This window comes from Gorilla gorilla, chromosome 7, assembly GCF_029281585.2.
Source record: "Gorilla gorilla gorilla isolate KB3781 chromosome 7, NHGRI_mGorGor1-v2.1_pri, whole genome shotgun sequence".
In the NCBI taxonomy this organism is placed as follows: Eukaryota; Metazoa; Chordata; class Mammalia; order Primates; family Hominidae; genus Gorilla; species Gorilla gorilla.
The window spans coordinates 38,179,219-38,251,307 of NC_073231.2; the positions used below are offsets into that span (position 1 = coordinate 38,179,219).

Consider the following 72,089-nt stretch of genomic DNA (forward strand, 5'->3'; position numbering starts at 1 on the left):
AAGGGGCCCTGACAAACACATCAAATATATAGAAATGCATGAGCAAGAAAAAGTTCTACCATTTTAAACCACTGATGTTTTAGAATTCTTACAGCAATTATCTTGCCCTGAAATCTTCCTACTTTTTCATGATTATGTTAAGTGCCCCTCTGTGTTCACAAAGCCCTCTGGCATATCTGTATCATTATACTTTCCCACATGTGGTTCCATATTGGGTTATTTGCCTGGGTCTCACAAACTATAGATTTTATGTGGGCAAAGTCCATGTCTCTCTCTTCTTTGTATCCCTAGTTCCTAACATGGCCTCAGAAACCATGAATTGGCCCTTGGTGAACATTTTTAGAATGATAAAGCAAATGAATGATTCCATTCATTCATCCAAAATTTTCGTGATGTTTCCCCTGAGACCAAGTGGATGTCATAATACAAATTAAAACCTATGCAGTATGAGGGTTTCAATTCCTTACTCATTTATTGATTCCTTATTTGTATCTGTCTTCCTTACTCTGTCTCCTAATTTTCACAAATACTCTAGAGTTGTAGAAAAATTGAATTCTCTTCCAATAAAGAGTTATTAAATAAATTTTTATATGTTAAAATTTTCTTTTATAACTCTTTCTTATTAAATACCTTCATTTCAGTGCTGCCTTTTTTCCACATTAATATGTATTCTTTCTTCCTTTCTATTTCAGCTAAATAAATGAGCCTTTATGTCTTTATTTTAGGTAAAACTTACCTGCTTTTAGAGCTTCAAAACTATTCCAATTAATTTTTTCAAAAAATGAACAACAAATACTTGGGTCCTAAATATTGGAAACAAAAAGTACATTCTATTTTTCCTTAGCCCTGATGCCTTGCTGTTTTTTAAATTCAGCTTGGCATCTTAAAGTGCTGTGAAATAATTACAGAGATCAGAGACGGCTACCCCTCTCCTTGGCTAGGGAACAAAACATGTCAAATCACCATATGCTACCCCTACACTTCAACGCAACCTTCTGAAAACTCATAAATTTCCAACTTCAGCGTTTCTTAGCAACCACTCTAATATTTTCAGCCACAAATTGGAAGCAGGCCCCAGTGAAAGAACACAAGAAGAATTCATGGAAAGAACCTTAAAAACTACTGTGTTGTGCTCAGACAAAAAGGAAGAGTAGGCAAGCTTCCTCAAGGGATATCTGCATGTGGCAGGTGGATTCTGGTCTTCATAATTAACGAGAGTTGTACTGTATAGCAGATGCTTGAAATATCAACAGTTTCAAAGTGAAGCTTAATGCTAAACTGTCCTCATTCATATTTTTGACATATTTATTGTTTTAGCACATTTTAAGATTATAAATGACTTAAACATTTAGATAAAAAAGAAAAACTTGGCCCCTAGATCTAACTAATATTTTTTCAGAGATGAAACGATATAATCATTTAATCGTTGTTTATCCATTTACTCATATCGGCAATAGGGTGTAAAGATGTCCAAATTTTATGAATCAGAAATTTAGACTGGCACAAGGAAGAACAGATATGCATGTTCCAGCTCTTAATTTTGCCATGCAGATTTTTCCAGCATATAGTCATGAATTCTTCCTAAAGATACTCAGTAAACCAGTGAAAATTTTGACATGAAGAAACATGGGTCTAACAATTAGCATTTGGAAATCAAAGAAGTAGGCAAAGAACATAACAACCAAAAATTAGAATTGCATGTCGAATCACCATATGCTACCCCTACACTTCAGTGCAACCTTTTAGGTCTGAATCCTAACCCACAACCTATTACTGTACTCAAGGTACTTAAACTCTTTCAGCTCTAAGATGGAGACGAATACCTTGCTGGACTGTCATAACAATTAAGTGAAACTACATGTGAAGTTCTAAACTACTATTACTTAATGACTATTATAATTAATATATTAACGACTTGTATCAGTCCTCCTAGTTATCTAACTCTTCTTTGAAAAAAAAAATGGTGCAAAAATCTATTACTCCCAGAAATCAATGACTCTGCATTTCTGATAATGCCAGCATGGAATTCTTCAAGCAGCAGCAGAACTTGTCAGGGCATGTGTTAACCATTTATTCTTCCACATCCCCTAACAGCAGACTACTTTCTGCTGCTATTAATTGTATTCTAATATATCAAATATCTTTGGCTCATCTATTTTCCCTTTTTTTTTCTCCAGAGATTCTCAGGCCACTGTAGTAATCAAACTAACAAAGTGGGTGAATAATGAACCAAAATGTCACATATCCAGCAGGAAAATGTATACAAAGTAATCTCTTCTCCTTATCCTCTGCCAAAATCCTGCTCCACTGTGGACTGAATGTGCTCCCAAAGCAACACGGTAATGCCTCTGTCTCTAAGTGCTTTGCCTCTGGCTCCTTTTTTCATGCCTGCAATTTTTCTATGAGAACCATCTTCCAATAGATGTTAACTTTTCTACTTATTATTACCCAGAAACCAAGAGTTTATCCTTTCATGAACAAGGGAATACTTTTCTAGACTTCTAATACAGTTTACATTTAGTTTGAAGCTTTTCTCTGAGAATTTTATAACTCGACTGAATATATTCTGTTAGTGACTAACACCAAAGATTTAGGATATAATATTTTTTAACTTTAATATCTTTTCACACGAATTTCATTTGATCCTTCAAAGCACCCTGCAAATTAGACTAAACAGGTACTATTTGCACTCAGAGAAAGTGAGGCTAAAATGACTTACCCAAGGCTATGAAGAATGTTAAAGGTCTGACTTGGAGCTGTCTATCAGTCCAGTGTCCTTTCTAAAATATAATCATAAATTTTCTTAGCAAAATAGTATCTCATCTATAAAGGACAGAGAAGTTTCACAGCATGCCTGTAATGTTTCACATATTGAGAGTTTTGTTTTGTATATAGGTTCTAATAGTTTGACTTTCTTTGTAATCTCAAGTTGTGTGTAAAAATAGTGAACTGAGTGCACCAGACAAATGCTGATTTTAGTTGTTGTCATAAGAACTATATACTATCTAAAATAATTGTGATGAATAACATGACCTTATATTTATACATTTTAATAGTTTTTTTAGAATACTTTTACAATCATTATTTTATCATTTGAAAAATCACTACAATATTGTGAGGAAGGTGAAACAATGATCATTCCCATGGGAAACGTTTCTTCCATAAATCTATGTTAAAGGAATAATCGGAAACGAGTGAACTCTTCATTTTTTATGAGGAGGTTGACTATTATACTGGACCTATTTCTTCTTGAGGTCGAGTCTTGTGACTTGGTGTTAAAGATTCTTGTAAAGATTCTACTACCTCATGCTCCATTTTAGCTTAAACATTGTCATCACCTAAATCAGGCATTTAGCACTGATTTTACTTCATGACAGTGTGCAAGCCATTGAACCAAGAGAAATGTGTAGGTCTGGCTTCTGTAACCTAGGAACTTACATTTTAACTAGAATACATTGAGGCAGGCATATGAGTGAAACACACACACACACACACACACACACGAATAAAATGTATTTAAAACAATGAAAATTTGAGATTACAGATAACAAATGATTCTATTTAGGGCTAAAGATAAATACAGCAGTCCTCCGCATTCACATTTTCTGAGGTTTCATTTACCCATGGTCAACCATAATTGAAAATATTAAAAGTTGCATAAATAAACAATTCATAACTTTTAAATTGTGTGCTGTTCTGTGTAATGCAGTGAAATCTCACACTATCCCATTGTTAAGGCTTTTTCACTCCCGTAGTTTGGTGAGCGGGAGGAAGTAGCACCCAACGGCTTCTTCTGTACCGTTGTTTGGGGAGTTGGAGGGAGTGTTACAGCTCTTTTAACTCCCTCCCACCACCCGCTGCTCAGCAAGCAGGAGCGCTACACCTCTTTTGCTCCCGCAATTTCGGGGAGTTCCAGGTTCCTGTCCTATAACCAGAAGGAATAAGGTATGTGGATACCAGAGAATGAGTAAGGCAGAGTAGAATTTTACTGAGCAACACAAAGAAAGTTCTCAGCACTGAGAGGGGATGTGAAAATGAAGAGCCATCTATGAGGCTGAGTCCGGGGTTCTTACGCACTTAGAATGGGGAAGTGTATGCTGATTGGTCCATGGGTGGTCTTGGAACGAGCACCATTTGATTGGTTGAAAAGCATCATTCAGAAGGAACCAATAAAGAGAGAGGGGGTAAGAAGGGGATAGAAGTTCTTACTCTGGTCATGAATTTTATTTGGAACTGTCAGCTTGGGTTTGATTGGTTGAAAAGCATCATTCAGAAGGAACCAATAAAGAGAGAGGGGGTAAGAAGGAGATATAAGTTCTTACTGTGGTCATGAATTTTATTCGGAACTGTCAGCTCGGGTTTTCAGGCTATAAGCTGTCCTTGGCTTGAAGGTCAGGCTTCATCTGAGACCTGTCTCTGTCTGCCTAGGAATTTTTCTGTCTCCTGTCGCTATCACCACTCTGTCCTGCCTGGGACACGAGTCTTCCCTTTACCCAGCATATCTTCACTGTCTACACTACCCACCTATTAGTCACTTAGTAGCAGTTTAGGTTATCAGATCAACTGTAGTGGTATTGCAGAGCTTGTGTTCAAATAACCCTTATTTTACTTTATAGTAGCCTCAAAGCACAAGAGTAGTGATGCCGCATATTGTTATAATTATTCTATTTTATTATTTGTTATTGTTGCTAATCTCTTACTGTGTCTAATTTATAAAGTAAACTCTATCACAAGTATATAATGCATAGAAAAAAACATAATATATATAAGATTCAGTACTAGTTGTAGTTTCAAGCATCCAACAGGGGTCTAGGAACATATTCCCTGCAGATAAGGATACTGTATTTTCATGTGGAATCCTGAAAAGTTAGAAGCCCAGTGGCCTATAAATCACCAACAATAGTTAACATACAAAAGTTGAGGGTAAGCTGTGTTCAGACCTTGCAAAGTGCAGTTGTCAGACCTCTAAATAATTTGGGAAGAGTTTGAAAGGGGAAAAAGTAGGAACTATTTAAATAAATACTTAAATAAAAATAGAGAAGCTAAAGGAAGGAAAAAGTAGAGGAAACTAGAGTAAGAATAAGCTGCTGGGGTAATTCTAAAAAAATGAAAAAGGATCTTGGCAGATTCTCTCTCTCCAGAAAAAATAGCAATTCAAGATGAAAATTATTAAAAAATAATGTAACATCTGGAAATTGTCCTAGAAACACCAGAAAAAATGCATAAAAATTCATTCAAGATAAACTATTTATTTTTTTAAGAACAAGTAGAGTCTGTGGAATTCTAGCCAAGATTCTTTAATTACCAACCTCCATTTCCCAACTTCACATTACAAGAGCTCTACCCCAGGCACGTGCAGTCAAGAAGACAGGGATCTCTCTGTCTCAGGAGGAGCAGGCTGCTAGCATTTCTCCTCCTACCTCCACAAGCTCTATTCTAGGAAGGTATGTGGTGAAGAAGACCTGGGACTTTCTTCCTCTATTTCACCCCCGCTCATAGTGTGGAAGTCCTATTTCAAGTAAAGAAGGCGGATGATACTGGGGCCCAGCACACTGGTAGCATGGAGGTTCTGTGCCAAGCAGGGCAAGCTAAGACAATCAAGGGCTGCCCCTTACACACTCTAGTGCCAACTAGTAAGTAGACTAGGGATGTCACTCTGGGAGAAACAGATTTCTGCCCCCAACTGTGGTGCAGTCGCACAATGGTTCTGCCCAGGTAGAAAGACAGGTAATAAGGATGAGGAGTTCTTCAGCTCTGCCTGACCGGACTGGCTTTATTTGTAACAGTGGATGCAGATCTCTATGCATGGGAGTGTTGCCAGAAACAATAGCTATCTTTGTGGAAAGCAATTACAAGGAGGCAGTAACTCTGAAACAAGTAAAGTTGCAGAGAAACCAGAAGTTCAATAAAAAGAACCAAGAAAAGAGACAGCCAAGAAGGGTTGCTCTGTGATTATCATCAGCTCTAAGGGTGGAAAGGCTTTCTCCTTGCACTATGCTGCATCCACTCAGGAAGCAAGCAGAAGAGAATGTGAGTCAGACTTAAAAACATTTCCCAAACCACAGATAGACCCATCAGCATAGGATGGAAGTCTAAATGGCACCAGGAACTAACAAGGTTTAATTATACCAGGCTCTTCTGATCCTAGAAAACAGCAATAAATACCAAAAGGAGGGTAGTTAAAGAAATTCATCACACTTTATGTTCTGGAAATGGCTTGCTGCAAAGAAGTACCCTTTCTCATGTGACTTAGATAGGACTCACGGATGGCCCTCTTGTGTACCTACTACAAGACTAGATACAAACACTCTAAATTCTTATTCTTTGCCTCATATATATTTGCTGAACTGTTTGTCCCCATAATCAATCAGAACCAAATACTTGTAAGCAAACTTTAGATTTCTCTCCTTCCTACAGATCTCTGAATTTTACTCTCAGCCTCAGCTGGCATGCAACCTTTCCTAAATTTCTCCTCTTGAAAATAAACTGACATCAGGATAAAACATTCTCTGATCTGTTATCCCATCATGCCTCCCTTTCTTCTTACATCTGAACATCCTGTTCTTTCTAGCCTTGTTTACTCCTCTCTACAAAAGAATAACTCTTTTCACATAATCCTTAAGATGTTTGCTATGGTTGTTTTATTCTCTGTATTGCAATAGTCCCTTCTTCCCCTTTGCAATAATCCTTCAAAACAGTCTCTCCTTACCTAAATTTGGATTTTTAAAAATTAAAAAAAAAAATGACAGTGCTTAAACATAACTTCTGACCAGATACCGAGTGAACAAAGATCTTCTCTGATCTAGGAAATATACCTGGGAAGTCAAGATTTAAAATAATATCACAGTCATCTGAGAGTCTGGAAGACTATGCTTCCCAGAAGAAATCAGGGAGAAAAACCTCCAAGCTGAAGACAGGACAAAATAAAATGAAATAAAATAAAATATCTGAACTGATATCATAGACTTTATGCTACACATGTATTTAAAACAGTAATAGGTAAAATTCTAACCAACTGGGGGTCGTAAACACAATTTTAATCAATAAACAGGCTGTCAAACCAGAGGCTTCTCCCAGAGAGCCAGGATAAAAGATAAGCAAAAAGGAAAAAATTAACAATTCTAGCAGATACATCAGAGGCTGTACATGGCAGATGAAAAAGGCTTTACAGAATTTGTTAAAATAAGTCCCTAGATAAATGACTATGCAAAAAACAAAAACAACACTCCTAAGAAAGTCAGTATACAATGTTATATCAATATATTATCTAAAATGTATAGTTATCAACAAAACATTAGGAAATACGCAAGGAAATAGGAAAATATGACCCATCCCACTTGGGGGAAAAGCAGCAGGCATTAAAAATTGCCTTTACAGAAAATTAGGTGGTAGGCTTAGGAGACAAAAATTTCAAATTGTCTATCATAAATATGTCCAAAGAACTAAAGGAAACCATTTTTAAAGAATTTAAAAGATATTTAAAGACAACACGTTATCAAATACAGAATACTAATGAAGAGATATAAATTATTGAAAAGAAAAGAAAATTCTGGAGTTGAAAAGTACAAGTGAAATGAAAACTTCACTAGCGGGGCTGAAAAGCAGATGTGAACTGGTGGAAGGAAGCATAAATAAATTTGAAGAGAGATACATGGAGATGACGAAATCTGAAGGAAAGAGAAGAAAATGAAGAAAAATGAACACACTCTGAGAGAAATAAGGAACACTATTAAATACACCAATGTAGTAATGGGAATACAAAACAACAGGAAAAAAATATTTGAAGAAATAATGGCTGAAAACTTTCCAAATTATTGGAAATATTATAGTACACATTAAAGAAACTCAATGAACTTCAAGTAGGATAAATTCAAAGAAATCTAGAGAGAGACACCTTATAATTGAAATGTTGAAAGACAAAGAGAAAGAGAAAATCTTGGAAGCTGCAAGAGAAAAATTACTTATGTACAAGGGAACTGTAGTAAGATTAACTTTGGACTTCTTATCAAAAACAGTAGATACCAAAGGCAGTTGGATGACATATTCAAAGTGCAGAAAAAAAATGGCTGTCAAGAATCTTACATTCAGCAAAATATCTTTCAAAAATGAAGGTGAGAAAAAGATATTCCCAAATAATCAACAACTGAGAGAATTGGTTGCTAACAGACCTTCCTTACAGGAAATACTAAATGTAGTTCCTCAGGCTGAAAGCACTCAGCAACAGATAGTAATTCAGATCTAGACGTAATAAGAAAAAGAGTATCAGTAAAGGTAATTATGTAAGTAATTATAAAGGACACTATAACTGCATATTTCCTCATCTTTGTCCCCTTGACTAATTTAAGAATTAATTGCAAAAATCAATGTGTATAAAATTGAAAAGGTTTTTAAAAATATAACTGGCAGAATAATACTCCTTCCAAAATGTCCACATCTTGATCCCTAGAACCTGAGAATACCTTACTTTACATGGATAAAGAGATTTTGCAAGTGTGATTAAAATAAAAAATCTTCAGACAAGATTATCCTGGATTACTCAGATCTAATCAGATGAGTCTTGAAATGTAGAGACCATTTCTTGAGTTGAAATCATGTAGACATCAGTGTGATAACGGAAGAAAAGTCATAGGGATGCAATGTAAAAAGAACTTGATCTGCCAAGACTGGCTTCAGAGATGGAGGAAGAGAACCATCAGCAGGTGTGGACATCCCCTAGAAGCTGGAAAATGGAAAGCAACTTCTTCTCCCCTAAACCCTACAGAAAGGAACACAGCCCTTGATCTTTCCCAATGAGACTCCCTCTGAGATGTGTTACCTAAAGAACTGTAAGATAAAAATTGTTTTAAGCTACTAAATTTGTGATAAAGTTATGGCAACAATGTACAACTATTAAAAGCAAAGAGATCCAGTCAGAATATGCAAATATATAGAAGTAAAAGATTAATAGTTGCATAGGGCTTGAGTAAGTGTGGAATAATGAGTGCTAACGGAGTTTCTTTTAGGGGACACAAAAATATTTTAAAATCAGATTGGGGTAATTTTTACACAGCCCTATGACAAACTCAAAATCACTGAATTGTACAATTTAAATGGGTGAATTGGATAGTATGTGAATAATACATCAACAAAGCTATTTCTGAAAGAATATGATACTGCTTTGAGAATTGGGCACGTTTCTTTTGACTAAAAGAGAGAGATCACCTGTTTCTAAATGAAATTAAAAAATGTTATTTATCAGAAAAAATGGGGCATTTTACTGAAATAAGTAATGGGATGTATAACTACGACTTAGCGAAGGAAAGAAGGACAAAACCTCTGGAATTTTGATGAGGAAGATTAGAGATATTTTCCAGGTGCTACTCCAGCCTTTTCAGGCTCTGTGCCCTTGCATTTTCATAAGATAATATGCATTGGTTTGGGCCAAGTGGTCAAGGAGATTTTCTTCTGGAAGTAGAATCATTTGACTTTGATTTTTTTTAAAACCACTTCCCCACTAAACTAGGAATACAGGGAGGCTTCTTCCCTTAAAGGGTATCTACAACAAACCTACACTAACATCATGTTTAATGGTGAGAAACTCAAAGATTCCCTACTAAAATAAAGGCAAGAAAGTCCCCTTTCACCACTGCTCTTCAGCATCACTGACAATTCTAGCTAATAAAATAAGACAAAAAAATAAACAAAAGGTATACAGATGGGTAAGTATAAAATGAAACCGTCTTTATTCACAGGTGACATGATTATCTATGTAGAAAAGCCAAAAGAATCGACAAAAAAAATCTCCAGGAACTAATTGCTTAATTATAGCAAGTTTTTTAGAATACAAGGTTAATATACAAAAGTCAAATGCTTTCTTATATACCAGCAATGAACAAGTAAAATTTGAAATTACAAACACAATATTATTTGCATTAGCACCCCAAAAATAAATACTTAGGTGTAAATCTAACAAAATATGTACAAGATCTGTATAAGGAAAACTACAAAATTCTCATAAAAGAAACCAAAGAAGAATTCAATAAATAGAGAGATGTCCCATATTAATGAACAGGAAAGATCAATATTGTCAAGATGCTTGTTTTTCCCAACTTGATCTATAGATCTGATGTAGTTCCAGTCCAAACCTCAGCAAGTTACTTTGTGGATATTGACAAGTTAATTCTGAAGTTTACATAGAGAAGTAAAAGAGGCAGGATATCCAACACTGTATTGAAGAACAAAGTTGGAAGACTTACATTACCTAACTTCAAAACTTACTATGAAGCAACAATAATAAAGACAATGTGGGCCGGGCGCAGTGGCTCATACCTATAATCCCAGCACTTTGGGAGGCCGAGGCGGGCAGATCATGAGGTCAGGAGATCGAGACCATCTTGGCTAACATGGTGAAACCCCGTCTCTACTAAAAATACAAAAACTTAGCCGGGCATGGTGGTGAGCGCCTGTAGTCCCAGCTACTTGGGAGGCTGAGGCAGGACACTGGTGTGAACCCGGGAAGTGGAGCTTGCAGTGAGCCAAGATCATGCCACTGCACTCCAGCCTGGGCAATGAGCGAGACTCCATCTCAAAAAATAAATAAATAAATAAATAAAATTAAAAAGACAATGTGGTATTAGTCAAAAAAAAACAGATCAATGGAACAGAATAGAGAGAGCCCAGTGACAGATCCACATAAATAAAGTCAACCAATCTTAGAGACAGAGAAGGAAAGGCAATACAAAAGAAAAAAATATAGTTTTTCAACAAATAGTGCTGAAATAACTGGACATCATATTCAAAAAATAAATCTAGACCCAGATTTTAAACACTTCCTTAAAATTAACAATATAGATCCCAGACCTAAATGTGAAACACAAAACCATAAAACTCCTAGAAAAATAGCACAGGAAAACTATAGATGACACTGTACTTAGCAATGATTTTTAGAAATAATAACATCGAAGGCACAATCCATGAAAGAAAGAATTAATAAACTCTATGAAAGACACTGTCAAGAGAATGAAAAGACAAATCACAGATTGGAAGAAAATATTTGCAAAAGACGTCATATAAAGAATTGCTATTAAAATATAAAACAAATTCTTATAATTCAGCAATAAGATAACAAACAAGCAGTTTTAAAATTGAGCCAAAGACCTTAACAGATACTTCATCAAAGAAGATATATAGATGGCAAATAAATATGAAAAGATGTTCTACTTCATATGTCACGAGAGAAATACAAATACAAATTACAGCAACAATGAGATAACACTACACATCTATTAGAATGGCCAAAATTCAGCATACTGACAATATCAAATGCTGAGAAGGATGGGGAGCAATAGGAACTACCATTCATTGCTGGTGGGAATGCAAAATGGTAAAGCCACTTCAGAAAACAGTTTGGCAATTTCTCAAAAAATAAATAAATAAATAAAATAAACAAACACACTGTTATTATACAATTCAGAAATCATGTTCCTTGTTTTTTTCTCCCAAAATGAATATATATGTACACACAAAAGCCTGCATATGGATTTGTATAACAGCTTTATTCATAATTGCTAAGATTTGATAGGAACCAAGATGTTCTTCAGTAAGTGAATGGATAAACTAAGGTATATTCAGATAATGGACTATTATTTGGCACTAGAAAAAAAAATTAACTATCAAGCCATGAAAAGGTATGGAGGAAACATAAATTCATGTTACTAATTGAAAGAAACTAGTCTGTAAAGGCTACTTACTATATGGTTTCAAGTATATCACATTTTGGAAAAGGCAAAAATGTCTAAAAATATGTCAGTAGCTGTTAGGACTTAGAGGGGAAGACAGATGAATAGGCAGAACACAGAGGATTTTTAGGGCAATGGAAATACCCTGTATAATACTATACTGGTAGATACTTGTCTTATACTTTGGTCCAGATCCATAGAATGTACAATATCAAGAGTGACCCCCTAATGCAAACTATGGTCTTGGAATCTGGGTGATAATTATGTGTCAATGTAGGTTCATAAATTGTAACAAATGTACCACTCTGGTGGAGATATTGATAATGAGGGAGGCTATGCCTCTGTGAAGGCAAAGAGTATATGAGAAATTCTGTACTGTGCACTATTCTGCTATAAACATAAAACTAATCTGAAAAATTAAGTCTGTTAAAGAATTTCACCATAAAACCACTTTTCTTAATGTTAAATTTTTCTAACAATCATTTACCAAATCTTATTTAGAAAATAGCTTTAGCTGGACACAGTGGCTGATGCCTGTAATCCCGGCACTTTGGGAGACTGAGGCGGGCAGATCACAAGGTCAAGAGATCACGACCATCCTGGTCAACATGGTGAAACCCAGTCTCTACTAAAAATACAAAAATTAGCTGGGCTTGATGGCACGCACCTGTAGTACCAGCTACCCAGGAAGCTGAGGCAGGAAAATCACTTGAACCCAGGAAGTGAAGGTTACAGTGAGAAGAGATGGCACCACTGCACTCTAGCCCAGTGACAGACCCAGAATCTATCTCAAAAAAAAAAAAAAAAAAAAAAGAATTGCTTTAACTTGTTCACCAATAAGCATGTAATCAATTTGTTTGCCTGTGGCCAGCCAAATTTATTCTGTAATAGTTTTTCTTTGCTCTGGATCCGTGGCTTTTGGGGAATAAAATCTTCTTTAGTTTTTGAAAGTTCAGGTATTTTACTTCTCTCAAGTGTAAAAGATTTTATTAACAACAGGACAGGTTTCTCTCAGCATGAGTGCCTATTATTTGTTTTCTTTTAACAGGAATTCCTGCAAAAAGTAATAAACTAAAACAAAACCTAAAGGGTATAAATGTAAAATTAAGTCCTTTTACTCTCTCCAGTTGAACTACCTAGAGAAAACCATTTTAAATCACAATTTCAGAAGATTTTAAAAATTCAACTCTACCTAAAGACATCACAAAATGGCTCATTATTCCATCATCCAGGTAACTACCACTATTATTTTAAATGAATTCAAAAATATATGTACCTGACCATAAAATTACACTAAAAGCAATTTTAGTATTATTTTATCTATTTCATGATTTTCCTCCCAGAGAGCTCCAGTTCTGTATTCCAATAGTACCAAAAATCTGCATCCCAAGGTTTTGTGTCACATTCCCTAAAACAATTTATATGAACATGACAAATATGTCATTTGTATATTCCATATTTTCTCAGTTGGTTATTTGCTTTTGAAACTAAATCCTTACATATCAGTATTTGCAGATTTACTGCGTTCATTTTTCTTATTCTTTTGTTATTAAATATTTTATTCATATTAAATAATAATAAAAAATGAATATTAATGTACTCCCTTCTCAGCTTTAAAATATTCATGAGTACTCAAACCTTGAAGTTCTCTATGCACTTATCCTGGACGGCATAGCCTACATTCAACCCAGAAGTAAATATTATCTTGAATTTTTTATTTTATCATTCCTTTACACATAATTATGTTTTGCAAGATAATATTTATGATTAGTATTATTTTAATTGTATTGAAACTGAATAATATTAAATGGTTTTTCTTGCAACTTACTGTTTTCATTGTGTTTGTGAAATTCACCCTTGTGATTGTGTGAAATACTAACTTATTCATTCTCACAACTGTTTTGTATTCTATCTTACAAATATAACACAATTTATCCAGCTGATTTCGGACTTTTTGGTTGTGTCTAGTTTTATCCTGTCCTGAAAAATGTTGCTATTAATATTTTTATACATATATTTTCATTCACATGTTACAATGACTTTCTCTAGGACATATCAAAGGAGTAGAAGTATTATTTTAGAAGGAAATTGCTTAGCTATACAAGGTAATGCCACGGCAAGTACAGATAGGAGCATTAGCTTACATCCTGACCAATACTTGGAATTAGCCGACTTAAAATTTTGCTAAGCTGATAGGTTTAAAATGATAATCTTATTGATTTTAATTAGTAGTTTCCTGTTTACAAATTAGGTGGGGTGTCTTATGTTTATTAGCCATTCATTTCCTCTTTCAAATGTGTTTCTTGCCAATTTTTCCAAGTGATTATTCGTCTTTTGTTAATAGTTTTCAGAAATATTTTTGTTTAAAATAGAAATGTCTTATTTATTTTATGTGTTTAAGTGATCTCCTTGAGGCTTAGCTTTTCACTTTACTATAACTGTTTATGATGAAGCTGTAACCTCAATTTTAAAGTAAAGATGTTTATAAAGCCTTTTATTTCTTGTTCATACTTTTCGTTCTTTAAAAAAAAAAAAATGTACTTTTGGCCGGGCACAGTGGCTCACGCATGTAATCACAGCACTTTGGGAGGCCGAGGCGGGTGGATCACAAGGTCAGGAGATCGAGACCATCCTGGCTAACAAGGTGAAATGCCGTCTCTACTAAAAATACAAAAAATTAGCCAGGCGTGGTGGCGGGCGCCTGTAGTCCCAGCTACTCCAGAGGCTCAGGCTGGAGAATGGCACAAACCTGGGAGGCACAGCTTGCAGTGAGCTGAGATCGCCACTGCACTCCAGTCTGGGCGACAGAGTGAGACCCCGTTTCAAAAAAAAGAAAATGTACTTTTAATTGCAAGATTTACCTACATTTACTTCACAAATATTACAAGTTTTGCTTTTCACATTTAATTTTTAATCTATCTTAAATTTTGATATAGTATTAAATAATACCTTTATTGGACAATCTATGTTTCCTTTACATGTATTATTAAAATTTTTATTTAAATTGCCGTGAATTAATGGATTATTCTGGATTGAATTGTCATGAACTGGCTATCTTTCTTGAATTGTTTAGGTATTCTGTTGCATTTTTTACCAACTTCTATAAATTTTTCCATTAAGATCTTGTACTTCCTTTTGTATTTATTTCTTGGAAACCCTTTTTAGTGTCAGTTTTTAAATTTTGTTTCTAATTGCTATTTTCTATGTAGAGAAATACATTTTATTTTTGCATATTCTTATATTTAGAAACTTTGCCTGTCTCTTTAATTATAATAATCATTTCAAGAACTCATTGGGGCTCTCTGTGTATACAGAGAGTCTTATTAATACATTTGTAGTTTTGATGCTTTCATTCATAATTTATAATTTATATGGTTTGTTATACAGTTCAGATTTCTGTTACAACACTGAACAGGGGTGATACAGTGGCCTTCCTTATCCAGTTTCTATTTAAAGTGTATTCTTTAATGTTTCTCTATTTTCCATTAGGTGAGCTAAAATGCTGTTTTATAAAAATGTCTGTATTATTTGATAATAATAGAAGGCCCGCATTTAATTTATTTTAGTTTAACAAATAGCTCCTGCTATGGACTAAATGGGTCTCCCCAAAATTCATATGTTGAAGTCTTAATTCCCAGTGTAATGGTGTATTAGTTCTCATACTGCTCTAAAGAACTGCCTGAGACTAGGTAATTTACACAGGAAAGAGGTTTAATTGACTCACAGTTCTGCATGTCTGGGGAGGCCTCCGGAAACTTACAATTATGGCAGAAGGTGAAGGGAAAGCAAGGCATATCTTACATTCCAGCCAGAGAGAGAGAGAGAGAGCAAAGAGGAAAGTGCCACTTTTAAACCATCAGTTCTCGTGAGAACTCACTCACTAGGAGGAGGACAGCATGGGGGAAAACCACCCCCTCCACCTGGTCTTTGACATGTGGGGATTATGAGAATTACAATTAAAGATGAGATTTGGGTGGGGACACAAAGCCTAACCATATCAGATAGTCTTTGGAAATGGGGCCTTTGGAAGATAATTAGATTTGAATGAGGTTATGCAGGTGTAGACCCAGTAGTGGGATTGATATTCTTATAATAAGATGAAGACAGCCAAGCTCTCTCTCTGGCTCACTGCTATGTGAGGATACAGAGAGAAGGCACCTTTCTGAACAACTGATGATTATTGAGCATCTAGAGCATCTGTGAACTTCCTATTTATGGACTTCATTTATGAAAGAGACATAAATATTATCATATTTAAGACAGTAATCTTGAGTTTGCCGTCATGTAGAGCTAAATGTAAATCTAAGTAAGTATGCATGTTATTAGATTTTTTAAAAAGCTGACTTCTATTATTAGCTTGCCAGAATTTTATCATTCTTGTTGTTAAATTGTACAAAATATTTTTACAGATGTTTTTCTCTTTTATTTCTTTAATTTAGTGAGTCATTTTATAACTATACTATTTACTAATCTCAATCTGTTGCTTTTTATTTCTGCTTACTCTTCATAGCAGAATTTTCTCCTGTTTCTGTGATATTCTTTTGTGAATTAATTTTTTCTGGAACTTATCCATGGGAATTATTTTAGTCCTGCACTAAGTTGCAATATTCCAGAAATGATCTTCATTTGCCTCTCCCAAGAGCATAAGTGAACTAAAAAAATCAGAGCTACTTTAGAATAAAGTCCTAAGTTTGGAGTTTTCAGCCATATATGTTATTGAAATTCAGTTTCATTGCCACATTAGAAACAGTTTACATTTCAATCTAAACAGATTGAAGGAGGAAATATTTCCCCACTCTGCCTACAGCCAAAGGCCATAAACAGCACATTTTATTGGCAGGGTAGAATTTTTTTATTTGCTTATTTATATATGTATGTTTGTTTAGTTTACCCATTTTACTAAGTTGACTAATCTTTAGAGATTTTCAATCTTATGATTTTCTGTGTTTGAGCCCTAGGTTTTGTCTCCTGTTCCTTGCAGAGTAAAGACCCACTTGAAGTGAGCCTCTGGGCTGACCAGAAACCCAGAGGCTTCTGTGCTCACTCATTTGTCAGGATTTGTTGTGTTCTCTTTTTGGTCTTACAGAATTTTCCACATTTGTTTGCCTTCTCCTCTGATACACTTGTAAAACATGCTTTCAATATTTATTCAATACTTGTGCTTACCCACTATGTATTAATTTCCTTGTTGGTTTAAAGTCTGTTTTACCAGAGACTAGAATTGCAACCCCTACTTTTTTTTTGTTTTCCATTTGCTTGGTAGATCTTCCTCCATCCCTTTATTTTGAGCCTATGTGTGTCTCTGCACATGAGATGGGTCTCCTGAATACAGCACACTGATGAGTCTTAATTCTTTATCCAATTTGCCAGTCTGTGTCTTTTAATTGGGACATTTAGCCCATTTACATTTAAGATTAATATTGTTATGTGTGAAATTTGATCCTGTCATTATGATGTTAGCTGGTTATTTTGCTCATTAATTCATTGATTGGTGCAGTTTCTTTCTACGATCGACTGTCTTTACAATTTGCTATGCTTTTGCAGTGGCTGGTACCAGTTGTTCCTTTCCATGTTTAGTGCTTCCTTCAGGAGCTCTTGTAAGGCAGGCCTGGTGGTGACAAAATCTCTTAGCATTTGCTTGTCTCTAAAGGATTTTATTTCTCCTTTACTTATGAAGCTTAGTTTGGCTGGATAAGAAATTCTGGGTTGAAAATTCTTTTCCTTAAGAATGTTGAATATCGACCCCCACTCTCTTCTGGCTTGTAGGGTTTCTGCCGAGAGATCCACTGTTAGTCTGATGGGCTTCCCTTTGTGGGTAAACTGACCTTTCTCTCCGTCTGCCCTTAACACTTTTTCCTTCATTTCAACTTTGGCGAATCTGACAATTATGTGTCTTGGAGTTGCTCTGATTGAGGAGTATCTTTGTGGTGTTCACAGTATTTCCTGAATTTGAATGTTGGCCTGCCTTGCTAGGTTGGGGACTTAGACTCCCACACAATAATAATGGGAGATGTTAACACCCCATTGTCAACATTAGACAGATCAACAAGAGAGAAAGTTAACAAGGATATCCAGGAATTAAACTCAGCTCTGCACCAAGCAGACCTGATAGACATCTACAGAACTCTCCACCACAAATCAACAGAATCTACGTTCTTCTCAGCATCACATGGCATGTATTCCAAAATTGACCACATAGTTGCAAGTAAGGCACTCCTCACCAAATGTAAAAGAAGAGAAATTACAACAAACTGTCTCTCAGACCACAGTGCAATCAAACCAGAACTCAGGACTAAGAAACTCACTCAAAACCACACTACTACATGGAAACTGAACAACCTGCTCTTGAATGACTACTGGGTACATAACAAAATGAAGGCAGAAATAAAGATGTTCTTTGAAACCAGTGAGAACAAAGACACAATGTACCAGAATCTCTGGGACACATTTAAAGCAGTGTGTAGAGGGAAATTTATAGCACTAAATGCCCACAAGAGAAAGCAGGAAGATCTAAAATTGACACCCTAACATTACAATTAAAAGAACTGGAGAAGCAAGAGCAAACACATTCAAAAGCTAGCAGAAGGCAATAAATAACTAAGATCAGAGCAGAACTGAAGGAGATAGAGACAAAAAAAAAAAACCCTCAAAAAATCAATGAATCCAGGAGCTGGTTTTTTGAAAAGATCAACAAAATTGATAGACCACTAGCAAGACAAATAAAGAAGAAAAGAGAGAAGAATCAAATAGATGCAATAAAAAATGATAAATGGGATATCACCACCAATCCCACAGAAATACAAACTACTATCAGAGAATACTATAAACACCTCTATGCAAATAAACTAGAAAATCTAGAAGAAATGGATAAATTTCTCAATACTTACACCCTCCCAAGACTAAACCAAGAAGAAGTTGAATCCCTGAATAGACCAATAACAGGATCTGAAATTGAGGCAATAATTAATAGCCTAACAACCAAAAAAAAGTCCAGGACCAGACAGATTCACAGCCGAATTCTACCAAAGGTACAAAGAGGAGTTGGAACCATTCCTTCTGAAACTATTCCAATCAATAGAAAAAGAGGGAATCCTCCCTAACTCATTTCATGAGGCCAGCATCATCCTGATACCAAAGCCAAGCAGAGACATACAAAAAAAGAGAATTTTAGACCAATATCCCTGATTAACATTGATGCAAAACTCCTCAATAAAATACTGGCAAACTGAATCCAGCAGCACATCCAAAAGCTTATCCACCATGATCAAGTGGGCTTCATCGCTGGGATGCAAGGCTGGTTCAACATACTCAAATCAATAAACGTAATCCATCATATAAACAGAACCAAAGACAAAAACCACATGATTATCTCAATAGATGCAGAAAAGGCCTTTGACAAAATTCAACAGCACTTAATGTTAAAAATTCTCAATAAACTAGGTATGGATGGGACATATCTCAAAATAATAAGAGCTGTTTATGACAAACCCACAGCCAATATCATACTGAATGGGCAAAAACTGGAAGCATTCCTTTTGAAAACTGGCACAAGACAAGAATGCCCTCTCTAACCACTCCTATTCAACATAGTGTTGGAAGTTCTGGCCAGGGCAAATCAGGCAGGAGAAAGAAATAAAGGTATTCAATTAGGAAAAGAGGAAGTCCAATTTTCCCTGTTTGCAGATGACATAATTGTATATTTAGAAAACCTCATCGTCTCAGCCCAAAATCTCCTTAAGCTGATTAGCAACTTCAGCAAAGTCTCAAGATACAAAATCAAGTGTAAAAATCACAAGCATTCCTATACACCAATAACAGATAAACAGAGAGACAAATCATGAGTGAACTCCCATTCACAATTGCTACAAAGAGAATAAAATACCTAAGAATCCAACTTACAAGGGATGTGAAGGACTTCTTCAAGGAGAACTACAAACCACTGCTCAACGAAATAAAAGAGGACACAAGCAAGTGGAGGGGCATTCCATGCTCATGGACAGGAAGAATCAATATCATGAAAGTGACCATACTGCCAAAGGTAATTTATAGATTCAGTGCCATCCCCATCAAGCTACCAATGGCTTTCTTCATAGAATTGGAAAAAACTACTTTAAAGTTCATGTGGAGCCAAAAAAGAGCCTGCATTGCCAAGAGAATCCTGGCAGTAACCAAAATAGCATGGTACTGGTACCAAAACAGAGATATAGACTAATGGAACAGAACAGAGCCCTCAGAAATAATACCACACATCTACAACCATCTGATCTTTGACAAACCTGATGAAAACAAGAAATGAGGAAAGCATTCCCTATTTGATAAATGGTGCTGGGAAAACTGGCTAACCATATGTAGAAAGCCGAAACTGGATCCCTTCCTTACATCTTATACAAAAATTAATTCAAGATGGATTAAAGACTTACATGTCAGACCTAAACCATAAAAACCCTAGAAGAAAACCTAGGCATTACCATTCAGGACATAGGTATGGGAAAGGACTTTGTGACTAAGACACCAAAAGCAATGACAACAAAAGTCAAAATTGACAAATGGGATCTAATTAAAATAAGAGCTTCTGCACAGCAAAAGAAACTACCACCAGAGTGAACAGGCATCCCACAGAATGGGAGAAAATTTTTGCAATCTACCCATCTGACAAAGGGCTAATATCCAAAATCTACAAAGCACTTAAACAAATTTACAAGAAAAAAATCAAACAACCCCATCAAAAAGTGTGCAAAGTATATGAACAGACACTTTTCAAAAGAAGATATTTATGCAGCCAACAGACACATGAAAAAATGCTCATCAGCACTGGCCATTGGAGAAATGTAAATCAAAACCACAATGGGATACCGTCTCACACCAGTTAGAATGGCAATCATTAAAAAGTCAGGAAACAACAGGTGCTGGAGAGGATTTGGAGAAACAGGAACACTTTTACACTGTTGGTGGGACTGTAAACTAGTTCAACCATTGTGGAAGACAGTGTGGCGATTCCTCAAGGATCTAGAACTAGAAATACCATTTGACCCAGCCATCCCATTACTGGGTATATACCCAAAGTATTATAAATCATTCTACTATAAAGACACATGCACACGTATATTTATTGTGACACTACTCACAATAGTAAATTCTTGGAACCAACCCAAATGTCCATCAATGATAGACTGGATTAAGAAAATGTAGCACATATACACCATGGAATACTATGCAGCCATAAAAATATGAGTTCATGTCCTTTGTAGGGACATGGATGAACCTGGAAACCATCATTCTGAGCAAACTATCACAAGGACAGAAAACCAAACATTGCATGTTCTGACTCAGAGGTGGGAATTGAACAATGAGAATACTTGGACACAGGGTGGGGAACATTACACACTGGGGCCTGCCGTGGGGTGGGGGTAAGGGGGAGGGATAGCATTAGGAGATATACCTAATGTAAATGATGAGTTAATGGGTGCAGCACACCAACATGGCACATGTATACATATGTAACAAGCCTGCACGTTGTGCACATGTACCCTAGAACTTAAAGTATAATAATAAAAATAAATAAATACAATAAATAAATAAATAAATAAATAAAATGAAAAAATTGTCAGGCATGGTGGTGCATGCCTGTAATCCCAGCTATTAGAAGGCTGAACTGGAGAATGGCTTGAACCCGGGAGGTGGAGGTTGCAGTGAGCTGAGATCACACCACTGCACTCCAGCCTGGGAGACAGAGCAAGACTCCGTCTCAAAAAAAAAAAAAAAAAAAAAAAGAAACGTGTCCTGCCAAAACTTGCATGTTGTGAGAGGCAGCACAGATTTCTATTCTGTACAGACAATGCCCACAGCCATCAGCAGCAGCACTACCCCAATTGCTGTAACGCTTATTTTACCCCAGCATTGGCCTCAAACAATAGGACCAGCTATTTCTCCTAACCAAGGCTTCTTAGCACAGACTTTTTAATGTCTATTGTTATGTAATGGTAATCATTTCACAGTTGGAAAATGAAGATTGTGAGTGTCCATTCTAGTTTTTCTATGGTGATACTAATACAGAAGTTGGTAGTGCAGCTCCCACTAAACCAAAAATATAAACCTATTCTGTTGTTGCTGCTTTTAAATTAATTTGGTTATATTGTCACTTGTTCATTCTGTATACTTTAATGTTGAAATTAGATGTTTTTCCTCATTCATCCAATGTAGCCACTTTCTAATTTTTATTCTAGTACAAGTTTTTGATTCATCCATCAATCATCAACTGAAGGAGGTAGAAAAAGAAGCAAGAGACATTTAACTTGTGATTTACTAATTTTATCTATAATTTGCTTCCAACATTTTTTCATGGTTAAAGTGATCAGAAGACGTGGATATTATTAGATTCCACATTTAAAAATAAATTGGTACACTGTGTAAATGTTTTTTACAGACTGCTACATAGTTGAACCAGGAGCATCTCTGTACTTCAGAAGAGTTCCTCATTTTAGCTTTATTAATTCAAGAGTTCCATGTTGGATACCAGCATTCACACATTTAAAAAATAGAAATTTACACATGTGATGCTATAACACCTCCCAGATTTCCACCTATAAGCATACAGAGGCAGTATCCTCAAAAACACCAAAATTATGTCTTTTGTGGAACACGTTGTACTATATCACTAGTTAAGCATCACATTTATTTTGCAATAGATTTAAAGTACAAACCTAGTTCATTCCAGGCATTTCCCTCTATCATCACTTGGTAGACATACAAGATTTGTGTCTGATCTCCAGTTTTCTAATAACGTGCACTAACTTCTTTTCTTTTCCTAAAATCATTCTGGGGAAAGACAAAATCTTTTATAAAAAAGAAATTATTTCCTTCTCAATCTAAACCTCAATAGAAATTTCACATGTATTGCCTTAGAAACGATGAGGAGATTCCTTTCGATCTGTTCCAATAGAAGAACCATATTTTCTGTCCTGCCTCCTCAGTGTTTGGGTTTCCATTTTATCACTTCCCACTTCTAGGAATCCACAAATCACAATGAGTCTGTTGGTTGCCTGGTTTACTCTTTAGCACCACATCAGTTATTTATTAATTCAGTCTCAGTGATGTTCATCAAGCGTCAGTGGTGGTAGAGTGTGTTCAGTGTATATCTATGGATTACTCTGTATTGGGTACAGAAGTATCTCTCAAACAATTCGGTTTCGTTTTTTATTAGAATGCCATAGTTTCTCTCTCTACTCGGCATTTTATGCCCAAACCCTTGTGTGTATATATATGTGTGTGTGTGTGTGTGTGTGTGTATACACACACACAATTTAGATAAACATGTGTATATATACACATAGGTATGTGACTACAAATATGTTTACATATAGCCAGAAATACATCCTAAATTACTTAATTACTTAATTTAATTACTTAAATTCCTTAATTCAACTCTGCTTAGATTATATGTATATAAACCTCCTCTATCACATCTCAGGCAAGAGATTATTAAATATCTTCTTAAATATCCCTAAGGTTGTAAAACTGATTATCATTTAAAATTCTGTCTGCTGTAATTGTATAGAGTTATTCCCACAAAAAATCTACTCTTTCTACATATAGCATTCACCCAATGGACTTTTCCCTTCCAGAACCATACACAATACATTTAATCCAAAGACAATTAATGACATAAGGTTTTCATGCCAACTTTATTATGTGCATTTTTTATTTCCAAAGAAATTAAGGACAAATTAAAAGACAAATATTTGAACAAAAATTGCCCAGTCACTAAGCCAAGGTTCCCAGATTTATAATTGTCACATCAATCATGATATGGGAATAAATTTGTGAAAAACATATGATAGTAACAATGGAGTTATTTCTAGTACCAAAAATTGACAGCAGGAAGCCATTACATAAAAAGTAGGAAAAGCACTCCAGCAGCTTCCTGAAAAATGCCTAAAAAAATCGAGTAAGGCAAATCCTTAAAAAGAAGAAAAATGTGAAAATAAAAGACACTAATGGTAAGAAATAACATATAAAGACAGGTGTGACTTTCCAGTTTTGCCTTGAAAAAGCATTTACAAGTTACATAACTCTTTAGATAACAAGAATTCTAAAGAAGAGCTGAATTGGAAGCTGTGACAGATGTTACTACAAAATCAATTCAAAAATTATTCTTTTTCCCAAAATACTAAGTAGTAGGAAAGAGATTATCATGTTTTCTTATACCACCTGGGGATACATATCTCAGTGACATTCAGAAAAAGGGAGGAAGAGTAGGCATAATAATTAAAACATTACATCCATGATAGCAATAGGAAATAGGGAGAGAAATTGTAAATAAGAGTCTGTGACTTTTCCTATTGTTTTTTTTAACTCTTAACTCTTGATTATTCAAAACACTTAATTATGCCTCCAAATTTGAATTTTAGTATACTAAAAATAATCAACAAACAAAAGATGATCATTGGTGGTTTTCTGTAAAGAATAAAATTTAGAGGCTCAGAATTAATATATATTTGGCTGGGCAACAGTATAGTTGATGTAAAAAACACACATTTATATAATTATTCTTCTAACACCTCAGTGCTTGGTTAGGTGGTCAGATTATATTGCTTTCTTTTTCTTCATTTCTGAGCTGTCCCCTAAACCACCATCCTGGACCAGGAAAGCTGGTTTTGTCCCAACTAACAATCTAAATGTAGGCTGTCTACCAAGAGTCCCAGACATATACCCAACAAGTCCAAGAACAATACTGTTTCTAACTATTCAGATCATTTAATTTGAATAAGATTGTTTGGGCATCTATGTGTTAGGCAATTAATTTTTCCAGGGATAAGAAAATCAATAAATATACATATATGACCATAAACACATGTGCACATGCACACATATACACACCCCAGCTCTATCACTTATTGTTTGAAATATCTTGCTAGAAATCCCTAAAACTCATTTTCTTTTTGTTAAAGTGGAGATAGTCAAAATTCCTAATGAGTTGTTGAAAAAGCGTATGAAACAATACATGAACACATTGCCTAGCCCATAAGATACACAGTCAGCCCTTCATATCTATGAATTCTGTATCTGCAGATTCTACCAACTGCTGATCAAAAATATTTGAAAGTATTTGAAAAAGAAAAAAAATACAACAATAAAAATAATACAAATAGAAAAGCAATATACTATAAAAACTACATAGTATTTACATTGTATTAGATATTTTAAGTAATCTAGAAATTATTTAAATTATGCAGAATGATGTGCATTGGTTATAAATAAATACTATATAACATCATTTTATATAAGAGAATTGAGCATCTGCAAATTTTGATATCCATAGGTGTCTTGGAACAAATCCCCCACGGATACTGAGGGATGATTGTATTCAATAAACATGTTAATATGTATAGACTATTATTAAGTAGAGTTGTTTAAATAAATAAAAATATTCTAGAACTTTATTTTAGAGCTCATGTATTTCAACAGCTTCTTCAGAGTGTTCAGATAAACTGGGTACCTGAGGCAATGAATCATTGACAATACAAAAAAATATAACTCAGAATTCTTTATTCCAAGATCTTTTTATTTAAGTTTTCATTTAGTTCCTTGTAACCTTTTAGCCTGAACTTTACCTCCTACCTCTTCTTCATATATATATGCACCCTGGAGAAAGAAGAGGTAGGAGGTAAGGTTTAGGCTAAAAAGTTACATATATATATAAATAGATTATCTACAACTTCAGCTACAATGATAACTTGGGCAAGCTTTATAAGAATTCCTAGCAGAAGCTGAACAGAATTCAGGCCCTGACTCCTAATTAACTGTTTTTTTGGAGATAGTATAGATGCTAAAAAATGAACAAACTAACAAATGAACTAATGAACTAATATATGTATATTCCTGTGTTAATCCTTCTTGCATTGCTATAAAGGAATACACAAGGCTGGGCAATTTATAAAGAAAATAGGTTTATTTGGCTCACAGTTCTGAAGGCTGTACAAGCATGGCTTCAGCATCTGCTTGGCTTCTGGTAAGGGAATTCCATATGAATATAGAATAGCTCGTCCTGCCCAGCTGAAACTACCATAACAGTGAGAACTATGTTGTAATGTGAATAGAATTTATTTGATGATTTCTAAAAACAAATTGACTTTTGTTTTCCAGTTATTATCAGAAAAAGAAGGACATTAAATATCACTGACTACTAGTAACTTTTACTTAATACATGAGTTTCATGAAGGAAATGTATCTTTTCCAGGCTGAAAATTTCACTATCACTACCAATATGGGTAAAATTATCACACCTTCCCTTAGGTGTGAATATGCCTAGATAATATTCTAGAGTTACCATATATTATTGTAAGATATACACTGTAAAGGAAAAAGCATCATGCCAAAAAGATCATGGCATTCAAGCAGCCCAGAAGTCAGGACTGGTGGAGCCACCCTGAAATCCTCAGTCGCCTTTAACACACACACAAGATGGTTTTATCTCAGAAACAAATTCCACACTTCCCTTTCCTCTCCATTTCATGGCCAGTGCTGTTCCTCAAATGTTTATCATGCCCTGGATCTAGTATTAACTGTGTCACTCTTTTTCAGTCTTCCCTTACTGTAGGTAATCCTTTATCACATCACGTTATCATTGTTATTCATGTTGTCACTGTCATCTTTGGTGAAACTCCAAATGAAACCACTCTGCTCCCACATGGCCCACTCCTTTACTTTCCAGCCACTCAGTCTTTCTTATTGCTGCTCAAACAAATCATATATTCTTTTTTTTTTCTTTTTTTAAAAGACAGGGTCTCAATCTGTTGCCCAGGCTGGAGTGCACTGACATGATCTTAGTTCATTGCAACTCTGCTTCCTGGGCTCAAGGGATCCTCCCACTTCAGCTTCCCAAGTAGCTGGGACCACAGGCATGTGCCACCAAGTCCAGCTATTTTTTGTATTTTTTGCAGAGATGAGGTTTCACCATGTTGCCCCAGATGGTCTCAAACTCCTGAGCTCAAGCATCCACCCACTTCAGCCTCCCAAAGTGCTGGGATTACAGGTGTGAGCTACCATACCCGGCAAATCATATATTCTTTAACTTTATTTGTGTTTTGTTTCCTCCGAATGAAATAATTTTACTTCTGTTCATGATGAACATTTTTCTGTCTGTGGTCTTCTTAATAAGAAAAAAAAAAAAACATCCTACTTCCCTGCTCCTTTAATAGCAGTTGAATTGTATCTGTCTTCTTCACCAGACGAAAGTTTCTCAAAGAACTCTTGTTCAACTTTACATCCTCCTCTATATCCAACACCATGATATAGTATCCTAACATAATATGCATTCAAGGAATACTTGTTGAATAAATCATTAGACTGAATAATGTCCTATAATTTTTGTACTGGAAAATAATGTCATTTGTATGTGAACTAAATACTTGAGTATTAGGTATGTTTTTTTCTAGATGAGTTCAAGTATTTTCTCTCCTCTTCAGAATGTGATCTAACTGAGAAACTGTGTGAAGAGTGACTCTAAAATAGCGAAAAGTAGGAAAAGAGGAAGACAATCACTCATACTTGAGTTAGACATAAACACAGATTCTTAGAGCTAAAGACTATTTGAAATAAAACCAATGTGTAATTTTTAAATTAATTCCATACTTTTTTGAGTATCCAGAGTAGAAATTAGCTTCTTAAAAAGAAAAAGAAATTCATTATCTATCACAAACCAAACAACTAGCTAGAAATATACAACTTCAGGAAAGTATGACTTTCACTCCTGAGTGCTACTTGATAAATTCTGTCTAAGATCTTATGCATCATTTATCTTTATTTTGGTCTCCACTGATTCATTCATTCATCCAATAAACATACTGTGTTTCTATCTGTTTATAAAAGCTTAGGCTCAAACCTGAGGTTTGCATCCCACTTCCCACACTCTCACTGGGAATCAAGGAGCCATAATTCCAATATATGAGAATTATGAAATCAAGGAGCCATAATTCTAAAATGTGAAGTGTTTATCAGAGAGAGTAGGTCAGGTGTGGGAGGAAGAGAGGGTACTAGTCACTTCACTGAGATTTTAGAATAAGGATGTGAGTAATGAGATACAAAGCCCAGGAGTTGAGAGAATGCTAAAAATAATCCACTTCATAATACTTGCAGGCTTATTCTCAATCTATAAAATATGAATTAATTAACTCTGAATTGAAGCCTCCACTAACACCACCTTAGAGGAAAAAACAGCCAGAGTCATAAAAGTGGCACCAAGGAAAGTGGGGCATTTTCTATACTGTAGGCAAGAACTGACTTTTTAGCCACCAGAACTGTTCAAAGAATAGAGGACATCCCAGAAGAAAAATAGCACATGAAGAGGACTCCACAAAGAATTTAGAAAACCCAACCCAAAATTTCTGCATTCCAATTTATTCATTCATTCATTCAACATTTTTTCATAATTACTGTATTCACCACAAGGGACATAGAAATACACAATAGACATAACCTTTGCCCTCATAAAGCTTATAATACAGTAATAGAAATATTAATCGTTCAGTTAACCAAAAACAGACATAATTCTATTTTTGTTCATTGAACACATAATCATATTTAGTGGAATGCAATCAATCATCTGGTGGGCCAAAACATAGAAAGTAAACTGACTTAAATAAGGAGAACTTTTTATTTATCTAATGAAGTTAATGCCCACTACATGTCAGACATAACAACAGATTCAGTGGGGAGAGTAAAAAGCATGTACAAGACAGAGTCCCCTATCCTTCACATAGTATATGGCTTAATAGGAAAAACTGGCATAGATATCAACACACACACCTATAGTATGGTGTGATAGCAAGGACATATAATAGAGCCCTTTGCACATTATCTCTACTGTATGTACACATAGAAAAAAGCAATCAAAATACAGAGAAAAATTTTTTTTTAAATTTCAATAGTTTTGGGAAAACAGATGGTTTTTTGTTACATGGATAAGTTCTATAGTGGTAATTTCTGAGATTTTGGTGCCCTCATCACCCAAGCAGTGTACACTGCCCAATGTGTAAACTTTTGTCTCTCATCCTCCCCCACTACTTCCCCCCAAATCCCCAAAGTCCGTTATATCATTCTTATGTCTTTGCATCCTCATAGTTTAGCTCCCACTTATAAGTGAGAACAAGCAATATTTGGTTTGTCAGTCCTGAGTTACTTCACCTAGAATAATGGTCTCCAATCCCATCCAAGTTGCTGCAAATGCCATTATTTCATTCCTTTTTATGACTGAATAGTATTCCATGGTGTATATATATCACATTTGTTATATGCACACATCGATTGATGGGCACTTGGGCTGGTTTCATGTTTTTGCAATTGCAAATGTTGCAACTATAAACATGTGCGTGCAAGTGTCTTTTTCATATAATTAATTCCTTTTCTCTGGGTAGATACCCAGTAGTGGGATTGCTGGATCAAATGGTAGTTCTACTTTTAGTTCTTTAAGGAATTTCCACACTGTTTTCCATAGTGGTTGTATCAGTTTCATTCCTACAAGCAGAGTAAAAGTGTTTGGTTTTTACCACATCCACACCAACATCTATTTTTTTTTTTATTTTTAAATTATGGCCATTCTTGCAGGAGTGAGATAGTATCACATTACACCTTTAATTTTAATTTCCCTAATAATTAGTGATGTTGAGTATTTTTTCATATGTCTGCTGACCATTTGTATATCTTCTTTTGAGAATTATCTATTCATGTCCTTTGCCCACTTTTTGATGAGGTTATTTGTTTTTTTCTTGCTGATTTGTTTGAGTTCCTTGCAGTTTCTGAATATTAGTTCTTTGTGGGATGCATACTTTGCAAATATTTTCTCACATTCTGTGGGTTGTCCGTTTACTCTGCTGATTATTTCTTTTGCTGTGCAGAAGTTTTTTAGTTTAGTTAGATCCCATCTATTTATTTTTGTTTTTGTTGCATTTGCTTTTGGGTTCTTGGTCATGAAGTCTTTGCCTACGCCAACAACTAAAAGAGTTTTACTGATGTTATCTTCTTGAATTTTTATGCTTTCAGGTCTTATATTTAAGTCTTTGATCCATCTTGAGTTGAATTTTGTATAAGGTGAGAAATGAGGATCCAGTTTCATTCTTCTACATGTGGCTTGCCAATTATCCCAGCATCATTTGTTGAATAGGGTGTCCTTTCCCCCCCTTTATGTTTTTGTTTGCTTTGTCAAAGATCAGTTGGCTGTAAGTATTTGGCTTTATTTCTGAGTTCTCAATTCTGTTCCATTGGTCTATGTGCCTATTTTTATACCAGTATTATGCTATTTTGGTAACCATGGCCCATAGCCTTGTAGTATAGTTTGAAGTTGGGTAATGTGATGCCTCCAGATTTGTTCTATTTGCTTAGTCTTGCTTTGGCTATGCAGGGTCTATTTTGATTCCATATGTACTTTAGGATTGTTTTTTTCTAGTTTTGTGAAGAGTGATGATGGTACTTTGATGGGAATTGCATTGAATCTGTAGATTACTTTTGACAATATGGGCATTATTACAATATTGATTCTACCCATCCATAAGCATGGGATGAGTAGAATCAATATTGATTTCATATTTCCATTTGTGTTTCCGTTTGTGTCATCAATAATTTCTTTCAGCAGTATTTTGTAGTTTTCTTTGTAGAGATCTTTTACCTCCTCGCTTTGGTATATATCCAAGTTTTTTTGTTTGTTTGTTTGTTTTCAGCTGTTGTAAAAGGGATAGAGTTCTTGATTTTATTCTCAGCTTGGTTGTTTTTGGTGTTGAAGTTTCAAGATTTAGAACTTCTTTTAGCATTTCTTGCAGTTTTGCCTTGGTATAGCAGTGCTACTGATTTGTGTACACAGAATTTGTATCCCAAAACATTACTGAATTCATTTATCACATCTGGGAGCTTTTTGCATGAGTCCTTAGGGTTTTCTAGGGATATGATCATATCATTGGTGAACAGTGACAGTTTGATTTCCTCCTTACTGATTGGATGCCCTTGATTTCTTTCTCTTGTCTGATTACTCTGGTTAGGACTTCCAGTATTATGTTGAATAGAAGTGGTGAAAGTGGGCATCCTTGTCTTATTCCAATTCTCACAGGGAATGCTTTCAACTTTTCCCTGTTCAGTATAAGTTTGGCTGTGGGTTTGCCATAGATGGCTTTTATTGCTTTGAGGTTATGTTCTTTCTATTTCAATTTTCCTGAGAGTTTTAATCATAAGGGGTTGCTGGATTTTTGTCAAATGCTTTTTCTGCATCTATTGAGACAATCTGATAATTCTGGTTTTTAATTCTGTTTATGTGATGTATCACATTTATTGACTTGTATATGTTAAACCATCTCTGCACCACTGTTATGAATCCCACTTACTCACAGTTTATTATCTTTTTGATATGTTGGATTTGATTAGCTAGTATTTTGCTGAGGATTTCTGCATTTATGTTCATCAGGGATATTGGTCTATAGTTTTCTTTTTTTGTTACATCCTTTCCTGGTTTTGGTATTAGGGTAATACTGTCTTCATAGTACGATTTAGGGAGAACTCCCTCTTTTTCTATCTTTTGGAATAGTTTCACTAAGTTTGGTATGAATTCTTCTTTGAATTTCTGATAAAATTCAGCTGTGAACTTGTCTGGTCCTGGACTTTTTTTTCTTGGCAATTTTATTACTATTTCAATCTTGCTACTTGATATTGGTCTGTTCAGAGTTTCTATTTCTTCCTGATTTAATCTGGAAGGGTTGTATTTTTTCCAGTAATTTATCCATCTCCTCTAGATTTTCTAGTTTGTGTATTTAAAGGTGTTCATAGTAGCCTTCAATGATCTTTTCTTTTTTTGTAGTATTGGTTGTAATAACTCCCATTTCATTTCTAATTGAGCTTATTTGGACCTTCTCTCTTCTTTTCTTGGTTAATCTCACTAATGGTCTATCAATTTCATTCATCTTTTCAAAGAACCAGCTTTTCGTTTCATTTATCTTTTGTATTTTGTATTCAATTTCATGTAGTTCTGCTCTGATCTTTGTTATTTGTTTTCTTCTGCTGGGTTTGGGTTTGATTTGTTCTTGTTTCTCTGATTCCTTGGGGTGTGACCTTAGATCGTCTATTTGCACTCTTTCAGACTTTTTGATGTAGGCATTTAATGCTATGAGCTTTCCTCTTAACACCACTTTTGTTGTATCCCAGAAGTTTTGGTAAGTTGTGTCACTGTTATCATTCACCTCAAGTATGTTTTTAATTTCCATGTTGATCTCCTTGTTGACCCAAAAATCATCAAAAGCAGATTATATAATTTCCATGTATTTGTATAGTTTTAAGGATTCCTTTTAAAGTTATTATTCAATTTTATTCCACTGTGGTCTGAGAGGATATATAATTTTTATTTTCTTAAACTTATTGAGACTTGTTTTGTAACCTATCATATGGTCTATCTTGGAGAATGTTCCATGTGCTGAATAAAAATATGTATACACTGAAGTTGTTGAGTAAAATATTCTGTAAATATCTGTTGAGTCCTGACCTTGTGATCAGCCTTCCTCGGCCTCCCAAAGTGCTGGGATTATAGGTGTGAGCCACTGCGCCTGGCCCCTCTGTCTTTTTTTTTTTTTTTAACTGTTGTTGCTTTAAAGTCTGTTTTGTCTGATGTGAGAATAGTTATTCCTGCTTGCATTTGGTTTTCATTTGCATGGAATATCTTTTTTCACCCCTTTACCTTAAGTTTATGTAAGTCCTTATGTGTTAGGTGAGTCCCTTGAAAACAGCAGATACTTGGTTAGTGAGTTTTTATTCATTCTGCTATTCTGTATCTTTTAACTGGAGCATTTAGGCCATTTACATTTAACGTTAGTATTGAGATGTGAAGTACTGTTCTATTCATCATGTTAGTTGTTGCCTCAATACCTTGTTTTTTTCCTCCATTGTGTAACTGTTTCATAGGCCCTGTGAGATTTATGCCTTAAGGAGGTTCTATTGTGGTATATTTCAAAGTTTCATTTCAAGATTTACAACTTCTTTTAGCATTTCTTGGAGTGTTGGCTTGGTAGTGGCAAATTTTCTCAGCATTTGTTTGTCTGAAAAAGATTTTTTCTCTCCTTCATTTATGAAGCTTAGTTTTGCTGGATACAAAATTCTTGACTGACAATTATTTTACTCCAGGAAGCCAAAGATGGCACCCCAATCCCTTCAGGCTTATAAGGTTTCTAGTGAAAATCTTCTGTTAATCTGATAGGTTTCCCTTTATCAGTTATCTGATGCTTTTGTCTCACAGCTCAAGATATTTTCCTTTGTCTTGACTTAAGACAACATGATGACTATGTGCCTAGGTTATAATCTTTTTGCAATGAATTTCCAACGTCTTCTTTGAGCTTCTTGTGTTGGGATTTTTAGATCTCTAACAAGGCCAGGGAAGTTTTCCTCAATTACTCTCTCAAATAAGTTTGCTAAACTTTTAGATTTCTCTTTTTCCTCAAGAACATCAAATATGCTTAGGTTTGGCCATTTAATATAATCGCAAATTTTTTAGAAGCTTTGTTCGCTTTTTTAAATTCCCTTTTCTTTGTCTTGGCCTGATTGGGTTTATTTGAAAACCTTGTTTTGAAGCTTGGAATTTCTTTCTTCTACTTGTTGTAGTCTATTGCTGAAACTTTCCACTGCATTTTGTATTTATCTAAGTGTATCTTTCATTTCCAGAAGTTGTTTTTTCTTTACGATATCAATTTCTTTGGATAATGTTTCATCCATATCCTGTAATTTTTAAAAATTTCTTTAACTTGTTTTTCACTTTACTCTGGTATCTCCTTGAGTACCTTAATAATTGACCCTTTGGATTCATTTTCTGGCAGTTCAGAGATTTCTTCTTTTTTGGATTCATTGCTGGGGAGCTGGTGTAATCTTTTGGGGGTGTTATAGAACCTATTTGGTCATAGTACCAGAATTACTATTCTGGTTTCTTCTTATTTGGGCACACCATTTCATTGGAGAAGTCTGAAACTCAAGGACTGCTGTTCAGATTCTCTTGTCCCACAGGGTGATCCTTTGATGTGGTGCTGTCCCCCTTCCCCTACAATGGGGGGTTCTTGAGAGCTGGACTGCAGTGATTGTTATTGCTCTTCTGGGTCTAGCCACCCAGCAGGGTTACCAGGCTCTGGGCTGGTGTTGAGGAATGTCTGCAAGGATTCCCATAATGTGATCCATCTTCAGGTCTCCCAGCTACTGATGCCAGCACCTTCTCTGATGGAGGTGGCAGGGAAGTGAAGTAGACTCTGTGAGAATCCTTGGTTGTAGGTATGTTTAGTGGTCTGGCTTTCTTGAATGCTGGTTATGATAGCAGTGAAGTTGTCATGTGGACATGCTCAGGACCTCTGGTTAGCCAGGATGTTGCAGACAGTAGAATTAGGTGTTGTCTTCTCCTTCTTGAGATCACGGTCATTCTGTCGTGAAGTGTCACAATGGCCTGAGTTGCTTGGCCTCCAACCAGGAGGTGGCACTTTCAAGAGAGCACCAGCTGTGGTAGTAGTCAGGAGCTCTAGGCTTGCCCTAAGACGGCCAAGGTAAGTATTTTGGTTTCTCAGGCAATGGGCAGGGCCATAAAGCTCCCAAGGGTGCCTATGCTTTGTGTTTGGCTACCAGGGCAGTCAGGGAAATACCATCAGATGGGGGCAGGATTAGGCAAGGCTTGGCACAGACTCTCCTTGGGTGGGGCACTTTCTGTGGCTACTATGGGGGTGGGGGGTTGCTTCTCAGGCCAATGGGGTTATGTTCCAGAGAGGATCTTGGCTGTCTCTGCTGTATCATATAGTTTGCCAGGGAAGTCAGGGATAACCATTTTTGAGAGGCCTCACCCAGTTCCCATGCAGGTAGTGAGGCCAGTCTTGTTCTGGCAGTGCTCCACTCAGACCTTGCCCCAGGCTGTGAGATACCCTGCTGAGAAAGCAAGCACAGCTTTTGGACCTTGCCTCTCCCTGTTTGGCCACTACTGTACTCCTGCCCTCATCCATATCCACAGCAGCTCTGGCTAGTCCCCCAGACTCCACTCAAGGAAATTTGTGCCAAGTGGGAGCCACTACCAATTCCAGTTGGGAGCTTCCTTCACCTGGCAACCCCTCCCCAGTTCTGCTGGCTGCCTTCCCTGAGGGCCCCTGTGAGATATAGCCAGGGACAGCTTCCCTGGGTTTGAGCTGGAGACTGAGAGTGTGTCCAAAGCACTTCCTACTGCTGCTTATACTTTTATATTTAGTGTGACTCCCTAAATCTGTTTAGTCTCTAGGTAAGGTTAAATCCTCCCATAATCCAGACTTTTAGATTCCCCAGTAGGGCTGTGTGTTCAGAGGTAGATTCTGCCCCCTCACACTGTGGGGACTTGCCTGTTTCATGGAATTTGCAGTGATGTGTCATTTCTTTCAAAATATCTTGCATTTTTTGGTATTCCTGGTACATTCCTGCAGTGGTTCTTGGAGCAAAGATCATGGTGTGAGTCTCCACATGCTGTTCTGTCTGTCCATGTGAGGACTGCACATTACTCCTGTCTCCTATCTACCATCTTCCCCCAATCTCTCCAAGAATTTGTTATTCTTTTATGCTATTATTTTGAAATGTTTAAATTTACTATAAGAAGGATCTAATACTAGCTCAGACACCGGCCAAAATTTCTGGACTGCATGTTCGTCTTATTCTTCCCTTTGCTCATCACTGTAACCTCAGTAAGTTCTTCCCATTAATCCAGTTGTAATACAAGTATAAAACCATATCTCAAACCAGATAATCTTCCTCCGGAGACCAAACCCTAATTCTTAGCCTTGCCAGTAAATTAACCTCCACTAATTTGGTCATCCCTTTTATACAAGTTGTGTCAGTACCAAGTACTACCACCTTTACATACTAAACCATGGTCCCATAAACCTGCCCTCTCCTGCTATAGTTAGCTTATTGAAAATGCATGTTGAGTTCATTCATTAAACAAATTATTGTACAGTGTTACAATGAGTTAAACTTGGGAAGTGATACAAAGAGAATCAAAATAAAGCCCTCATCTTCAACAATTTTATATTCTATTGCAATGAACATCCAAAAGGCATTAATTTTAGTAGGCCACTTAAATCACATATCATTTATAAAAATACAGCAACAGAAAAGAGTACCTTACTCAAATTGGAAGATGGGAAACCTTCAACAGTGTAATGTCCATAAGCCCCAGTTGCCCTGAATAGTCCTTGTTTACACTTGTTGTCCTGATATATTTTTTAATAGTCTTAATTCACTTTAAACATGTCCTCACTCAGATGATAAATGATGTTCACCAGAAGGTTATATCTTAGTTAATGCTTTTAAGAAAAATGGAGTAATACCAAATGAAAAAGTAAGAAAAGGGCATTCTAAACAGAGAGTATATCATCATGTGTAAATCATGAAGGTAAAAGTATGAAATGAGTAATTGCAAAAAAAATCAATATAACTGAAATATGGCATTCAAAGATTGGCAATAATGCGAAGCTGGCAAGTAAAAAAGGAACTACATAAGCCTAATCCTTTAAGTAACAGGGAATGACTGAAGGCTTTCAAGTAGACAGATGGAGAGAAGAAACATGACACTACATGCACTTGGAAAAAATGTACTGTTGGACAAAAGGTGCAGGAGTGAAATAAGGAATTTGAAGCAACATGATGCTGAATAACCACTAAAACATAGGCTTTTGAATCAGACCTATCCAGGCTTAAGTCACACTCTAATTTAAATCCTGACATTACCTCTTGCAATGCTATTGCAAAACTTGCAAAGCTATTGCAAAACTTGCAAAGCTTCCATTGCAGCTTTGTTGCAAGCACAGAAACTAGATTTGGACTGCTGAATCTGATACCTAGTTCACATACTTACTCTCTATGACTTTGGGAAGCTATTTATCCTCACTATGCCTCAGCTTCATTATGTACATAATAAAGAAAACAATTCTCCTTACTTCATAGAGTTTTAATTAAGGTTAAATATGTTAATATAGATATTTTCCTTAGAATGGTACTTGAACCATGGTAAGCACCTTCTGCTCACTTATGTCTTGCTTGAGATTTATTCAAGATGAAATAGATATTTCTTGAAATTTTTCATAATTATTATGAGTTAAATGTTGGCTGACATAACATTTGTAGAAAATTTAAGACACTGCTTAGTACTGAAAAGGAAAGGAAAGAAAAAGAAAAATTAGTGACTTCCAATTCCCAAAACAAGCTCTGCTCTATCCATAACAAAAGAATGGAGTAGCAAAGACACTCCTTTATATGTCACAAGCTTTTTTCCATTTTATTAGCTCAAAATAAACAGTCTTAAAAAATGACAAGAGGAATGATATCTTCACAATTATATTAAAGACAAAGATCTCCAGCTGTTAACAATAATAGTAACAGCAACAATAGTAGATGATACAACATCCTTACTATATGTATTTATTTCATTACTAGTGCATTATGACTGTAAGAATTAAAGAAAGAGGAGAGAAACACGAAGGATGGCTTTTCAGTCAACAGGGACAAGTTTATTTTAAACAAACCTGAGAGGGGTGGCTGGATGAGTTAGGTCAGAGACACACTCTCACACAGACTAAGAGTTCTTAAGGATTCAGGGTGGGAATGTTTATCAGAGGCTTGGACTGCTTCTGTGTCTCTTTGTTGTGCTTATCTGGAAGGGAGAGTTGTGTGTCTGTTCCCATACATCTTTCTGCAGCCTGCTTTTAGCTTTCCTATGTTAGTGCACCTGAAGGGAAAGGAATGTGCTTATTAAGGCCCACTGTTTTACTGGGGCCCATTATATGAGGGTGAAGTTTGGCAGTTACCCAAGAGACTTTCCCCCAACCTCCTTCTGTGCCCAAGCTGTCTTATCTGTGTTCTACTCTCTGCTCTTTCTGGCTGCTTGAGTTAGAAGAGAAGAAATTTCCTTGAAATGCATGAGGCTAGAAAGGGAGCTGTACTGTAACTTAAAGTGGTGGTGTTTGTCTGAGATGATGGTGCTCCTTTTCTATCAATCACTTTTTCAGATTTGCTTTAAATTTTACAAATTCTTTAATACTGGGTTACTTTCTTCAGTTCATCCCTATCCCTTGCAGCAATTTAAATTATAAAAATATACATCTTAATATTTAAAGTAGTAGCTGGAAAAAAATATATATTAAATGCACATATACATGTATATTAGACATTATTGGTACTCCACACCTAGCAGGTATCCAAGGGGTTCCCTAGAGCAGCTCTACCTTAATCTATAGCTGTGGCAGACAGTTCTTGGACATACTGTAGACTTCCCTGCCCTAGCTCCTAGGGCATCTTACTCCGAAGGCACAGTCCATAAGTATAGTAGATAAACATTAGAAGCAACTTCAGTCAGTCAGAGATGGGTCTCAGTGAATGGATGTATGCCCCAGACTCACATTCTTTAGTGGGACAATTCTGAGATTCCTTCTACATAGTTTCCCAATAGATCCACAGCAGGACTGTTATCGCCTAGAGTAACAATCTGCTCAATAACCCATTTTGCTCAATAACCCATTTTAATTAGCTTTTCATCCATCCTGTCTCATTCTCCCTACTCCTTCACTCCAGCATTCTGGGATCAACCCCCAAGTAATCTGTTCCTAATATGAATCTAAGGATTTGCTTTTGGGATAATCCAAACTATGACAAGAATCCCATTACATTAAAATTTTTAATCTTATCACCTTCATAACTCAAAAGCATTTTAAATAAATTGGGTGGGTAATCACATCAGTTGGCCTCCCTACCTGTCCTAATCTGTTTTCAGATTCATGACTTCCTTTACTTAGAACCACAATCATGCTGTTAATATAAAGAAAATTACATGCATCTTACTATTTCCAGCACCATATTTTTTCATCATTACAAAGAAAAGAATCTTTTAATTTTGAATAGAAAACATCTATTCAAATGTTCTGTTGTAGAAAAGAACTTAATATTAACTATTTTATAATAATTTTCAAGTTTCAGAGGAAATGTATCTCAACAAAAAAATTTTTTAATGTTGGACATATGGTCTCTTATTTTCATGGCCCTTAATTCCAGTCAATACAGCTCACACAATATATTGCTCAAGATTTATTCAACAAAACAGATATTTCTTGAAAAATATTGTTCACTTTCTTTTTCTGTCAGACTGTTGACACAGTAGTGAATTGTTTATAAAATGAATGCTGTATCTTCCTTTCAGCTGACAGGTCTCTGTAGTTTTCTGTTTATTAGTTTTGTTTGTTGTGATTTAAAATGCAGGATTTATTTTTCCCCAGTGTTGTTGTCTTTATTTTTTTTCCTTAGTGAGCTAGAAGAAGATACACAGAACGTTTGCATTTACAAGTAACTACTGAGATGTCCTTCTAACCCACTTTGAATTTCCATTAAGCTCTCCTTGCACTCTTCAAATCTTAGAAATGTAAAATAATGTAATGCACAACTTAAGCCTTTTTTTAGCTCTTTGTGTTAAAGTATACAATATAGAAATTTATTTCCAGGGTCAGTGAAGTCATGTCATTGAAATCTCTTTAAACTGTTGGCATTACAATGAGAACAAGACTAATAGTATATTCAAAGCCATTATTTTTAAAAAGGGACATATTTTGTCATTCATCTTTCCACCCATTCATCCATCCATTCGTCAAACTGTATTAAGTATCTATTAAGCCACGCACTGAGCTAGGTGCCAGAAATAAATATCTCAGCCCCAACCTTGAATAACCTCAATCTAGTTGGATAAAGAAACATGTAAAAAATAGTTGACTTCTAATGTGACAGGTGTTTTAATAGAGGTGTTTTCTAGAGATGAAGGGGATATGGGAGCATGGAGACCCTAATTCTCTCCAGAAAATTTCACTGAGGAAGTCATATTTGAGGTGAGCCTTGAAGGACAGGTTATGCAGACAGGAAGGGAAGGTGAACATTTCAGGCACTTGCAAAGGCAACAATAAATAATATGCTTTAAAAAATTTTCATAAACAAGCTTGGTTTGTGACATGGTAAATCTTAATACCCCCAGGATATTGAGGCAAACTTATCCAGTAAAATAGCTGAGCAAAGTAGAAGTCCAGCCCCTCATAGCTGGTTGGTTTGGGGGCCAGGAATGGAGGAATTCCTGCCCATGTGCCTCCAGGAAAACGAATCCCCCACCACCCCATTCTCATCTGTGGGCTTTGCTCTGTGCTTGTGCCAATCAGGGTAATTGTATTGAGGGCTTGAAGTGCATGTGCTCTGACGTAGTAAGGGGTTCATATTTTAAAATCTAGTTTAGAAAATAGATCTGGGCAGGATAGACAGAGGTGGAAGGTATTCATGCTTTTTAGTGGTAGCTGAATGTTGTGGATAAGGTTTCCCAAAAATGGGATATAGAATGAGAATAAAATTAGTGAGCTTAAGAAGATCTAGCAATAGAAATGATTTAGACAAAGTAAAGAAAGAACCAAAATTGGTTCAAAAACAGATATTTCTAAAAAAAAAGTCAAATGTGACAAATACCAAAGTGATAAAGTAAGAAGAAAACTGTAAGATTTCCAACTTGTAAATTAATATAATATTTTATTTATGGCCATTGATAAGTTGTGTAAAAATATTCATACTTCCCAGATGAAAATGGAAAATTCTAAAAGTCAGTAACATTAACCATGAAGTATTTCCAATGCCAGTATGGACATGATATGTCATAATAAAGTTAGAGTTCCTGTATATTGAGATGATAACCTAGCATGTTTTGAATAGCACAATTGAAATTCAAAAGATCAATTGGCTGCTGTTCTATACCTACACATTCTGCTTTTTCTAAACAGAACACATTTACTCTGTATTTCTATTTTTTTTAATTTGATATATGTAGTCTGAGAGCTGTCTGCAAGCACTTAGTGATACATGACTTAAGACTTCAAAGTAGCAAGGTTGTCCTACTCTCAAAGCTAATAATCATCTAGCATCCCATTAACTAGAATTAATTTTGTCTGAAAGGGAAGCAGATATATGGTGAATAACAAGCCCCTTTGCCTAGGTTGTGTGTGTGTGCACATATACATAGACATATATGTATATTAAAATAATATATTTTAGAATATATTACAGATTATAGATATATGCTAAAAGATAATTATGTAAACTTCAAGCTACCTTTATGTTTCAGGTGTATTATATTAAGCAGTATTCCCTTTAAAAAGACCATATAAATAAGAATAATATTTGTTTACCCACAGGAAAAGAACAAAGAACCTCAGAATATCTGACCGAAATAATGATTTCTGTTAATAAAACATCTTACTATACATGGGATTATAAAAATCAGGAATGTGTCCTCAAAGAAAAGTCTTATCCCTAGTAGAATAAAAAATAATCCAAGGCAGGTGGATGTATTGAGGTCAGGAGTTCAAAACCAACATGGTGAAACCCCTTCTCTACTAAAAATACAAAAATTAGCGAGGCGTGGTGGTGCATGCCTGTAATCCCAGCTACTCGGGAGGCTACATGTTACATGCAACAACTATTTTTAATTATGCTTATTTAAAAACATTTAAAATCGGTATAGCTTTCTATTTTATTGCCCGTGGTTTAGGAGGCTTCAATCAACATTTGATATTGATAATGATAATGACCATACTAACAATATAAACCAAATACTCCATGTTACTTTGATCACACAATTATTTCTCTATCAATGTTTTGTTATTATCTAAGAAAAATAGTAATTAGATTTCCTTAAGCCCTTGGCATGAGATATACTCTATGCTTAATTTCAGTCCTGTGTTAACTGAATTAGTAGTTTCAACAGTTGTACTCTCAAGGTAACCTTGGTAAAGTATTCAGTTAAAGGGAGTACAGCTATTAAACCGTATAGCTGGTTCTAAACTAGGCCTCTTTAAGGCCAAAGTTTGTGCTCTTAATCACTATGCTGAAATCAGCAAACTCAAAAGATTGTTAACCAACACATCTATGTGTTAACAAAAAATGCATACTCTCACTTTGAATATTTGATGGCAAGAGGGAAACGTATTTGCCCTTTATTGTCCCTACCTGCCTCAACCACTCTTGATGGATTTTGAAATACAAAATAAACAATTTCAGTCCAGGCGCAGTGGCTTACACCTGTAATCCCAACATTTTGGGAGGCTGAGGTGTGTGGATCACCTGAGGTCAGGAGTTCTAGACCAGCCTGGCCAACGTGATGAAACCCCGTCTCCACTAAAAATACAAAAAATTACCCTGGAGTGATGGTGGGAGCCTGTAATCCCAGATACTCAGGAGGCTGAGGCAGGAGAATCTCTTGAAACCGGGAGGCAGAGTTTGCAGTGAGCCGAGATCGCACCACTGCACTCCAGCCTGGGGGACAGAGTGAGACTTTGTCTCAATAAATAAAGTAATTAATTAATTCATACCAGAGAAAAGAATGAGAGGTGTATCAGAGAATGGAATAAATTTCAGAAAATGTTTCAAAGATGAAGGTATATGCAGGTAGATTTTCAGATGAAAGAGCAGGAATACAACAAAACCAAAGGCCAGAATATGTCATAAAAATATTGCTGAGTAGGCTGAACATATTCTCTTGAAAATTGCCCAAGGAGGATTTGGGCTCAAAGTCAACTGGTAGAACAAAGGGCCAAAGTGAAAAATAAGACTGAAAACAAGAAGATTCAGTAAAAATATTTACATACAATAAATTTACCAGTTAGTAACTTAATTTCTTCTCCAGAACCAAAGCAAAAACAGGCAGACATTTCCCCAGCTATGACACTTGATAGCATGCACTAAGATTATGAAATAATATGTTTGGAGAGAGCCAAAGTATGACACTAAAGTAAGCACTCTCCACATAGTCTTATTATTTTATTTGTGTGGCCCACAGTTTACCAGACAACTATCTATCTATTCCTCCAGATCTATCAGTCAATATGCCCCATTCCATCCCATACCTTGCTTCAAGTTAAAGTTCTCAATTGCCCAAGGAAACAGATCTACATAAAAAGAGTCAAAGGAAATCACACTTTCATAATAGCTGTCTTAAATATGTACAGACAATTAAGAATCACTATATATAATATTAGAAGCATCAAAGTTAAAATTTAAAATAAACATAGTAAAAGTGATCTTTGGAAAAAAATATGACTCCAAGAACAGAAAACAGCCTTTAAAAATCTTTAGACAGGGAGAGGGATAGCATTAGGAGAAATACATAGTGTAAATGATGAGTTAATGGGTGCAGCAAACCAACATGGCACATGTATACCTATGTAACAAACCTGCACATTGTGCACGTGTACCCTAGAATTTAAAGTACAATAAAAAAGAAAAAAAAGCTTTAGTTATATAATCAGTGATTTTAAGAATATATCATAAAATAGTAAAATAATAACAGAATGATATTTATTTAAACATAAACAAGAAAAAGCTCTTAGAAAAAAATTCTCCAAAAAAGAATAAAATTAAACTACAAAATAGAGTAGAAGAAAGTTCCTAAAATATTTTAAAAATGCAGAAAGAGAAAATATGAAAGAAAGAATCAACAAAACAGAAGAATCTTCTAAGAAATCCAACATGTGAGAGTAGAAGGGAACAAAGAAAAATGAAAGGGGAGTGGATGCATCAGGCAGAATTCCTGATTTTACCCCAAGACTGTGAATATGATGAGATATGATGAGATTTCACTCCCATGACTATATTACATTCCTTGGCAAAAGGGATTTTGCAGATGTAATCAGTTAACTTCAAGTTAATCAAAAAGGATATTGTCTAGATGAGCTCAATCTAACGGTACAAGGCTTTTAAAAGCAAAGGATCTTCTCTGGCTAATAACTGAAAAGGAAGTGAGAGATTTTAAGCATTAAGGGGATTCAACCTGTCATCTCTGGCTTTTAAGATGGAATGCGGCAGTGTGCCAAGGAACACAGGTAGCTTTTAGAAGCTGAGAGTGGTACCTGGATGATAGCCATCGAAGAAACAAGGACCTCAGTTCTGCAGTCACAAGGAACTGAATTCTGCCAACAACCTGAAAGAGCAAGGAAACAGATTCTCCCCTACAGCCCCCAGAAAGGCATAGCCCTACTAACTAAATTGTGATTTCAGCTTTGTGAGGCCCTAATTGTAGAACCCACTGGAACCCACCTGAACTTCTGACCTAAGGAACTGTAAGGTAATAAATGGGCATTGCTTCAAGTCATCAGATATTTGGTAATTTGTTACATAGCAATAGAAAGCTAACAGAAGGGAAATGATGATGGATGATGATGATGATTATGGTAATAGAGAATTCCATAGATCTGAGCAGGCCATGAGTTTTCAAATCAAAATGACCCAAGCGGGGAATAGAAGCTACTTACAGAAAAATTAAGACTGAATGGATATCAGAGGCTGTAGACCATCAGTGACTAAGTGTCCAGTTTTTTAATCCAGACATTCTAATTTGAATCCTGACATGGCCACTTAGTAGCTTTGTGATCTTGGGTATGTTACTTAACCTGTCAGTGCCCAAGTTTCTTTTTTGTAGAATGGGTATAACAATATTACTGCATAGGGCTGTTGTAAGAATTCAATGATTACATACATATAGATATGATGTAGGTACAAATATAAATATAAATATAGCTTTGGTGCTAATAATTTCTGGCACAAATTAACCACTTGATATGTTTAAGCTCTTATTTTCAGATATTTCATCAACAACACTAGATACTCAAAGGTAATGAAATAATGTCTTCAAGTTTCTCAAGGGAAAACGTATTTCAAAATTAGAATTTCAAGTACTGTAAAACTATTAAGCAGATTTAAAACCAAGATATTTTTAGACATGTTTATATAATATACCTGCTATAGGAAATTTTTTTTGAATCTATAATACTACAAGAATATGAGGAAAGGAAAGATGCTTGAGATCCAGGCAATGAACCAAACTTGGGTGGTAATAAACGAAAATATCTGAATGATTGTTTTTCTCTAAAAATAATTACCTGTCTACATTGTAGCAAGGAGGCAATATTAAATAAAATAATGTATACTATGTATATTGTTTAGAACTTTTCATTTCAATCTATATCCAACCCATGGTAAACTTAGTAATGGTTTCAGGATAAAATATAAAAATTACCAGCTTGATAACATGTAGGTAAAGTGGAAAGTAGAGGGAAAAAAGTGGAGACTGCAGTTGGAATGATAAATGTAGTATTTAAAGTTTAAAATGCAACCAACAGAAGAAAATAATTACAATAAAAATAAAATAAGGGCCCAGCGCAGTGCCTCACGCCTGTAATCCCAGCACTTTGGGAGGCCAAGGCAGGTGGATCACCCAAGGTCGGGAGTTCAATATCAGCCTGGCCAACATGGTGAAACCCTGTCTGTACTAAAAATACAAAAAAAAAAAAAAAAAATTGGCCAGGCATGGTGGTGTGGGCCTGTAATCCCAGGTACTTGGGAGGCCGAGGCAGAAGAATCACTTAAACCCAGGAGGTGGAGGTTGCAGTAAGCTGAGATCACGCCATTGCACTCTATCCTGGGCAAAAAGAGCCAAACTCCGTCTCAAAAATAATAATAATAATAAATAAAATAATAAATAAAAAATAAAATGAGAAGAGTAGGAGGAGAACAAGAGATGTAAGTGAACTACTCCCAAACACTCCTATTTTTCTCCTGATGCTTTGGATAGCTGCTGCACTGCCTGAGCCAGCATCTCCATTACTTCACTAGAGCCCACTCAGCCTCTTTTCAAGAAGGACATTACTCTGAATTCCCCCTTCTCCCTTCTGCATAATCATTTTTCTTGCTTTCCTGGATCCTTCCCATTGATGTACACACATAAGTTCTTACACCCTAACAAAACAAATGAAAACAAAAACTTTTCTTGACCATATATGCTACTTCAGTCAACTACACCCCATTTTTCCAATCGCCTTAGAGCAAAACTCCTCAAAACTGACTGGATTCATTGTCTTGGACTCCTTTCCCTGCACTCTCTCTTGACCATACTCCAATCTAGCTTTTCCCCCAACCTCTATATTTAGACTCTCAGAATAATGCCTGAAAATAACAGCTACAATAAAAGTGACATTTTATGATAAGCAATCAAAAGATAATTTTTTTTAATTGGTAAAGCAAAAAATAGAGATGTAACCATATTAGTTACTTAAGAATATCAGAAGGAGAGCAATAATTCAAAAAGATTTTCCCTGAACAATGGGTCAAGGGTTAGGAGAGAAGAGCCTAGTAATTTTTATGTTTCACCACAAGTTCTTCTGATCTCATTGACTGGTTAATATGTGTACATATGATTTGAGAAAATAATTTTAATTTATAACAGCATTCACTTTCTGCTGTTAGCTACAGAAGTTTCAGATTGCCACACAGGAAACTAAGAGTTATCTTTTTAAAAAGTCATTGGTCTTTATGATACCAAAGAGTAGAAACTTCTATTATAGTTGGATACTTTTACTCAGGAAAATGCTATTACTAATTATCTGAGGACCTAAAATGACAGACCAACATAAAATGACAATAGAGGGCTGATACAAAATGACAGCCTCAGGATTTTAATCTCATGCTCTTCCAAGTGACATTTATAATCAGTACATTTTTAAAATCATTATCTGTTATAATGCAAAAATGTAACTATGTAATAACAACAATTACAACAACATTAGCCACTGTATAACATGTGGATAGGACCTGGATCAGAAAATGTTCTGAACTGGCTGGGTGCAGTGGCTCATGCCTATAATCCCAGCACTTTGGGAGGCCAAGGTGGGCAGATCACCTGAGATCAGGAGTTCGAGACAAGCCTGACCAACATAATGAAACCCCCTCTCTACTAAAAATACAAAAATTAACCGGGCATGGTGGTATGCACCTGTTATCCCAGCTACTTCAGAGGATGGGGCAGGAGAATCACTTGAACCTGGGAGGCAGAGGTTGCAGTGAGCCGAGATCACACCATTGCACTCCAGCCTGGGCAACAAAGTGAGACTGTCTCAAAAAAAAAAAAAAAAAAAACAAAAAAAAGAAGAAGGAAAGAAAAGAAAAGAAAGAAAGAAATGTCTAAACAAGATATTGCACAGGCTATGAGGAGGAGAACAAGTGAGGAACCCATAGTGCCCTTCTTGGTCAGCTAAAGCACAGAAAAAGATGGCATAACTCAAATGCATGACCCAGGAATAGGGAGATTCCCATTTCACCTGAATCAAACACACACACGCATACACAAATACACACCACACACACACACCACACACACCACACACACCACACACACTACATACACATACACCACACACACACAGCACATACCACACACACCACACACACACACCACACACACCACACACACCACACACACACACCACACACACACACACACACACCACACACACACACCACACACACCACACACACCACACACACACACATCACGCCTCCTGTAAATTTTTCACATGGGAAGATCTCATGTCTTTTCAAGATGAGTAATAATCAAAAAAGATTCAGCACAGGATCTATGCAAAGAATTACTAGTACATAGAAGAAAAGAAAAAGACTTTTTTAATTAAGAAAGTTCTCCTGTGGATCAGTTAAAAATTTAGGCAAAGGATTTTCCCAATCACTCAAAAAGACAAACTTATAAGTTCCGATATTTAAAACAGCTCATATGGTAGTTCTATTTTTAATGTTTTTAAGAATCTTCATACTGTTGTTCATAATAGCTATACTAATTTGTATTTCCACCAACAGTGTGCAATAGTTTCTTTTTCTCTATGCCCTCACCAACATTTGTTATCTCTTGTGTTTTTGATAATAGCCATCCTAACAGACATAGGGTGATATCTCATTGTAATTTTGATTTGTATTTCCCTGATAATTAGTGAAGATGAGAACGTTTTCATAACCTGTTGGCCGTTTTTATGTTTTCTTTTTAAAAAAATAAAGTCTATTCAGGTCCCTCACCCATTTTTCAATAAGATTATTTGTTGGGGGTTTTTGGTCATGTTTCTTATATATTTGGAATATTAAACACATTATCAGATACATGGTTTGCAAGTATTTTCTCCCAATGTGTAGGCTATCTTTTTATTTTGTTGATTATTTCCTTTAGTATGCAGAAGCTTTTTAGTTTGATGCAGTCCTGCTTGTTTATTTTTGCTTTTGTAGCCTGAGCTTTTGGTGTGATATCAAATGATTATTGCCAACTGCTTTGGTTTTAATGTTTCCCTCCAAAATATATACACTGTAACTTAAACTACCAGCATTTTGATCATAACAATTTAACACGTCTCCAGGAAGTTCTAGATTTTCCCTTACATTCTTGTCTTCTGGGCTCTCCAAACTGTTCCAACCTCTGCTGGTTATCCAGTTCCAAAGCTGCTTCCACATTTTCAGCTGTTTTTATAGCAATGCCCCACTCTTGGTACTAATTTTCTATATTAGTTCATTCTCACATTACTATAAAGAAATGCCTGAGACTGGATAACTTAGAAAGACAAGAGGTTTAATTGGCTCACGGTTCCACAGGCTGTACAGGAAGCATGGCTTGGGAGGCCTCAGGAAACTCCTACTCATGGCAGAAGGAAAAAGCTTGAGTAGGCATCTTCACAAGGCTGGTGAAGGAGGAAGAGAGAGAAAGGGAAAATGCCACACACTTTTAACCAACCAGATTTTCTGAGAACTCTGTCACTAGAACAGCACCAAAGGGATGGTTCTAAACCATTCATGAAGGATTTGCTCCTATGATCCAGTCACCTCCCACCAGGCCCCACCTCCAACATTGGGGATTACAATTCGACATGAGATTTGTAATCAGACACAGATCCAAACCATATCACCCTCATAAATAGAATTATAGTCCCTTATAATACTATAATCTCAATAGTCTTACAGTCCTTTATAAAAAAGCTTGAGGGAGTAAGTTCATCCCATTTGCCATTCTATCCTTTGCCATGTGAGGACGCAGCATGTGGGCTTTTACTAGAGATCAAATCTGCCAGACCCTGATCTTAGACTTCCCAGCCTTTAGAACTGTGAGACTTACATTTACATTATTTGTAAATTAATTATTCTGTGGTATTTCATTATAGGAGCAGGAATGGACTAAATACCTAAATTAGTACCAAGAAGTGAGATACTTCTGCAACAAATACCTAAAAATGTCTAAGTGGCTTTAGAACTGAGTAATGGGGTGGATAGTAAAGGGTTATTCTGGTGAGGGCTCAGAAGAAGAGATTCAGGCTGTAGAAAGGGCCCCAATCTTCTTAGAGATTACTTAAATAGCCATGATTATAATGTTGGTAGAAATATAAACAGTAAAGGGCATTCTGATGAGGTCTTAAGTGAAAATGAGGACTATCGTATTGGAAACTGGAGGAAAAGCCAACCTTATGATAAAGTGGCAGAGAACTTAGCTGAATATTGTCCATGTCCTAGGGCTTTGTGGAAGGCAGAGCCTGTGAGCAGCTACCTAGGATATTTGGCAGAAGAAATCTCTAAGCAAAATTTTGAGGGTGTGCCATTGCTTCTCTTGGCTTCTTATAATAAAATGCAAAAGGAGAGAAATGAATTCACAACAAAATTTACAGTCAAAAGGCAAACAGAACTTAGACACTGTAAATTTTTTAGCCTAGTCAGCCCGTGATGAATGAAAAGGCATGTTCAGGAGAGAAAACCAAGGGTATGCCGAGTGAACGTTTCATAAGGAGATTAGTATGGACAGAAGGAAGGCAGATGCTCTTCAGCAAGACAATAGAAGAATGACCCCAAAAGCATTTTGGAGATTATTGAGGCTTCTATAACCATCACTGGCTGAGAGTGTCAAGACCTAAGAGGCAGAACTATATCAAAAGAGGGGCCTTGGACACCAGCAAGACCTCAGCACTTGCTGTCCTACACTGCCTCAAGTATCTGCTCTCTGAATTCTGGCACAGACTCCTCAGCTGTCCTACCTGTGGCTCCAGCAGACCCAGGTACAGCTCCAGCCACTCTTCCAGAGGTCACAAGCAGTAAACCTTCGCAGTGTCCATGTGATGCTAACTCTGCAGACACACAATGTGGACAAGCTGTGAAGGCATGGCTACATGTACCTAAATTTCTAAGGATACACCAGAGAGCCTCAAGATCCACAGAGAGAACTGCCACAAGGGTGAAGCCACCACAGAGAGCCCTCACTAAAACAATATCTATTATAGCCATGGAGCAACCTGCAACCTCAGAACTATAGAGCTACCAGCATGCCACCCTTGGAGAGCTGCAGGCACAAGACTCCAATCCCTCAGAACTGCCATATGGGCTGCCCCCAACAAAGCCAAGGAAGTGGGGCTGCCTGAAGCCTTGGTGGCCCAACCCCCACTAGAGTGTGTCTGGAAAGCAGGACATGGACTCAAAAATTATTTCTCAAGCCTCAAGATTAATATTGTTTGCCCTGTTGGGTTTTAGACTTACTTAGGACCTATTACCTCTTTTTTCTTTTGTGCTGTTCTCTTTGAAATAGAAATGTCTGTCCTGTGCCTGTCCAACCATTGCATTTTGGATGTACATAACTTATTTGATTTCACAGATTTACAGTAGAAGAGCAATTTCCTCAAGATGAAACACATCTTTGGGACTTATGTATATCTGATTTAGATGATATTTAGAAGAGATTCTGGATTCTAGACTTTTGAATTGGTACTAAAAAAAGTTAAAACTTTTGGAGCTATGGGGATAGAATGAATGTATTTTGTATGTAAAAAGGACATAACTTTTGGGAGGCCAAGGGTGGAATGCTGTGGTTTGAATCTATGTGTCCTTCCAAAACTCATATGTTGAAACTTAGACCCCAAGGTGATGGTGTTAAGAGGGAGGGCCTTTAGCGAGTGATTAGGGCATCAGTACTCTCTCAGGAATGAGATTAGTGCCTTTATATAAGAGGTTTCAGAAATCTACCCAGCCTTTCCATCTCCTCCACCATGTGAAGACACAGTGTTCATTGCCTTTTGCCCTTTGCCCTTTTCCACCATGCAAGGATTCCCCAAGTAGATTACATCAATGGGACAAGCCCTCAGTAGACACCAAATCAGCTGGCACATCATCCTGGACTTCCCAGCCTCCAGAGCTTTGAGAAATCTGGATATTTTGTTATGGCAGCCCAAACTGACAAAGACACTGAGACTGATATTAAGGAGTTTTTCTCCTGTGTTTTCTTCTAGAAGTTTTACAGTTTCAGGTCTTATTTTTAGGTCTTTAATCCATTTTCAGTTAATTTTTGTGTATGGTGTAAGATAAGGGCCCCATTGTATTCTTTTGCATGTGGATATCTAGTTTTCCCAACACCATTTATTGAGGAAACTATTCTTTTTCCCATGTGTCTTCTTTGTGGCCTTGTTGAAAATTAGTTACCCTTGCTTAGATTTATTTATTTCTTGGCTCTTTATTCTGTTCTATTGGTCTGTGTGTCTGTTTTCATGTCAGTACTGTATTCTGATTACTATAGCTTTGCCCTATTGAAACCAACCCAATAGTCTCATAGGTAGTTTTTTTTTTGCATAAACATAGAAATTGACTCTTCTGGTCTTAAAGCTTGAAACTTACATTCATTTTATCTGACATCCTTTCTCAGGAAAGGACCCCCAGGCCTCTCAAAATACCAAATAACTGAAACTCACCAGATCATCACATCCAGACAATGAGAAGCCCTGCCCCTCATTCATCATGATTGATTCCTTGTCCTTTCCCAGTTCCTGTTTCCCTATACATAGTTAAATTTCTTCCCTGCCATAGAAACCCCGTCTCTACTAAGAATACAAAAATTAGTCAGGCATGGTGGCGCGTGCCTGTAATCCCAGCTACTTGGGAGGCTGAGGCAGGAGAATTGCTTGAATCCAGGAGGGGGAGGTTGCAGTGAGCCAAGATCGCACCACTGCACTCCCGCCTGGGCAACAGAGCAAGACTCCATCTCAGAAAAAACAACAACAACAACAACAACAAAGAAAGAAATCCCTAATTTTAGTCAGTCAGGGAGATGGATTTGAGGCTGATCTCCTATCTCCTTAGCTGCAGCACCCAATTACAGTTTTCTTCCTTGGCAATAATCATTGTCTCAGGGATTGGCTTTTTGTGGGGTGAGCAGCAGGAGCTAGGCCAAACCTCTGGTGTTTCAGTAACAATATAATTTGAAATCAAGATGTATGATGCCTCCAACTTCATTTTTCTCTCTCAAGATTGTTTTGGCTATTCAAGGGCTTTTTTGGTTTAGTGCAAATTTTAGGATTTTTTTTTCTATTTCTGTGAAAAATATGATTGGAATTTTGATAGGAATTGTGTTGAATGTGTGTGTTGCTTTGGTTGTATGGACATTTTAACAACATTCATTCTATCAATCTGTAAACATACCTTTTTATTTATTTGTGCCCACCAGTCTCACTACTGGGTATATTCCCAAAAGAAATTAAAACAGCACCTTCTAGAAATATCTGCATTTCCATGTTTATCGCAGCACTATTCACAATAGCCAAGGTATGGAATCAAACTAAGAGTTCCTCAGTGGATGAATAGACAAATAAATGGGTATAATGGAATATTGTTCAGTCTTATAAAAGTAAAGCCTGTCCTTTAAAACAACATATGTAAATCTGGCTAGGGACAGGGAAGGAAGGAGGTCAAAGAGTATACATTTGCAGCTATGTAGGATACATAAATCTAAAGAGCTAATGTACAGCATGAGGACAACCGTTGATAACAATTTATTGTATATAGAAAAATTGCTAAGAGAGTTTATTTTAGGAGCTGTTACCACACATATATACACAAAGGTAACTATGGAAGGTGATGAGTAGAATAATATGCTTGACTACAGTGTTCATTTCACTAGTGTATGTACAGCAAAATTTCATGTTGTACACCTTAACGTATACAATTTAAAAGGAGAGAGAAGACAAAAGAGTTCAAAGCAAAAGAGGTTCAGCAAAAAATGGTAAGATAACAACAACGACAAAAAAAGATCAAAGATGGCAGGAACTAAGAGTTAGCCTTGACTCTAAAGTTAAAATTGAGCATGTGTAGGGTTTTTTCCCTATTCTTATCCTAGAAATAGAGAACTCAGGGCAAGGCTCCTGATCCCTGAGACAGATTCTGTAAGATGTTTTTCACTCCCTCATTCACTTGGTATAAAAGACATAAGAAATAAAATCAGAGTCCTTATTTTGTAATCATGTCACAAAAGGGCTGAGCTAGCAATTTACACAAGCCAGTATTTTTCTCGTCTGCAAAACTGCTTATGAGAACATTTCCACCTTGTACAGACAGCTTTGGATGATATGTTGTTCACCACTGGGTTATTTTAACCTTGACTTCAATTTGGGAGACAGGAATCATGAGGGGTGAGCTAAGCTTCCAATGCCCTTTCCAGCCAATTTTGTTGGTTCTGAGTTTTGTAAAAATACTACTGTGTGTACTAGATCAAGTGGGACAATAAGCAGAAGCTGAAGAGACACAGCTCACTGTATGACATTCCCCTCACAAGTTTTCTCTTACTTGTCTGCTGGAGTGCTCACTTTGAGAGGCCTGGGCCCCCAAGTTGTCCCAGACAACAAGAGAAAAAGCAGAATGTCCTGCTTCTACACCTTGTGGTCTAGGAAAAAAAAAAGAAATAATAATTCACCCATGTACTTCACCCAACTGCCTCACAGCCTTCCTTACTCAGACAGTGCTGAACTTGATCAGTAATATTTGGGGATTTCAGTTTGTGGTGTAGAGTATTTCTAAATCCCAAAGGAAACCAAACATAAAATGCAGCAATCTTTTTCTATTTTTTTATAGGGAAAAGGTATTAAAACTGAAACATTAATATCAAAAGCAAAGAACTTCCAAATGTAAACACATTATCCTAAATATGTAAAGATTCCTATTTAAATAAAACACCAGTTTTAAGGACCTTTGTGGAAATTACCTTCTTTTCATAGCAGTACTTCTGTGTCTCCCCCAAATCCTTGAAAACACTCACGTGGAAGTGTAATTCCTCAAATATTTTTGATATAATACTGATGGTCTTAATCCAGAATGTTAGTACTCCCAGAATGCCCCCATTCTTATCTGCCCCTATACTGCTATGGTCAGCAAAAATGGGAAAAATAATTATAAAATTAAGTGCAAAGTATATAAATTTGTTTGGATTGTTTAGTAATAGTAAAAAAAGGCAGGTAAAATAAGATATAAAAAAGATACAAATCAATGAAATGAATTCCACTAGACATAGTATGAACCCATACAGATATTATTAAGAACACTAGGCTTTTTTTCAATTACATTCTTTTTTGGTTGATACCAAGCAATAACATAATAATCACAGCAAATTTTAACAAAAAGTGAGAAATAAAAATTATTTTCAAGATTCCAAAAGCAATATATCAATGAAGTTCAAAATTTAAAGGTTAAGAATAGATATCATAGATATTAGTCTAACATAATATATTGGAATATGCACATCAGGGATGCATGTTCTAGATCTTACTCTGAATTTATTCCACAAACTTTCTCTATAGACTAGTTTTGAATGCATGTGTAATTTAGGTAACAGAAAAATAAAAATTAGAAATAATATTTGATGATATAATTTATATATACAGGTTTTATATTTTTATAAGGTATATTTCTGATATTTATATAAACTAAGAAAAAATCTTAGTTCTATCTACACAAGAGTAGGCAACTAATAGCTTCCTGAGGGGCAGAGGAGTATTACACAGATTAGCCAATCCTCAAGCCCAACAACTGCTTATTTAGTTGTGGTTTTGAAAAGTGGGAGAAGAATTTATTAATTCATGTACCCTCTAGGGAAAAAAATATCTGATAACCACAGACAAGACAAGAAATGTTAATTTTTCTGCCCTGAGCATATAACCAGTACAAAAATATGTTGCCTGTTTGATATTTAAATACCATTTAAATGTTTCTGTGCATCTGAAATTTATGTTCAAAACTAATACAACAATGTTAAATGATGAAGTAGTAAGATATAACTTATATTTTATGATTCAAAAAATAATGTCCCCAGAATAAAATTTTGACATATTTTAGTACATGGAAACTTTGGGCATAGGATTATCTTAAGGGAAAAAAATAAAAACAAAACTGATCAGGAGTTAAAAATTTAAAAGGCTCTTCATTGGGTCAACTATTTATTTGATATTAGATAAATTGCCTAATACAATATAACATAGCACATCAATAATAGGATAGAAGCTAGATAAATTATTTTCTTTTCTTTCCCTAAGAAGAAATATTAAGGTTTCTATATATCTGGCAGATAGATCTGTGTTCCATATGTTTAAATATTAAGCACATATACCAGTGAAATTTCTAGGCCATAATATGAAGTGGACCTAATTTGCATTTATTTCTAGGTTTTCTATATACCCTCCCTTTTCCTTTGGCAAATTCATTCCAGGAATAACTTTAAGTACCAGTGTGAAATCAATAAATTCTTCAAAAGAAATGCCCACGTTTTGTCGTCCCTATTCAGGGAATAAAAACGAACTGAACTGAGCAATCATGGTAGAATGCAAAGAGCATGGGCTTCAACTTCGATGTTTTTTTAAGTCTTACTAGCTATGCACACTTAAGCAAGGTGTGTGAATTCTCTGAACCATAATTTCCTAGTATGTTCCAGGGATCATAATACCAAGCTTTTAGAATTACAGGAAAGATTAGGGAAAAAAGTACTTAACACAGGGGCCAGCACATAGTAGGTGAGAGCTGCCAATGAAATGTAGTGACAGAGCCTTTTGAGATTTATATATTTTTTTTATTATACTTTAAGTTTTAGGGTACGTGTGCACAACATGCAGATTTGTTACATATGTATACGTGTGCCATGTTGGTGTGCTGCACCCATTAACTCGTCATAGGTGGGAATTGAACAATGAGAACACTTGGACACAGGAAGAGTCTTTTGAGATTAATGGTTGTGATGGTTAATTTTAATTATCTGTCAATTTGACTGGGCCATGTAATACCCAGATAAACATTATTTCAGGGTGTGTCTATGAGGGTGTCTCTAGAAGGTATTTGTTGAATTGGTGGCCTGAGTAAAACCAATAGCCCTCCCCATTGTTGGTAGGTATCATCTATTAAGGACCTGAATAAAACAAAGGACAGCTGAAGGAGATATTTGCTTCTTATTTTCTGCTTTATTGCATGAGCCGAACATCTCATCCCATTCTCTTCTGCCCTCACCCTGTCCTATTTTTACCACAGGCTCCCCTGTTTCTCAGGCCTCCAGACTGAAGCTGAATTATACCACCAGCTCTCCTCGGTCTCCAGTTTGCAGACAACAGATCATGGGACTTCTCAGCCTCCATAATCACAGGAGTCAATTCCTCATAATAAATCTGTCTGCCCCCCGCTGTGTGTGTGTGTGTGGTGTGTGTGTGTGCTCTCTGCGTGTGTGTGTGTTTCAGGTGCATCTGATCCCAATACCTATGCTTTTAACCACTATAAATGGAGAAACATTACAACAGGAAGCCAAGAGTTGAGAAAGAATTGTAGTGAGGAGGTGGATAAATGGGGATGTTTCCCTACCTTGAACTCAAACCAGTTAGATAGTTGCTACTTGGGAAGCTAATCCACTTATATTAAATATATATAATATAGATAACTGTAACAGTTTTGTCAAAAGAGCAAAACTGGGTTATATACATCTTTGACAAAAATTAGCATGAGTGTAGTTACTTCCCAAATACATCTTTCTTTTCATTTAGTTGCTTGGTAAGCAGATACTGCCCCAGCTTCTGTGTTCTCCAAACCACAGATACACATATCTGGATTTCCAGGAGGTTTCATGAAGTGCCTCTTAATAGATACGAGATGAGAAAAACACCCACCCCAACACACACACACACACACACACACACGCACACACACAGCCCACTAGCACCTTGGGGAAGAGGAAGAACATAAAGCCTAAAATGTATGAAGAAATCTATCTCCCACTGCCTAGCCTCTCCAACTTTAATCCCTTTATTGCTTTTGGATGGGTGAGGATGTGTGAGGAAACAAGTGGACAACACTAGTTTGGGGCTATTTCATTTGTAAGTCATGTCTCAGTATTCTATCTCACTTTCTCATGTGTAGGAGTAAATAGAATCTGTCTTCTTGGGAATTTGCCTAAACTCAAGATTACAAGAGGTCCGTGTTAACATTTCTTGAACCCAAATGTGGCACATATATACCATGGAATACTATGCAACCATAAAAAAGGGTGAGTTCATGTCCTTTGCAGGGACATGGATGAAGCTGGAAACCATCATTCTCAGCAAACTAACACAGGAACAGAAAACCAAACACCGCATGTTCTCACTCATAAGTGGGAGCTTAACAAAGAGAACACATGGACACAGGGAGGGGAATATCACACATCAGGGCCTGTCAGGGGGTGAGGGGTTAGGGGAGGGATAGCATTAGGTTAAATACCTAATATAGATGACAGGTTGATAGGTGCAGCAAACCACCATGGCGTGTGTATACCTATGTAACAAACCTGCACGTTCTACACATGTATCCCAGAACTTAAAGTATATTAAAACAAAACAAAACAAAACAAAACAAAACATGAAATTGGATCTCACCAAAGGAAAAAAAAAAAGAAATGCAAAGTCAAAGGCCCCATTCAAGACCTACTGAATCAAAAATTAAAAGTGGAGCCCATTAATCTCTGTTTTAAGAAGCCCTCCAGGAGATTCTGAAACAAGCTAAAGTTTGTCACTATTTTACAGCATATAATAGATTTTTAATTGCATTATTCAAAATCCTTTACTCTTTCTCTATCAATATAAAATAAATTAACATTCTGTAAAAAAAAAAAAAAAACTTTCTTGATCCCTCCAAAAAATAGAAACTTTGAACTCTTTCATTCAAGAATAAATCCATCTTCTTGTCTCTATCTTCTTCATAAACTTCAATTTTTTATTGCTGATTATACAACAGTGGATCTGTGATGAGGGTAATGACTTCCATTGTAAAGCTATGCAAATGAATTCTAAGCATGTTGTCAGATGATGAAAGGAAAAATGATGACAATTTTATTCTACTTGTTCTAGAGTAAACACTGGTAAACTAATTACATGATACACCTTCAATGAATATCTGTGAATGGAGGAAGAGTCTCTGATTACTGGTTTTGTCTTTATTTCTATTTGATAAATTACATTTAATTGTACTGTAATTAGGAAACACCTTTAGCATTAGAGAAAAATAAGCCATGTAATAAGGTACAATTTCTGAAAACAGCATAAATTCTAATGACTGTAAATAAAGAGACACCCACCACATGATAACTTTGAATTAATCATAACAGTTTGGTTTATATATTTTTTAAAAGATTGCTTTGCATAATATGGAACTTTATTCATAGCATCGTCTGGAATTATTTTTGAAAAAGAAATCAATCAGTCTTAAATGTAAATGCATTTTATAATAGATTAAATCTACCACTCAATGAAACCTTGGAAATTTCAAAAATTATCTACCAGATTCTTTTCTGTAATTGAAGGAACTACAAATTAAATCAAGTGTTTAGTTAATTACAATAAAGCAGTAAATTTCAAAGTATCTCTCAGTTGACATATAGCCAGGAATTGCTTATGTCTGAATCTTCAACCCCCTCACAATGCCCCACTGCCTTCCTGCATTTTATACCCAAGACAGCAGGGTGAGATACTTGAAAACCACCTTCAGCAAGGTCCATTTGCCCAAGGATATTTCAGTATCTCTTTTTGGTCAAAATTCAAAAAATATCATAGTGATTGCTACTCATAGCTTGTTTCCATATCCTGTTGTTTAAAATGCCAATAAAGAGCAGACATGGCTTTTGGCAGTAATCTTGGTGACTCCAGATCTTGCAAAGCTGTTAGATTAGGAGCAAAGAAACATAGGAGGGAAGAGCATCTTGATGCCTTCCTCCAAACTACTCATCATATACTTTTTCCACCCCTTATCTATTGAAAAGTGAAGAAAAAAATTTTCTCCATGCCACTGTAACATTTGGAGACCAATGACAAACTTCCAGAGTATGTCAGAGATCATATCTTCTTCAGAAAATCTTAGCATAAAAATTCCAAGATGAGTATCTTTTATCAACTTCTAGCTATAAATTTCCCTTGCATCCTACCTCTAAAAAGTATCTGTATTATATTCATTCCATTCAATTTTATTACTTTATGATTAAAGTGTCTCTACTGAAATGGTATTTAAAATCTCTTTGCCACCACTCTGGAACACTTGCCTCATCTACTGAAGGCTTTTTGCCTCATGGTCTCAATCTCCACTCCAATTTATGCTTGTTTTGGACGATTTCAAGTTGGCGTTGATAACTCAAACCCCAGACCAGTCTTGTTATTGCCAAGATTTCCATTTTACCTCATTATTCCTGGAGAAAGATGATCTGATATGGTAGTCATTCCTATTCAGACAAGACACTGACATAAACATTTCCAACTACTGAAAAAAGCCAAAGAGGAGAATGAGAAGAGTAAAGACAAAAGGCAGATTTAAGTGTCCTTGTCTCCCACTCATTTGGTGTTGAGCTCCTCTACCAAAAGACCTTCTGGAAAAAAAAAAAAGAAATAAAAACGAGATCCCTTGAGTTGAGGAGAAACATTTATAAAAGGAATTTTTTAACTAATTAATGGAAAATTTGCTCCAAATGAGACTGTTAAAAGAGAAGATTGAGTTAGCCTCTATCGGTAAATTTGTTTTTCCGCCCTGAAGAAATGAGAAGTCTAGCTCAAGATGAATTCAGAAATTAAAAAATTCAGAAACATTTTTGCATTTGAATTCATCGTAATTCCAGTCTACCAATTAGAGTTCATGGTTCGTTAGTTTAGTCATCCTTTTGCTAATATGCTAAACCAAATTTCCCCTATTGTCCTTTAGTTACACCTCTGCCAACATCCTAAGCCAGGACGCATCCATCCTTCTGCCTCCCCTGTGCAAGGTGCGGAGCTGATGGGAAATTTTACACGACTGAGAAGATTAAAACCATTACAAGCTAAACTGGGTCCTCAACCCTTCCCTGGGATTCTGTTAGGTTTCGCTTGTTCACTCACCTTCTGCCATTTCTCTCTCTCCCAAGAAATTATCTCACTACCTATTTTCTCTATATATTTCACAGAGAATATAAAATTCAGAAGACAACCCTCTCAACTTTGCACCACCACAGCTGTGGGCCTACCTGAAATAGCTCCCTATTTTCCACCTTTCTTTCCATTACAATGAATGAGGCAGCCTTATTCCTTAAGGAAAAAATATTTCTTCAACCTTAAAGAAACCCCCCCAAATATTGATCTAGCTTCTCCTTTTCCTCACAGGCAAACCTCTTTAAGGAGTTTTCTGTACATAATAGTCCTCATGTCTTTATTTACATTTCTCTCTTAAATCTGCTCTAACCTGAAAATCTGTCCCATAGCACAGGTGACAATGTCCCTGTGTTCCTGAAAATTAGGGGCCAGGTCTAAGGCAACTGAGAAAAGTATCAACTTCTATTTTATTCTGATGTAGTTGCCACATCATCCAAGAGAAACCCTACAGTCTAAAGAGCATAGCAAGGAGGCCAAATGTACATCCACGCCTTACAAGGAGAGCTTCTCCTCCCTGCACTGCTCCACTCCTCATGTCTCCAACTCTTTCTCTTCTCCCAACTCCTGAAACACTTTGATCATGCTGTCAGAAGACCTTCCTTACTTCACTGCTATCTTCATTGTGCTGTGGCTTCTCTTACATGCATTCCCTTATTATGATGACAGGGTGGGTCTTCACAGTTTGACAGACTTCCACCCTTAGACTTAGTGGGCCTTGCTTTAATTTTGGCTAGGCTTTTAACTATCTGACAATGGGAATGTTTCCATAAAAACATATTAGCTTGTGAATTTCACTTAACAACAGAATAAATACAGTTTGTTTACATCACATATTTACCACCCATGCACATTCCACCACAGTTCTCACCTCTCATGACAAGCGCACTGACACTCAATATCTAAGTTCAGAAGAGATTTTTATTATTACTTTATTTAACTTTACAGTGGTATTTGAAATGCTTTATTACCAATCCTGATATACTCATCTTTTGTCTCAGGCCACTCCTTTCAGACTCCTTTTCCAGCTCTTCCTCCTCAATTTGACTATTAAGTATTGGAATTGCCCAAAGCTCCAAACTAAGCCTCTGCATTAGTCGGGGTTCTCTAAAGGGACATTACTAATAGGATAGATGTATATATGAAGAAGAGTTTATTAGGGAGAATTGACTCACATGATCACAAGGTGAAGTCCCATGATAGGTCACCTGCAAGCTGAGGAGTAAGGAAGCCAGTCCTAGTCTCAAAACCTCAAAAGTAGGGAAGCTGACAGTGCAGCCTTCAGTCTGTGGCCGAAGGCCTGAGAGCCCCTGACAAAGCACTGATAGAAGTCCGAGAGTTCAAAAACTGAAGAACTTGGAGTCTGATATTCCAGGGCAGGAATCATCCAGCACGGGAGGAAGATGAAGGCTGGACGACTCAGCAAGTCAGCTCCTTCCACTTTCTTCTGCCTACTTTATTCTAGCCACACTGGCAGCTGATTAGATGGTGCCCACCCAGATTGCAGTAGGTCTGCCTCTCCCAGTCCACTGACTCAAAGGTTTATCTCCTTTGGCAACACCCTCAGAAACACACCCAGGAACAGTACTTTGCATCCTTCCACCCAATCAAGTTGGCACTCCATATTAACTATCAGAGCCTCATTTCCTTTTCATTCTGTCTTCTCTGTCCAGGTGATATCATTCAGTCCATAAGCTTTCATTTTTATCTATGCAATGAACACCCCCAAATATTTTATCTATAACCTAGATAATTCTTCTGAGCTCATATCCACACTGAAACATCTAAAGTTTATTACATTCATAAACAAACTCATCATCCCCCATTTTCCTTCCAAAAACAGAATTTTCCATTATATTTTATTTCAGTTTCTAGCACTAAACTTTACTCAATTGTTAAATAAGAAATCTGAGAGATGCTGTTTTATAAAGGGATGCATGTATAAGTTTGTATAAAATATGTTTCTTAATGTGAGTTACATTCAGAAAAAAAAAAATATATATATATATATATTTGAAAGCCCAATTTAACACACAGGTTGCATTGGAAAGAGTCTGACAAACAGTAACTATTCTTAGCAATTATTATAACTTTTGTCCTTAACCCATCATTCTCTTTCACTGTGTCTCCTCAACCAACTTTTCTTCTTATTTCCTAAATATATTTTAATCCATTTACTTTCCTCCAACCCTCCTGTACCAGCCTATTCTAAATGACCGTATCTCTTGCCAAGCTGAATGCAACAGCCTCATAACTGTTCTTACAATATCTACTCTTGACCCTTCTAAGATCTTTCTCCACTTTGCCTTCAGGATCACTTCTTCATAAAGCAAATCTAATCATGTTAGTACTCTTTCCTCCAACATAACCCATGAAAAAAGGTATTATTAATATGGTCTGCATTGCTCTGAGCTATATGCATATAGATTCACTCATATACCTCTCCAACTCTGTCAGTATACTCTAGTTGCACTGACCCTTCTCTTGGTTTTCTGAACTCAGCAAACTCCTTTCGAATTTTGGAGCTCCATGCCTTTTGTTTTCTCTGCCTGGAGCACAATTGCACACCACCAGCATCCCCTACTTTTTGCCTAGCTACCTTCCACTTATTTTCTTATTCTAGGTTTATGGATTTAAGTTTATATTCTCTGGGAAGCTTTACATGATAGATTTTAATAAGTAATTTTCAAACTAGAAGTCATGACCCATCATGTGTTATGAAACTAATTGTCTATAACAGTACTTTAAAAGAATGTGGGAGAATATTACGGCATGGCATGAATCGGAATGGAATGGAATGGAATGGAATGGAATGGAATGGAATGGAATGGAATGGAATGGAATGGAATGGAATAGAATAGAATAGAATAGAATAGAATAGAATAGAATAGAATAGAATAGAATAGAATATGCAATACATGTAGTTAATGTTTAGTACTTTTTTATTTGTGTGTGTGTGTGTGTGTGTGTGTCGGTAATGAAAGAAAGTGAATTTTTCTTCCTGTGAGTCATATTTTAAAATAAATTTAAAAATGCAGTTTGAAAATCACTCTTAAAGTGATGTTCACCATTTGTATGCTTTCTTAACACCAGCATCTGTCTCTTAGTAAAATTAACACCTTCAGATGGTTTCTGAATAACTGTTTCAGAAGTATTTGTGTTACACAAGGTTTAGGAAATAAAGTCAGCTAAGGCTTAACTTCCATTAAATAATATGTCAAAACATAATCTTCAATAAATAATATTTTCTAAATTTGGGCCTGTATTACCAAGGGTTCCTTTCTCTAGCACTTACCATGAAGCCATAAAGTGACAAACATAATAATGGGTCCTCTGCTACATGTGCTGCTTTCTTTGCCAACATCAGGTTCAGCAACCACTACAAACTCAGGCCTGGCAGACAGACATGGCTGAGTTCCAATCCTTTCTCTGTTGGCTACAAGCTTAAGACTTTTTGCAACTTATATTACTCTTCAAAGTTTTCTTTTTTCCTTTCCTCATCTATCTGTTGGAGATGGCACTCCCTACTTTAATGGGTTACACATATCAAATGGGAGAACACATGTTCTGTATAGAATCTATCAAGTGACAGGCACTTAATAAATGTTGGTTCCTTCTTCTCTATTCTATTTCCTTCTCCAATCCCTAGATGAAGATGCTTTTCCAAGTATAGTAAGGCTCCTGAGACTCCTGGCTCAGTCTCCTGACAAAAGCTTTTCTAACATAAAGCTATTTCATGCTTACCTCCTGTAATTATGCAATCAAACCAACCTCAACTATAATATAAGACAAATTAGTGACATGATAATGTTTTCTTAATTTTTTTTCTTCTCAATCATTTTTTTCTGTTCTTCTATTAATAGTTGGGCAGGCATCTATTTAAACCAATCTTTCTTTGTAATGCCAGGATTCACACACAAATTTGGAAATCTGGGATCTCTTTGGTATAAGTTGAATTGTTTGCTCTCCAATATAGATATGCTGTCAGCTTCTAGCAGATTGTGTCCATAGTAGATTGAAAGTAAAGTATGGCTTTAAAGGAATATCCTATTATGGTTACATCAAAATATGTTATGAAACAATTGCAATGAATATCATGATTTGATTGACTTAACAAAAATCTACTATTTTACTCTACCTCAGTTCAGGACTAAAGAGTCTATCATTATTTCCTATATTATCTGTACAAAATTTCATGGATGTTCTATTAAAGAAATGAGATGGGAAAAAGAAAGCAATTAGAGATTTAACAACACAATGGACGCTGTAAGACAAAAAACATTTCTAATACTAATAAAAGTCCCATTATTAAAATACAGGTAACTATAGTTAGCACTAAATTAATGGGGAAGGGGTGGGGTTTATACAATTTGATTCTCTTCTATATATCTTGTTCCACTGATTTCTTATGACCTTAAATATGGAAGACCTCAAGAAGAAATGAACAAAGGTATATTAACCACAGTTAATTCCAAAATAGCCTCAGATATTTATATTACAGCATCAAGCATCTATATTCATTCTTTAAAGTTTCTTTTCTTATATTTTAAATAAAACTGTTTTCATCCAAACATGCCTCTGCCACTGCATGTCAAAGAGAAAAAGAAAATTGAGCATAATAGTTTTAAAAGATATAATTTTGAAAGCAGCATTACCTTTTCAGCAATCTAGTCTTCAATTTGTAATAGCCCTGATTTTCTAAATGTGCTTATTTTATAACATGTTGAAACATTTCTAAGTTTGGTAACAATATCTATTTGAGTATTTTTTTATTTTATTTTAGAAAGTGTTAGGCAGAAAGTTTGCTCTTGAAGAATGTCACATATTTTAAAAGCTGCTGTATTTGTATAGAGGAGACATAATAAGCATAAGCACAATTGCTCTTCATATTAGATATAACCAGTTATGTTAGTTATATGTTATCACCAATAAATTCATGTGGGGTCTGGCATGCTTACTGAATACATGAAGAATATAAGTAACATTGCTTGGATGATTTTTCCAAAAGATAAAATAAATCCTAGTGTCAATATTTTAAGTCTATACTAACGGCAAATATCTGCTCTGTGAAGTGAATCAGGAATTCAGGCTGTGTGACAGAAAGTTTGGTTTGAATTAGAAAAAAGAAAACATGGTATTATTTTTTGGTTGTCTTGATAAATCATTGTCACTCTATACCCCTATCTAACCCATCTTCCTTGCATATTTTATTTCAGTTGAGTTCTCTTAGATTTGCTAAATAAAAACTATAGGAGCCATTGTTTTGGACTAAGCTCCTGCACTAGGCCCCAACAGAGAAGACTAAAACCAAAATGGAGTCACTCATACTGAAGTTCCAAGTCACCAAAAAGAAACGAAATGATCTGACACAAAAAATCAAGAGAGAGATGACATCTAATTTGCCAAACAGGCCAATTTCAGCTAGCATGATAGTGAAGTTTCCTTTGCTTTAATCTTTACCAAAAAAGGTAACCTGATATTAATCAATCAGTCATTTCCCTATTTTCTTGATTTCCTGTTCCCACCTAAAAAGGGAACTTTGAAACAATCAATCTGTCTTTTTTGTTTTTGTTTTTGCTTTCTTCAGCCCTTCTCTTTACAAAACAAGCTCCTCTGCATGGCTCACTGGAACATTTATTCTATTTTATGGAATGAAACGCTGCCCAATTTTAGAATCGCAAATAAAGCCAATTAAGATCTTTAAAATAAATTGTTGTAATTTTGTCTCTTGACAGGTCATATCGTCTAATAACAGAAATCAGAGAGAAGTACCAGGATCATAATTACAGAGAGAAGTTTGACCAAATCTCTTTTTGTAAAAATGTTAAATATAAATACATATCTTCTATGTTTTTGTCCTAACCCTAAATACTAAATATTTACTGGGAAGTCTCTTAATCTGTGAAAGACTGCATTCAATTACATTAAATAAAATATGGGAATTGCTAAATTTTAAATTCAGTATTCCCTATGAAAAACTAAACTTAGGAAAAGTAAATTTTTTATGAATTTTGCCACAACTGCCCATTTGGGGAATAAAAATCAGAACTCTGAAATTTTAGCTTTAAAAACCAATATTGTCTTTGAAAGCTAATGATCAAGTGATCATTTTGTTTTCTAGCCATTTAATAATAACCTTGTCTTTCTTTTTCGGGTTCATATGCCTTGCACAATCTTTGACCAAAACCAAAATTCTCACCTACTTTCTATGTAATAAATCATTAGGAATTATGAAAAAGAGAGAAAAGAATTAACGTTATCCAAGTTTATAACTATTGGATGGGCATTCTGCCAGACACTTTATGCTTCTTATCATATTAATGCTCCAGTATTATATACGATAGAAAATAAAAGTTAATCTAGTAATATATAATGTTAAATTCAACTAAATTTGGCCTGAGGATGTCTCCAAATATGTGTTCTTCCTTAAACAACTGGGCTGGAACTTAGTACATAAGCTAACTAAAAGCCTAACCTAGGAGTGCAATTTTGTAACAAATAGCTGAATCTCAGCCAATCATAGCAGCCGAGCTTTAGTCAATTGCAAGCTGCCAATTGTTCAAACCTGCTCAAATAAGACAAAGGCTGCTGTAACCAATTGAGCTGTCATGGTATGTCACTTCTGTTTTCTGTGTTCTGTCCATAAATGCTGTCTGATCACATGGCAGACTGGAGTTCTTTGAACCTGTTCTGGTTCTGAGGGCTGCCAGATTCTAGAGGCATGAATAAAAATAAATTAAGACTGTTAAACTGAATTTGTGGTAATTTTGTCTTGTAAAGTAATAATGGTATTTTTTAAATGGTTTGAAAAAAATAAAAGAGTTTCACCCTAGATTTCTAAAATGCGGTCTCTCAGCATCATTTCTATCACTGATTACATTTTTTTCATGTTGTGCCAGTCATTGTAATGTGCAATTTTCATTTCTAATCCTCAGTAACACTGAAATGTGTATATTTTAAATTAATTATATTTCAGTTAATTTTGATCTGTGGCTTCTTTTCAATCACAACGATTTAGAAAATTAATTAACTTGGTGACAAGATACAAAAACAGGATTATATGGAAGGCCCATATCTACGACCACATAAGAAATAAAATGTCATCTGTCATTTTAATTTATTGTTCCTTATCACTTAACTATCAAATGATGTAGTCCTGACATTTAGAAGGCAGACAATATGCATAATAAATGTCAAGGCTTTTGTTTTAATCCAAATACAACTTTATTTTCAAAAACCATAACAAAAATGCAGGTATCATGTAATTTGTTCTTTCCTTCACACTATAAGCTTTGCCTAGAAACACACATCAGCCAAACCTGATATCTGTTGCCTAGCAACCATCTGACAATTGTTAGCCTTAGATGACCTGGATATATATCTGACTGTTAACCCTTATACAACTAAGTTAACTAAACACTTAGAAATGCTTAGGAATTCTAGGTTAAAAAATATTGAAGTGGAATTTTATTTTAACCTTCAATTATTTAAATAGGTCAATTTTCTTATTAAACGAATTGAAGAAACAGGAATAAACATGTTAAAGGGTTTTTACAATAGCAATAAACTGTGAAAAACATGAAATAATGGCTTAAATTTTCTCATGTAGTATGCTTAACCATACAAAGTACACTGAGTGATTCTTGTAACTGAAGCTTCAATTTCTACCTCATTATCTAATTTATATGCATGCATATTTTATCAACATATCAGTCACAAAAAATACTGAAATATAAGATTATTGACATTAGCTTAGTTTTGTCAATGACAGACTTCTCCGGCGCTTAAAATGAAAATCATAAAACTAAACAAAGAGATGTTAATCTGCGAAGCATTCAGGCAAACATGTTAAGGTTTAATGTAAATGTAAAGCAATAAAATTAAGGACAGCATCTGTTGAAAATAGTTATACTTCCAAAAAATATACTTACTGGATATATTATGCAAGCACTCATAAATGAGGGATAAAGAGACAAGAGAGAGACCAAAAGAATCTGCAAAACATTAGCATTTAAATAAGTAATAAGTTTTTGTTTCTTGAGGCTAAAAAATAACCAAACACTTTGCTTCACTCTCTGAAAACATTGTGTTTAGAATGTTAATTTCCATTTGTCGGAACCAAGCGTTGAAAAGTTTTTCCAAAAAACTAAATTAATTAAAATAGAATAATCTTGCACCTCAGTAGTCACACTATGAGTAAATTTGATATGGGTTAAAGTAGGCAAAAATATCTATGTGTGTGTATGTGTATGCATGTGTCTACATATGTTTGCACATTAAGAACAGGTAATCAGAACAAACTAACTGGATACTCACAGATTTAATTTTTTAATTGTTGACATTTTTATTAAGGATATCTTCCCACTATAATTGAATAAATTTCTTATAAGGGTTAATTTATTAATCCCTGAGTGGAAAATCAGACTTATTTGTAAATTGGCTACATATTTGCAATATGGAAAGATGGCCCCTAGTAATTACATAGAAAAACTTTAATTCCTCACAGGTAAAATACAACAACATAGTTGATAAAATATGCATTTTTGAATATGAAGTTATCAGATGAAAACAATGAAATCACTTTTTACCATTCAGTTAATTTATAAGATTGTAAATGTAATTCAATTGATTTTTATTTAACTCAATCAAACATATTTTTAGTGTTCTTTTAACACAATTTAAATTGTAGAACTTGGAAGATAATAGGAAAAAATTAAGATAGCTATATATTCTAAGAGTTTTGCAGCAAATAGAAAAAATAAGGGTAATAACTTAAAGAAAATTATAATCAAAATATTTCATGTCATTTTTATTAAATGAAGAAAAAAAGATTCTTGAAGGTAGAGAAGTAGAAAAGATCCATAATAACAAAAAAAGGTACTTTTGATATAATGGAAGAATGGTGACTGTGGAAATAAATACGAGAAGAGGAAACATGGAAAGGAGTGAAAGTTAATATAGAGACTCAGTTTATATATTGAGATGAATATGGGCCCTGGATGGATGTAGACATACTGTATAAAGTAAGTTTCAGCTTTGCACTTTTCCCTTTAACTGGATGTAGCCAGCTGTGTTTTTTCTCATCTTCTTTTCAAAGTGGAAGGAAAGACAAATAATCTTCCCACTGCCAGTTCTCAGTGCAGCCCAGGGAAACTCGAAGTCTGTCCAGAGAAGACTTCCTCTATGGCAGCCACACTGTTCCAGCTCAGCTCTGGTCATGAAGGCCCAACTGTGGGTGGGAGAGGCAGTCAATATAGCTGAGAAAGAACCAAGAGCAGTTGGAGCAAGCACCTTCTCATAGTCTTGTGGAAATGCTCTAAAGTTGTCCTTGCCATGCTCCCCTAATCATCATACACTCTGTGCTTGTGCACATCCAAAGGTCATAGAACAGTAGAATGCTGATCAAATTTTTGTGTGAGATAAACCCAGATGCCAGTTTAGAGTTTGCAACTCCATAGCTGTGTGAGCTTGAGCAAGTTATTAAATCTTTATGAGGCAAGATTTTATTTATCAACCGAAGATAACAATACCTTATTAAAATAAAATAATATTATGTACTTAAGACACTTAGCACGATGCCTGGCCCATAAAAACTATTTAAAAATAAAGGAGGGAAAGTGCAAGATTGGGGACAGCAGGATGAAACAAATACTTTATGCTTATAAACACATTCACAGGTCTTCCGATGCTATGAAAATAAGAAATACGAGACTTCCATTTTTCACCTACTGTACTCAATTTGAGCATGTTTAACTTAGCTGTAATTCTCAGAAATCTTTGTAAAATAGATAATTATCATCACTTACTAAATGACAACACTGTGACTAAAATAACTTTTGTAACTTATCAAAAGTAAGCTCACTTACCTACCAATTTTAAGAATCTCTTTTGTGCCAGGTAGTTTTCTAAATGTTCAATATGCAGAAGTCAATAATTAAGACAAAATGAAGGCAAACAGCACTAGTCTTCTAGCCTAGGACACTTTTTATTCCAAAGCTTCTTTTCCTTTCATATGCTACTTTCTAATTTGAAACAGCTAAATTGAATGCCCTTTTCCCTGGTGGTGAGCAACAAAGAGAATTCTAACAAGGTAGCTGCAGCTTTAATCAGCATAAAATATCTAAACCACAGATTGAGCAACTTTAGTGTACAAATCCCAGAGGAAAGTTAATGAAACCAGAATATTGAATATTGTTACATATATATTCAACCATAATTGGCCAGGAGTAAATGCTGATTTTATATAAGCAATTAAGCTAAAATAATTATATTATTTTAATGTTAGTGAGGATTCAAGATAAAGGTTAATGGAATATCTCATGCATTCAACAAACATTTATTGAACACCTCCTAAGTGTCAAAGAGTAATTTCTAAGTTAGGAAGTACAGAGGTAAGAATAAGCAAGACAAATGCAGGACTAGGGTATAAAGTCCTGTGTGAAAGGTAAGCAGGCAATGACAAGATAGTGTGGTAGGTGCTATGATGGGGTAACAACATATTGTTAGAAAAGACGAGATCAGAAGAGTGCAGTCTCACCAAGACTTGGGGATCATGGAAATTTTCCTGGAAAAATGAATGTCTGCACTGAGACTAGAAGGATATGACAGTTAGTTTTTTGTGTTAACTTGACTGAACCATGGAGTGCCCAGATATTTGGTTAAACATTATTCTGGATGTGTCTGTGGGAGTGTATTTGGATGAGATGAACATCTGAGTCAGTAGACTGAGTAAAGTAGACTGGCCTCCCCGTTGTGGTGGGCGTTATCCAATCCTTTGGAGAGGGGAGAACTGCAGCATAAGTGGCTGGCAGAGGCAAGGAAAGACCAGCAGAAAGAAAAGAGAGAAAGAGACAGAAAGTGAGAGAGAGAGAAAGTGACAGAGACAAAGAGGGAGTCAGAGAGAGAGAGAGAAAGAGAGAGACAGAAAGTCAAAGAGAGACAGGAAGAGACAAAGAGAGAGAAGGAAAGAGAGGAAGAGACAGACAAAGAAAGAGTCAAAGAGAGAGAAAGCGATGGAAGTAGTAAAGAAAAAACAGTGTGCCCTATCATTCAAAAGCCAGAGTAAATTTAAAACCTATAATTGATCATTGGAGGTCTTCTCTGTGACCCTATAACACTCCAATACCACCTTGTTGTCAGTGTAAACAAGGGCATAGCCCGAAAGCACTGAGGCCACTGACAACCCATAGCCTTCCTATCAAAAATCCTTAACCCAGCAGGTTTCCTAACAGGGGATCTAAATCTTAAGGTCCAACCAAACCTAGGAGGAACTCCCTTTAGGACAGGAGGATAGATGGTTCCTCCCAGGTGAGTAACGGAAAAAGACACAATGGGTATTCGGTAAGTGATAAGGGAACTGTTGTAGAAGCAGTTCGAAAAATTGCCTAATAATTGGTCTGCTCAAACGTGCAAGCTGTTTTCACTCAGTCAAACCTTAAAGTACTTACAGAATCAGGAAGGTGCCATCTATACCAATTCTAAGTTAATATGGACTGAATGAGGTCTTATTTTTTATTTATTTATTTATTTTGAGACAGAGTCTCACTCTATCGCCCAGGCTGGAGTGCAGTGGCGCAATCTCAGATCACTGCAACCTCCGCCTCTGGAGTTCATGCCATACTCCTGCCTCAGCCTCCTGAGTAGCTGGGACTACAGGTACCCGCCACCATGCCCGGCCAATTTTTTGTATTTTTAGTAGAGACAGGGTTTCACTATGTTAGCCAGGATGGTCTCGATCCCCTGACCTTGCGATCCACCCACCTTCATCTCCAAAAGTTCTGGGATTACAGGCATGAGCCACTGCGCCTGGCCTGAATGGGGTCTTATTAATAGCAAAGAATAATTGAAATCCCAAACTTACAAGGTTTTCAACAAAAGTAAAGTTTGCTAAAAGTTAACAGTGTAACATGTATTATCCTAACTTCTAACCTGGTGGAAAGCAGAGCATATCTGTGCCCCTCAAAGCTCAAGTCCATCAGTGCAGGGCCATACAACTAATAACCCTACTTATAGGGTTATGAGTGGCTACTGCTACAGAAACTGGAAGAGCAGGTTTACCTACTTCATTATCCTACTACCACAAACTCTCAAAGGGTTTCTCAATTTGCAAGAAATAACAGAATCTATCCTTACTCTACAATCCCAAATAGACTCTTTGACAGCAGTGACTTTCCAAAATTGCTGAGGCCTAGACCTCCTCACAGCTGAGAAAGGAGGACTCTGCACCTTCTTAGGGGAAGAGTGTTGTTTTTACACTAACCGGTCAGGGATAGTAGGAGATGTTGCCCGGCATTTA

The 72,089-nt window shown here is 35.9% G+C and overlaps 1 long non-coding RNA gene across 1 annotated transcript; it reads left to right on the forward strand.

Moving 5' to 3' along the window:
- The first annotated feature begins 4,200 nt into the window (after positions 1–4,200).
- Positions 4,201–56,065, forward strand: LOC134759017 (uncharacterized). The gene is made up of 3 exons (XR_010134862.1): positions 4,201–4,297; positions 12,766–12,949; positions 55,920–56,065. It is a non-coding gene; the product is annotated as an uncharacterized lncRNA (long non-coding RNA).
- Positions 56,066–72,089: the final 16,024 nt, after the last annotated feature.